The sequence below is a fragment of the Sorex araneus genome, chromosome 1 (genome assembly GCF_027595985.1).
Source record: "Sorex araneus isolate mSorAra2 chromosome 1, mSorAra2.pri, whole genome shotgun sequence".
Classification (NCBI taxonomy): domain Eukaryota; kingdom Metazoa; phylum Chordata; class Mammalia; order Eulipotyphla; family Soricidae; genus Sorex; species Sorex araneus.
Genome location: NC_073302.1, coordinates 81,560,095 through 81,632,183, shown reverse-complemented (window position 1 = coordinate 81,632,183; position 72,089 = coordinate 81,560,095). Strand labels below are relative to the sequence as shown.

General features: G+C 41.4%; 1 protein-coding gene and 1 pseudogene across 1 annotated transcript; one reads left to right on the top strand and one right to left on the bottom strand.

Annotated features, from left to right (window-relative positions):
* The first annotated feature begins 18,122 nt into the window (after window positions 1–18,122).
* LOC129402006 (transmembrane protein 184C-like) lies at window positions 18,123–19,394 on the top strand. Its single transcript, XM_055125965.1, has one exon. The coding sequence runs from the start codon at window positions 18,123–18,125 to the stop codon at window positions 19,392–19,394; it is 1,272 nt and encodes a 423-aa protein (XP_054981940.1).
* Window positions 19,395–50,187: 30,793 nt separating this feature from the next.
* On the bottom strand, window positions 50,188–50,926 carry LOC129402004 (40S ribosomal protein S4-like; annotated as a pseudogene).
* Between the last annotated feature and the right edge of the window lie 21,163 nt (window positions 50,927–72,089).

Below are 72,089 nucleotides of genomic sequence, written 5' to 3'. Positions count from 1 at the left end.
TGACTGAAATTATCCACACTCAATAACAGCTAAATTTTTATAAAAGCAATAGTATGTATCATTCATTGAAAACTTCAATCGCAAGATAATTCTATACTTTCTCTTGATAAAATACTTGTATAGGTCATTGTGTGTATATGAATAGCTTGAGAAGCTATACACATATAGCAGGTAGAATAAAGCTATGTAAACACATTTCTTCATAAATAGTCTCATTGATTTTTTTCTTTTCTATAGACTGAGAAAAATATACAATACCTGAAAAGTACCTCTAAAAATGTCATTCAACTTATTAAGGTATGAATTAATATCTTTAAAATGTAGTGTATAATATAAATTCTAACTAGAAATGTAATATCCTTTAGAATAAAAGAAAACGTTATAAATTACAGCTTTATACCACAATGTATAGTAATTTATAGGGAGCAGAAAAACATACTTATTGACCCATTACTAAAATCAGGTGAATTTTTACTCTTTGGAATTCATTTGCATGCCAAAGTACTCATAAGCACAAGAATTAGCTTTAATAGTATTTTTTATACAGTTGGAGAAAAAAGCAACTTCACTGTATTTTGTGGAGACTAAAGACAAACACTTCATTAAAAATTACGTATGTTTCCCTAAATCACAGCATCAGGATATTTACCAGTAATTTAATACATTTTGTCTCTAGTCTTCATGTATACAACTGAATTCAGAATTTTGTAACCTAGATTAATATTTAGAAAGACTTCATATTACCAGGCTAAATTTGAAACTAATAGTAAAAGAGAGTTAATACTCATAAAGAAAATATAACTTTTATCATGTAATTCAGTTCTTTAATTATTCAATTTAATTTGATTTGGGGACCCATCCCTGGCATTGCTTAAGGCGTGCATCTAGTTCATGACTCAGGGCACGTTCCCAGGCACGTGGGGATGGTGGAGCAGGGGAAGGATCAAACCTGGGCCAACTGCATGCAAAACTTGTGGTCTAGACCTTTGAGTTGACTCCACCTGGTGTATCAGTTCTTCCAGTTGAAGACTGTACCATATAAGTACTTGGTCTGTGTTAAAAGCCATGAATTTAATAATATTTTAGATTACAAAAAGAACAAGTCATAATCTTGCATATTTTAGTAGAATTATCAAGTTTACAGGTCATTATTGAGGATAAGAAACAACATTTCTGAAATTAAGATTGAAGGTAATAAAGTCTCAGACAAACTGAGCACAGTTCAGTGACAGACAAGGCATTCAGTCTCCCTTTCGTTCCCTTAGGACTGCGCTCGGAGTAGTCATGAGGCCGTTAGTAATGGAATCACCGCAAAGCTGAGAAATATTATTGTCTTGGATTCTAATAAAGAGCCATATACATAAAGGTATGAACTTTTTTTCATGAGTGGCACATTTGAGGAATAGCTGCTCTGTTGCCTGGTGGTCCCGGCCTCAGCCCGTACTTCTCATTTCCTGGAAACTCATTCCAGGTCACCCTGCCAGTCAGGCTCAGTGGCCCTGAGTACCTAGTCTGCAGGCACAGAGAGCCGCAGGCTTTGGGAGCGTGGTGCGTCTCTGGTTCTCTCCTCCCGTGGCATGTCAGACTACACACACACTCACACACACTCTAGTGCACACACACACACACACACACACACTCATGCACACACACACACACTCGCACACATGAATTTGAATGAATTTGGTAATGGACAGTTGTTGGGAATAAGTACTATAGCTTAGAATGTCCTTAGATTTGAGTTACACATAATTATCTCATGGTGCTGGCAGTTGGGGTGGGGTTTGGGTCACACCTGCTGGTGCTTTTGGCTTACTCCTGGCTCTGTGCTCAGGAACTACCCCTGCAGAGGATAAGGATCTGGAGGGGATGTGGAGTTGTGGATCAAACCGGATTCAGGTCTACAACCTTACCCTTATCTTAGCTCTCAGACCATAGATAACTGGGTTTAAGGTTCACTGCTCTGTTGGTCACCGTTAGAAAATGAACTTGTCTTGGGTTTAATTTTAAAATGAGGATGTGGGGCTGGAGCAATAGCACAGCGGGTAGGGCGTTTGCCTTGCACGAGGCCGACCCGGGTTCGAATCCCAGCATCACATATGGTCCCCCAAGAACCATCAGGAGTAATTCCTGAGTGCATGAGCCAGGAGTAACCTCTGTGCATCGCTGGGTGTGACCCATAAAACAAAACAAACAAACAAAAAACAATAAAAATGAGAATGAAATATATTTTAAGTGAGAAAGTAAAAGGAATTCTGCTGGAACATAGTTTTGAGGGAGTTGTTTTGGGAAAAGGCCTAGTCAATTAAAAATGAATAGGGTAGATTAGGTGGCATGCTTTCATTAGTGTTATTTATAGATTTGCTGTATAATTGGAGCAGTTCCACTGATATTAAGTACCCAGTACCCTCCTCCAGGGTCCTTCTGATACCTTAGTCCATCCCTACATTACTCTCCACTTTGCTTGGTCACTGCTTGGTAATTAAATATAATATTTATATGTACTATAATAGTTATATGTAATTGTATATATAAAAGTACATATAATTATATATTATAATGATTATATATAATAATTACCTTGTTTGGTAATTATATATATTTTTGACCGATATTTTGTGATACTGTGAACTTTGCACTGCACTTTTTTATTTTGACTGGCAAGATCTGAATTCAGATTGCATAGATGAGATAGTTTCAGGAATTTATTCATGTGGCATACTTGTATAACTGTTACTAAGTTTTTAATTAAATGATTGGAGCAATAGCACAGTAGGTAGGGTGTTTGCCTTGCACGTAGCTGACCTGGATTCGGTTCCTCCGTCCCTCTCGGAGAGCCCAGCAAGCTACCGAGAGTATCCCGCCTGCACAGCAGAGCTTGGCAAGCTACCAATGTTGTATTCGATATGCCAAAATCAGTAACAACAAGTCTCTCAATGGAGATGTTACTGGTGCTCGCTCGAGCTAATCGATGAGCAACGTAATGACAGTGACAGTGATGATAATTATTACTTGAATGTCAGATATTTGTACAAGATAAGAGACATTGATGTGACTGGATTTATATCTAAAAATGGTTCTTTTTTCTGACAGGTTATTCATATGAGAATTTGATTCATTTCAAGTTATCTGCTGAATATTTTCTTCTTAACGATGCATTTCAGAGAGAGGACATATACAAAACTGAAGATCAGAAACTAAATTGCATCTTAGTATCAGAAACTAAATTGATCTTGGCTAAACATGCTGAGAAGCAATGAAGAAATAGCTCATGAATCTTCTGGTACCTTCTCTTTCTTTTATAAAATAATAACTTATTTTTATAAATAAATTGCATTTATTTATTGATGTATGGGACTCAGATACTCTTTCAGTAATTGGTAAACTAATTCACAAAGACCTCTGAGCATTGTTGATGACTACCAACTGCGTCCCAGAATTGGATAAGCTGAAAGATCCTTCTCGGTAGACATGGAGCACAGCTCACAACTGCTCTGGTGATGGCAGTGGCGGGTCTGACCTCTGTGTCCAGCAGCACAGCCAGCTTGCACCGGAGCAGCGGGATCTCTGGAGCAGCCGGAGCTAGAGGCACTATCCTTTCTCTCATCTTCTGGAACATGCTCACACACTGCGTTGGGTCACGGTGGCAGCAGGGCAGCAGGGGCCTGTGCTTCTCTGTCCTTCCAGGACGGTTTCCTGGTTGGGGTATTGGCTTTTCAGAATGTTGGCCAGGAAGTTCATGAAGTTGTGTAAAAAACTAAGGCTCGCCAAGGGGCGAGTGTACTCCAGGGCTCTCCCGGCCCCTCTGTCTCACCACCCGCGTTCGGTGCTCTGGAACCGCAGTGTGTGGACTGGATCGGGACGGCCGGTGGTCAAGGAAAGGCGAAGGAAGAACTAGGACAAAGCTAGTTGCTGATTAGTTACCGTTTATTCAATCTTCCATCTTTCTCATCTCCCTCACTCCCAGCTCCGGCCTCTCTCTGGATCTACTGCCTCCTCTCTCCATCTCTCTCCTCCCTTTTTCCTCTCTTGCCCTTGCCCCTAGGTTACACCCAGCCAGGTAGCAAAATCAACATAATAAGGCCCTTCCTAAGGGCTGTCAGGTTTAAAGGGAACACAACCTAGGGGCCTTTCAAAGCCCTTCCTGACTGCCAGTAGGCAAAATACCTCTTAAGGGTTTTTTCTCCTCTCCCCATTCCAAACACTCATTAACATCTTAATACTAGTTATTTTTGCATGGACATAGCAAGAGATACATTGAGGTTTGCAAGGCAGCTCTCTTGGCAACATCTTGCCACAGGCTCAGACCACAGCACTCAGGCCAGATTAATCATTCCTCACCCTAGCAGGGTCTGAATCTAGTTATCACTGTTTGGATCATGACAACATTTGTCCATGATCAAGCTCTTAACTTATAGTTAAGCATTAGGCACTTTGGCCAGGCCCATCTCGATGCCAGGGTAGCACACAACTCACCGCTTGCCCAGGGTCCGTTTCGTCCCACGTAGGGACGCTGCTTTGGAGATGCTAGGAAGTAAGGGCAGCTGAGGCTTAGGTCAAGAGAACAGATGCCCTGGAGGAAAATATCATGTAGAGTCAAATGACTCCCAGGTTACAAAAGCATGACATTTGTGAAGTCTTCCTGTGTCCATACAGAAAGGACTTGCTCTGAATAAACTATGCAAAGGACTCAAGGAGAAGAGAAAAACATTATTTACAAGTCAACAGAACACTAAGAAAGAAGCTACAAATACAGAGGAATGGGAGCACTGTGACGGGAGTAACCCAATAAACCTAAACTACCTGAAGCTATCTTATCCTACAAAGTTGTAGGTGACAAAGGCTTCATAACAGCCTAGGAAGTTGTTAACTCTATGGTAGTGTTAGGATATTTCAGAGCCACTGAATTATCTAACTTGTAAATGGGCACTTTCCAGAGGACCCTGGTGACGGGCTTCTGGAGCTTAGTCATGCAATGCACCCGAGGAACCCGGGGATAGTGAACAGGACAGCCCTCTTTGGTGTGTATTTCCAGTTTCAGTAGCTGCCACATAAAACTGGCCTTGATGTCAGCTGGGAGGTTATACCTGAAGGGTGTGTCAATGTGCAGAGTCTAGGAACTGTGGAGCTGGGCCCCTTGAAAATGTAGAGGTCAGGACCAGATCGACAATACAGCGGGGAGGGCATTTGCCTTGCACGCGGCCAACCCGGGTTCAATTGCCAGCATCCCATATGGTCCCCCAAGCACTGCCAGGAGTAATTCCCGAGTGCAGACCCAGGAGTGACCCCTGAGTATAGCTGGGTGTGACCGACAAAGCCTAAAAAAGAAAGAAAGAAAATGTGCAGGTCATTGGTTGCAAACACTCTTATCTCTTCTTGCAAGCAAGAGCTGAGGTCCCCTCTACCTACTTTCCCATGGAAATCCAGACCCAAGTTGCAGTAAAAAAATCTTGGGTCATTGGGTTCTATCAACAACAACAAAAGAAATAATAATAGTAAAAGGCAGGGCTTGGTGCATCCTGCCTCTTGTTTTATTTTTATGTCAATTATTCTTAGTAAAAATTCTGAGAAGCAGTTAAGAAGCAACTCAGGGAGCTTCGGGTAGTGTCATTTATAAAAAAAGAATTTGATTCATTATTTGTAAATAAATTATATTTATTATTTGAAGGATGAGACTTAGCTCCTCCTTCAGTACTTGGTAAAATAATTCACAAAAAACATGACACATGGTTGATGGAGACCAAGTGTGTCCACGAATTGGACATGCTGAATGTCCCTTCATGGTAAACATGGAGCAAGGTTCACAAACACAGAGATGATGGCAGTGACACACCTGAGCAGGCGTCACAGGAGGTTGACAGGTCTGGTCACAGGGATGGTGAAAAGTACAGGCTTTCCCTAGATGAGCCAGCCGTGCTGTGCATGTGGATTCCCAGCTTCTCCAGCCACCACACACACAGGGATACAGCCAACAATAAGGCTACCACGATGGTCAGTGCTAGAGGCAAAAATCAACACCCTGCACTACCTGCACAAAGGAAAGGTTTCTTGGCATCACTCCTGTTGCCTCAGCACACCCACACCCTCCCTCAGGGCCGAGACACTTGCCAACCCCTCCTTCCAGCTCCACTTTCTTTTCTCAGTCACACCTCGGGCAGCTCCCAAGCAGCCTCTTTCCCTGCCCTCAGCCCCTGCAGCAGGTGCTCCCACCCCCTCGGCCGGCATCCCTGTGCAGTGTGTCTGCGCCTCCCTCCCCCACTCAGCTCCTGTGGTGGGAAGACACAGGGCAAAGGATACAGCTCATGAACCTCTGGGCACTTAGGCAAGTGCAGTACTGGAACACGAATGCTGAAGGGGACACGTTCTTCCATGTATTCAGTGGTGACACTTTACATGTCCTTGGGTATCTCAGCTACTGTACTTGGTGTAAACCACAGTGTCAGAGTGTGTCCAAGCCTTTGTTGTTACCACGGGGACAGTGACACAGAACCACGGAAAGTGTGACTGGTGATGAAGACGAGTGTGTGTGTTCATGATCATCCTCACCCGTTGGGATGTTTTTATTCTTTGATTGTCCTCTAGTTTTTCTAGTGGATTTTGCCTGTGCATATGGACAAGCAGCTTGTCAAAAACCAGGGCATGGCAATGACTGGACAACAGGACCAGGGTCCGTGCTGGAAACAGGATCCACTGATTTTAGTTCTTATAGGTGCCTGCACAGGTACTGAGCATCTTTCCACACACAAACAAAAAACTGCAGCTCTGTGGAGCATCAGAGCACGAAGGGAATCTGAGGTTCGGGCAGCTGTGCTGGGGTCTGCTGGGATGCGCACACATCCCACCTGAAAGAAGAAATTGAGCATACCCTTTACACCAGGATGTACCTAATATATTGATTCCTCCATGTGCTTTGAAACAGTGCATAAGCCCTATATGAGTGAGGCTCTAGACTTGACTCTACAATATAAGCCATGTTGAGTCCACACATTTAAAAGATGAGAGAGGAAACATGCTTCCCCTCTCATCTTTTAAATGTAGACTGCATTTTCGATCAGATTTCTATAACAGTTTCCCTCCGTTCCCTAGCCTGCTCCTCAGCACATAACACATTTACTTCATGTTGTTTGCTCCAACAAAACTAGAGGAATGGCAAGTTGAATTATCAAAATATAAGGCAAGAGGGACTGGAGCGTTTGCCTTGCACGCGGCCGAACCAGGTTCGATTCCCAGCATCCCATATGGTCCCCTGAGCACCGCCAGGCGTAATTCCTGAGTACAGAGCCAGGAGTAGCCCCTGTGCATCGCCAGGTGTGACCCAAAAAGCAAAAAAACAAAACAAAACAAAATATAAGGCAAGAAAAATCAGTTTATAGTGACTGATTGCTAAATAAATTTAACTTATGTAAGGAAATTAAAGTCATTTAACATGGTGCCTGTTGGAATATTTCCCCTTTTCCAGCTGCCTTCTGGAGTTTTGTTACAGAAACCTTTTGTCACAGAAACCTAGCTGATCTTTGACCCTGATCTAAGGTGCTAGCCAGAATTGATTTGACTTTGTAGATTCCAGGCTCTGGCCCAGCCTAGTCTTTGGAATGTAAATTTCAGGTGCTGCCTAGTTTGTAATTGACATGTAGATTTCTTGCTGCAGCCCAGCCTGGTCTTTGGGATGTAAATCCGAGTGATTTCAGCCCAAAGAAGGCTTTGGTTTTGGTTTTGTATCTTCCTTTGGGGGGCCTAGATTAAGGGCCTGCAGATACAAGATTATTATGTTGCCTCAATGTTCTTCCTGTAAGATCTTTTGGTGCTTTTGGTGACGTCAATGTGTTGCGCCCTTTGGAAGGGCCATGATCAATAAAAGGGGTTCGGAGAGAAGGTGAGGGGGTGAAAAGTGTATAGAGGCGGCGGAAAGTGTATAGAGGGCGGAAAGGTGTAGAGAGGTCGGGAGAGTGTATAGAGAGAAGATTGGAATAAACTGCAAGTGAGACCAACCATCATGGCTCCGTTCCTTCCTTCGCCTGCCACCTCTTTGCCATCAACCTCCCCGGGGTGGGGGAAGTGGCCGGAGGCTACCGAACTCGGGTGGCGGGAGAGACGTCTGCTGCCCTAGGCCCTGTGCCTGGCTCGGTGCGGTGAGGCGTCCCTTCCCTCGCCCACGCCTTTTCTTTTTATTTTTATACAACTGGCGTCCCTGTGCGTGCACGAACCTCCAACCGGTGTGCAACTAAAGGTAAGAATAGCGTTTCGGTAGAACCCCACTCTAGAAAAGTTTGGTGGAAGAATAGAATTTTGTGGTGCAGTGAATTAAAATACTAGACTTACTGCCCCAGTAAGATGGGACAAAAACAGTGCTGCGAGAAGTCCGCTCAAAATTTTTCGCGCCAAACTGAACGTGGCAAGTTTTTTATTGAATTAATTAAGCATTTTGCAAAGAGAACTGGGCATCGTGTTTCTCGGGACCAACTCCGATCCTGCCTAAAAATTGTCTATAAGTTTCATCCCTGGTTTTCAGATAAGGGTACTTTAGAGCCTAAGGTTTGGGCGAAAATTAAGGATAATGTCTTTAAGGAATTTAAAGTAGGGGCTAAAATCCCCAAACAATTCTGTGTAACTTGGGAAATCATTAATTCCATTCTCAAAGCTTTGGAAGATACCTCCGAGGAGGAGGAAGTTAGATATGCTATGGGAGGCTTTCCTCAGGAGTTAAACAGAGAGGATTTTAAATTTGAGGATTAAGTAAAGAAAGTTTCTACTACGTAGAGAGCCTTACCCTCAGCTCCTCCCATACCCAAGCCTAGAAAGAAGCCTGATGCTCAATGCTTGGCTGCTCCCGTACCCAAACCCCGAAAGCAGCTCAAGGCGTTTCCAGTGCAGACACGTTCTCAGAGCAAAAATCGCTCTGCCACTGATGAATTAACGTTCTCTACTGATGTTAGGCCAGAGAGACCACCACCTCCCTTGTATGACCCCACTTCTAGTGAATCAGAGGAAAGTGATGGGTATGATGAGCCAGCTACCACTTCCTCAGATTCTGAGTCTGAGAACGGCTTGGTAGAGGAGGCTTCTCACAGGAGCCGCCGCCCTTCAACCAAGCGGCCTCCAGGTCGCTCGGGACATGCTCCCGACAGAAGCTTACAGCTGAGACCTCTCGACCATAAATGGTCAATTCCACCCAGACCCCATGAGCTCCGTCTCTTTTTTCCCATCCAGCTAGAGGAAAATCAGCCTCCATCTTATGAAGGGTTAGGAATGGATTCACTCAGTAATTTTAAAAAGGCCTGTGCCTTGTACGGACCTACATCTCCGTACTGTAAGGAGTATCTTACAGGCTGGAGCAAAAAGGCTCATTGGGTACCTCAAGATTTTCACGTGGTTGCTAAAACGTGCTTAAGCCCTTCTCAGTATATGCAGTGGAGGATGTGGTTCAGTGATGAGGCCAAGGCAAAACTACAGAGCCTAGGCCACGCTGGACGAAAATTTTCAGGGATTAAATTGACTTATGAGATGTTAATAGGTGAAGGGAAATGGCACGACCCTAAAAAGCAAGTCACCTTGCCTTGTGCTGTGTTTGCCCACGTTCGTGATGTAGCCTTGTGGGCCTGGGAGAGGATTGATGCAGATGCTGAATTCAAGGGAAGCTATACAAAGATTATTCAGGGAGTCTCAGAACCTTATGCAGACTTCATAGGGAGACTGATGGAAGCCATAGAAAAGCAGGTGAAGGGAAAGGAAACTCAGGAGCTTTTGTCCAAACAATTGGCCTTTGAAAATGCTAATGAGGATTGCCAGGCCATTTTGCGCCCCATTAAGGAGAAGGAGGATATTATGGGATACTTGAAGGCATGTAGGAATGTTGGTTCTATCAAACATCAGGCGCGCATTAATGCCATTGAAGCCTATGCCATACAGAGGCAAGATAAGGGCAAATGTTTTAATTGTGGGAGATCAGGCCACTTCCGCAAGGACTGCAGGGCACCTCCAAACCGTGCCACTGTGAGAGCACCACCTGGACCTTGTCCACGATGCCGTAAAGGAAACCATTGGGCCAGAGATTGTCCCTCCAATCTTGGTGTGGCTGCTGACCCCAATTCGGGAAACTTGCAGTGGGGCCAGCCCCAGGCCCCGCAAAATCAGGGGATGTTCCCAGCTGCAGCCCTTCTCCCCAGTATGGAGCTTCAGAGCTCCAGTCCGTAGATTCACTACAACCAGCCACTGCAGGGAGCAATGTGTTGGATATTCCCTGTCCTGATACAGTTATCATTTGCCCCACTCAGAGTCCCGACATATTAAATTCTGGTGTAAAGGGACAAGATTTGAGCCCCCAGGTAGAAAGGAAGCTTGCTCAAGTGAACCTTGCAAGCAGCACATCAGGTTTTCATGGTTGTCTGGAGGATTTCCTGACAGTGAAGGTAAAGGCGTCACCAATCTCTGACTCCACTCATGGAGTGCATCTAGAATCTCAAGGACAAGCGGCTGAGTTCAGGGAACAGGAAGCTATCCCGTGTATGGGACATGCGGAGCTGAGTTCTATACCTAATGGGCAACAGGTTTTGAGCCAGGATAAAAGCAAGGAACTTTGGAATCAAAGAGTCATGTCTGTTGGTGAATTTGCACTGGCTAACCGAGCAGAACTCTGTGTAAAAGGGCTCAGCTACCCTGAGAGGCCTCAGTCAGGCCAGAGGTGGAGAAAGCCTTGTCTAGTTTCTAGTCTCAATTCCCAAGATCATCTGCCAGGAACTCAGTCTGGACAACCAAATCTCAGGTTTTTTATCAGAACCTGTGGTGATGTGCCAGTTCCAAGGAAGGTTATTCAAAGATTCAGGCTGGTACAGTTTTATTTTTGGGGAAGTGAACTCCCACTTCTAGTTCATGAGATGCCACCTCTGGGAAAACGGCTTCAGGGCCATTGGGTACGTGGTTATTCTCCCACTCGGCAATTGCTTATTGACCTAGGAGGCACAGAGATGTCTCATTCTTGGGTGCTCACCCACTCAGCCACTATAGATGCTGAGTCTGGTGAGAGACAGAAGGCATTGTCACTAGGATACTTCTGCTTGTGTGTGTGCATGGTTATGAAGCAGGTTATTCTGGATATCAGAAAAGAGCTTCCAATGAAGGCTGTAACTTGCCACACTGGTTTCTTCATATTCACATTGGAACTTTATATGGGTTTCTCCCATATTCCAGCGCTGGCTAATATAATCTCAAACTCAGTTTATGTTGTTGGTTTCTTCCTTGGTATTATGACTGTCTTTAAATGCATCAAACACTATAGTTCAAAAATTGCTTCAGCAGCTACAAGCTGTTTTACAAAAGTGCTCTGAATTTTTTTTTTCTTTTCCTTTATTACTCATATCAGATCTCGTGCTGGTCTTACTGGATCTATGACTTGAGCACAGTTTAAAAAAAAAAAAAAGGGAGGTATGCCCCGTTTGACTCCTTGTCCTTGACATTGTTTTCTTTAAAATTTTTGAATTTACCTCAAGGAGAGCCATTTACAACAGCTGAAAGGAATTTCCAGGAAGGTGCACAGGCTCAAGAGACTACTAATTCTCCTATTTGGATTAAAATTGACAAATTGGATAGCAGGGAGACTCCTCATTCGAGGAAAAGGCTATGTTTTTCTTTCAACAGATATCTCCACCAAGAAACTTTGAGTCCCGTTTTGCATTTCGTCAGGAGCCGAATTCATCTGCCCGCTTTAACTTCCAGAACTTTGCAGTTTTACAACCCTCCAAATTCCAGCCACAAGCCACCGCCAAACTGATTTCAGCCGAAAGCCACAAGAAAACCAGAGGAGGAGTTTGCATCAGAGAGCCTGCAGCAAAGGCCTCTAACTCCTCTAACATATCATGAGGTCACATTAAGAGCATTCCTTGTATCTTTCTTTCACAGGCTGTAGAATGGAAAACGCCAGGACCCCATATTTTGGATTGACAATTCCTTCCTTTTACCCTTTCCTTGGAATTCACAGGTGCCTCAGTTTCTGAAGGAGGAAGGAATGACTTTTAATAGGAAAACCTTTTAATTTCTTTCTAGAATAACTGTTTGTGTCGGAGTTCCCCCTGTCTCTTTCTCTACCTCTAGGCATGGAGACGTACCAAACCCCAATGGTCGAAGCCTCTAATAACTTTAAAAAAGTATTTTCTCCAAACATAAGCTAGGTTACACAGATATGACTGCCAGTGAACCTGACCAGAGAATGGCTGCATTCCCCTGCTGAAGGACTCCTGACAGAAGTTGTGATGCTCCTGTTCCAGTGCTCCCTGCCTGATCCAGTACTTCATGAAGTTCATCAGACTCATAGCTGCTCCTCTAGGACTCATTGCTGTGACCACTACTGCTGCTGTTGCGGAAACAACTCTTCAATTTTGATCCAGACACTTCATTTCTTCAGAATGGGACTGAATGACTCTCATCATTGGTGACTTTCCTCACCCTTGGACAGTGCAGGACAATTGGACGCTTTATTACAAGCACTGCTCTGGCCAAGGGTCGGACTGAAATTTTACTACAATTTATAAGACTGTATTGTGTTTGGAATTGTTCCTCTTCCTATTTCAAATTTTTGTAATTTTGTAAACAGAAAAGGGGGAGTTGTTGGATATCATTGGTTTGTCCTTTCTCCCCTTGCCACTAGGAGCTTAGGTATATCGGTCACACCCATCAAAGTTATGTTCATACAGTCAAAAGAGTAGAAATAAGCCTGGTATGGCAATTTAAAGATAATCAGTGTATGGATGCAATAGATTTTTTTCTTACTGCATCATTTTAATTTGGATTTTTAACCTGATGCATTTTAACAGAAATTTAACTCTTTCTGTTTTAGCTTGTGTGCCCTTTTGATTTCCTGTAGATTAGAATTATGCTTTATTTTGTATAACACTCATGCTGTAAAATTTGAATTTTTATGGGATAATGTTAAAAATCATTTGTTAGCGTATAATATATATGTGAACAGTTAGAATAATGGATTTGTAAATTCATAGTACCTGTAATAACTATCCTTCTGGTATTGGGTTTTCAGTTATATGGCAAAGTATTTTTGATGAGTTAAATCTATGATTTTATATGTTATGAGTGAGATATTGTCTTTCTCCTCTCTTCCTGTCTTTTGAATAGTTTAGTTTATAGCCATTTCTTTTTGTATGGACAAAGGAAGACATTTAATATTATGCCTTTGCAATTGGGATTTAATTGGCTTTGAATATTATTAATTCCTGGGCATCTGCTTTCTTGACTGTAGCCTTGGCTGCCCTCAGTTCCTAGCCCTCTTAAAAGGCAGGGTCCCAACGTGGGACAAAGAAGGACCCAGGGCAAGCGGTAAGTTCTGTGCTACCCTGGAATTGAACCCAGGTTGGTCACATGCAAGGCAAACGTCCTACCTGCTGTGCTATATCTCCAGTCATTGTTTTATTTATTTTTAATTATATTTTAATTGAATCACCATAAGATACACAGTTACAAAGTTGTTTATGTTTGTACAATGTTCCATACATTGTTCCAACATTGTCACTTCACCTGTGTGCATTTCCCATCACCAATGTCCCCAGTTTCCCTTCCTACCACCACACCTGCCTGCCTCTATGGCTGGAACTTTTCTGTTTTTTATATTATTTTTCATTGAATCATCATGAGATACACAGTTAAGTTATTCATTATTGGATATCAGACACACAATACTTCAATACCCATCCCTTCCCCAGTGTACATTTCCTACCACCAATGTCCCCAGTTTCTCTCCTACCGCCGACCATCCTGGCCGGCACTTCTCTCTCTCTCTCTCTCTCTCTCTCTCTCTCTCTCTCTCTCTCCCTCCCTCTCTCTCCACTCTCTCCGTCTCTCTCTCTCCACCCCCCCCTCTCTCCTTTTGGTCATTATTGTTTGCAATACACGTACTGACAGTTTATCATATACATGCATATATATATATATATGTAGGCACTTTTCCTCTCTATATCATTTCCAGTAGTGAGAATTTATCTTGTATATCTCTTTATCCCTTTACCTCCTTTCAGCACTCGGATCTTGTCCAAAGTGATAATTTCCAACTATCTTTGTCATAGTGGTTTCTTCTGTCCTAATTGCACTCCCGCACAACTTATGACGACCTTCCTACTTTGGATTACTCTTCCTGACTGGTCTCATTTTTACTGTTTTGGGGTATTCTTATGTTTTGTTTTTATAATATACCACAAATGAGTGTGATAATTTCATGTCTGTCCCTTCCTTCTGACTCATTTCACTCAGCATGATACCCTCCATGTATATCTATTTATAAACAAGTTTTGTGACTTCATTTTCCCTGGTGACTGCACAGAATTCCATTGTGTAGATGTATCATGGTATCTTTAACTAGTCTTCTGTTCTTGGGCACTCTGTTTGTTTCCAAAATCTGCTATTATGAATAGTGCTGCAATGAGGATAGAAGTGCAGATGGCATTTCTGCTGTATGTTGTGACCCTAGTATACTCTCAGAAGTGGTATTTCTGGGTCAAATGAAAGCTGAATTTCTAGTTTTTAAAGGAATGCCCAGACTGATTTTCAAAACGGCTGATTTTCAACTGATCAAATGATCAAACAGGCTCTCCCACGCGGGCAGGAAACTCTCAGTAGTTTGCCAGGTTCTCCAAGAGGAAAGCGGCCACGTGATTCCGGGAGCTTGGTTTCATAGTCGCTGGATGTTGGCCGTTGATGGGAATCCTTCATGCATGAGGCTCGACCGAACGTGTGGAGAGGGCTGATTATCCTTATTAAGCTATTATATATATTCAATGTAGTCCCCATCCAAATTCAGATGACATCCTGCCAGCAACTAGAGAAATCAGTTATAAAGCTTGTATAGAACCAGAAAAGACCACAAATAGTCAGAACAATAATGAAAAAGAATAAATTGAGAGTTATTTCATTACCTAATTTGGAACTGTTTCATAAAGCTATAGTGATAAAAACGGCATGGTACTGGAATAAAGATAGATTCTCCAACCAATAGGTCTGACAAGAGTACCCTATGACAAAACCTCACACATATGGGTAGTTAATTTTTGATAAAGGAGCTGAGAACATGAAGTAGAGTAAAAATAATCTCTTCACAAATGGTCTGGGAAAATTGATAATTGCATGTAAGAAATTAAAGATGGATCCATATCTTATACCTCACACAAAAGTTTATTCAAAGTGATCAAAGACCTTGACATCTGACCAGAAACGACAGTACATTAAAGAAAAATAAGCAGAACACTTCCTGAGGAAATTTGGTATGTTCGTCTTGCCTTAGAGTCGCCCTTTCAGTTTGGTTTTGAGTCTATAGAGTTCCTGAGCTGTTGTTTGCCCGTGAAGTGATGTCTCTTTCCTTCATATCTAACTGAGAGTCTAGCTACATACAGTATTCTTTTTCTTTGTATCTGATACAGCATCCCTTTCCCTGAGGTTTTTTTTTCCAGTATGTGCGTATGGGATATGCCTAAAACAGTAACAATAAGTCTCTCAATGAGAGACGTTGCTGGTTCCCGCTCGAACAAATTGATGAGCAACGGGATGACAATGATACAGTGATATCCCACTACTGTTTTCAGGCCTGGAGGGTTTTGTCCGATACACCTGCTTTTTAGGTCTAAGAGATGCTCCTTTGTATGTGAATTCCTTCTTTGATCTTGCAGTATTGTGCCTCTATGTTATTTGTCGTTCTGAATCTGATATGTCCTGGACTGTTTTTCTTAGTGTCTCTTTTAGCTTTGGGCTTCTTAGGTCTGGATGCTTGAATTCTTCAGCTCTGGGAACTTCTCAGCAATGATGTCTTTAACTGTTACTACTTCTTTGGCGTTGCCTCCCTTTCCTTCTGGCACTGTGAAGTATCATATTGTTTCTCTTGAATTCATCCCATAAGTTTCTTACCTGCCTTTGAGCTATTTTGAGGTCTTTTTCCATCGTCTGTTGTTGCTCTTTGCTTTCTGCAGCTCATCTTTAAGCTCATTGATTCTGTCTCCAGCTGTTGTCATTCTACCGTTGAGGGCACGCACTGAGATTTTAAATTCAACTACCGAATGTTTCATAAGTGCCATATCTGTTGGTAGCTTTCTCGTTTCTGTTCTAATTTCTTCCTGAATTTTGTTGGCTGTCCATTCCACTGCTTCATTCATATCCTCCTACATTCTATTGGATGTCCATTACTCTGTTTCCTTGAGCTCATTAAAATTCCTCACCGTTTCTTCTCTGATTTTTTTTTTTATCAGAGGGAATATGGATGTGTGTATTCCCTGGAGAGGCTTCAGGGCTCTTTCCTTCATCCACTCCTCGGGGTGGGGATCTGTACTGTTTCCTCATGATGCTGTAGCAGTTGCAAGTGAATCCCTCTAGTTCACTCTCAGTGTCCCCTTATCACCGCCAGGGAGGACTCTGCGTAAGCTCGTTTGACAGTGGTCTCCTCTTTCCTCTTCAAGGATGTTACCTTCTTCTTTGGTGCTCCTTTGTGCCCTTTGTCTTGAGATTATGTGGGGCCTCTAGCTCTGTTTTAGGGGAATGTGTTCTTTTCGGTTGTTTGTACAAATTCTTGTGTTCACCATAATTTTGGTGAGTTTGGGGGGCATTTTGATTGGAATAGGTTAGTGGACTATTGGCCTGATATGGTTGGGGTAGACAGGCTGCCCGGGTTGGGTACAGGAGGCTGAGCTGGGGAACCAATGCACTAAGAAAGGGAAAACGAACTGGCAGCCCTGTGAGTTGCTGCCTCCGTGGTGGCCATGCCCCCTGCCACCAGTATACCTGTTGGGGGAGAGTCACTGTTTTGACACAGATGCTGGGTTACAGATCGAGTTTCACTTCCTGCACAGTTGTAAAACCGCAGGTGTCACCTCTCACCGACGCTCCCATTTGGGCACCGGTGGCCGTGGAAAGGCCTCCCTGTTTGCTGCTGCAGCTCAGTCAGGCGCCCCAAATTGTGGTTGAACTCTAGTGGTATTAAATATAGATTATTTGAATATGGGTGATTGGTAAGGGAACATTGCTTCATTTTGATTCTTGACGTAATTTAGTAATTGGATTTTGAGGATTGAGTTTTCTCTTAACAGGCTCCTTACATGGTTTTTAAAAAGTTTTCACCTTGAAAGTGAAGTTCTAGGTGAACGCAAGACTTGATGCTGCACATAGGGCAGAGCCTGTGGGCTTCAACATAGCTGTCAGCCGCACTGGTCTTTTGTGTCCACATGTTTACATTCTTATATTGGTAATTTTGGGGTTCTTCCATATTGTTTGGAAAATTTCTGCCTGTCTAATAATAGCTGCATAATAATACCTAGGTTTTGTTTCACCTGATTTACCCCAAATTTTCTGCCCTTTATCATGACTGAAGTGCTTAGTACTATGTAGGACATCCTTTCCCCACGTGTTTCTATTTATTTGTAGGATATATCTCATCTGCTTACATATTAGACAAATGTGTAATCATGTTAGTGCATCAGGTGTTAAATGATGTCTACTTGACTTCCAGTTTTCAAAATAGATGTGCTTAATGAGGCAGGAACCCCGTACGTAGGTAGATGATTCCACAGAAACGCGAGGCCGGGAAAGCAGATGTACCCAGGCACGGGGCAACCAGGGCGCTCTCCCCTGATGAACCGGGCTCCGAGTTTGTGGGTCCAGGCAGAGTAAAGCCCGGGATTTCCTTAGAGCCCCGCAGAAGCAGCTCCAGAATCTCCAAAGAGCCCGGGGAGGTGCCAGGGAGTGAGGGGCCCTCTTGGGTCTCACCCCTGTCTACCAGCAAGATTAGACCCAAGAGCCCCGCCAGCAGCCAGGGTGGACGCCTGGCCCTGAGAGAAGGGGTCGCGGCCATTGAATGCAGGGCACTGCTCTCCTCCCAAGGCCAGACAGAGCGCAGGGGCTCAGGGGGCAAGGCTTCGCCAGGGGTGCCAGGACTTGGCAAGGGGCCAGGTGCAGGCAAGCAGCGAGGATGACGCGGACGAGCAGCGCCCCCGGCGGCCGCCAGTGGAAACGCGGGGGCGGCGCCCAGCACTAGCCCTGACGTCACACAACGGCTTTGTTCTGTGGCCTGCGCGTCCACCGCCACCTGGCGGAGCTCAGCGCAGGGGCCTCAGAGACTTTCTGCGCTCTTACCCTTGCCACTCGGAGAAATGCTCGACGCGTGCGTGCTCACACTTAAGAACTGGAGGCGTTGGATCCGGCCCCTGGTGCTGACCCTCTACCTGCTGGGCGTGGTCGTGACCGTCCCCCTGGGTGTGTGGTACCTGCGGAAGCAGGAAGTCAGTGTCCACACCAAGGTGTGGTTCATCGCCGGCATCTTCGTGCTGTTCACCATCCCCGTGACCCTCTGGGAGATTCTGCAGCACCTGGTGCACTACACGAGGCCGGAGCTCCAGAGGCCCATCATGCGGATCCTCTGGATGGTGCCCGTGTACAGCATCGACAGCTGGGTGGCTCTGAAGTATCCGTCCATCGCCATCTACGTGGACACCTTCCGGGAGTGTTATGAGGCGTATGTCCTCTACAATTTTATGAGCTTCCTGTTCAACTACCTGAAGAGCCAGTACCCCAACCTGGACGCCATGATGGAGGCCAAGGAGAAGCAGCGGCCCCCGATACCCTTCTGCTGGTGCCCTCCCTGCCCCATGGGCGAGGTCTTGCTGTACCGGTGCAAGCTGGGCGTGCTGCAGTACATCACCCTCAGGCTGATCACCACCTACATCGCTGTGATGTGTGAGATCTTCCAAGTCTACAACGAAGGGATCTTCAACTGGAACAGGGCTTGGATGTACCTGGTCATCATCAACAACCTGTCCCAGTTCTTTGCCATGTATAGCCTCCTGGTATTCTATAAAGCCCTGAAGGAGGAGCTGAGGCCCATCCAGGCCATGGGCAAGTTACTTTGCGTGAAGCTTGTGGTTTTTGTTACATTCTGGCAAGCAGTGGTGATTGCTTTGTTGGTGAAATTTGGTGTGATTTCCCAGGACTCCACCTGGGAGTGGCAGACAGCAGAGTCAGTGGCCACCGGGCTGCAGGACTTTATCATCTGCATAGAAATGTTCATTGCTGCCATCCTCCACCACTACACCTTCTCCTATACCCCTTATATGGGAGATGAACAACTGGGAACATGCTTCTCGTTGTTCCTCGAGATATGGGATATCTCTGACATCGGAAGTGACATTACCAGGCAGGCTAAGAACATTAAGAAAACTCTAGGGGGGAAACGAAAGAAGAAAAGTGTTCCAAAGATCGAAGATGTTCCTGAGCAATTCAACCTGTTGTCTTCATCATCAGACACACAGTCGGCCGCTTCTTCCACCTCATGGCCGCACATTGGCAGTCATCAAGAAGAGCTTGGAGACACAGCCATACCACAGAATGCGCCTTGTACAGTTATACAGATGCCTGAAGACCTGTAAAAGGACACAGACGAACACATGGAAGAAGCCGAGCCTTCAGCATCCACGGTCCAGGGCTGCACTGTGCTGCATTCCTCTGTCCGAAGCAGAGGGCCCTGGGTCGGACAGCCAATCTATGGAGAAGACTTCAGACAGAAAGGACGGTCAGTTCCAGGTACAAGGTCCAGTTCTGCCCAGACTCGTTAGGCTCACCTTGACCTGCCTCCATGAGGCGCCCACAATCCTGGGCAAGCAGACAGGGAGTGTCCCAGTGTCTGCCCACAGGAGCTGAGCGGGGGAGGTCTCTCTTTCTTTCTTTCTTTCTTTCTTTCTTTCTTTCTTTCTTTCTTTCTTTCTTTCTTTCTTTCTTTCTTTCTTTCTTTCTTTCTTTCTTTCTTTTTCTTTCTTTCTCTTTCTTTCTTTTTTCTTTCTTTCTTTCGTCCTCTCTTTCTTTTCTGTCTGTCTTTTTCTTTCTTTCTTTCTATCTTTCTTTTCTTTCTGTCTTTTCTTTCTGTTTTCTTTTCTTCTTTCTCTTTGTCTTGTTCTTTCTTTCTTTCTGTCTTTTCTTTCTCTTTTCTTTTCTTCTTTCTCTTTGTCTTGTTCTTTCTTTCTTTCTTTCTGTCTTTCTCTTTTCTTTCTCTTTTCTTCTTTCTCTTTGTCTTGTTCTTTCCTTCTTTCTGTCTGTCTTTTCTTTCTCTTTTCTTTTCTTCTTTCTCTTTGTCTTGTTCTTTCTTTCTGTCTTTCTTTCTTTATTTCTGTCTGTCTTTTCTTTCTCTTTTCTTTCTTTCTGTCTTTCTGTCTGTCTTTCTTTCTTTCTTTCTGTTTTTCTTTCTTCCTTTCTTTTTTTTTTTACATTTGTGTTATTTCTTTATTTCTGGAATGATGTTTCAATGCAACAGTAGATTAGCCGTCTTGAGAAAACAGGACAATAACCATGGGAAGAAGACTGTCCCAAAGGAATGATTTGTTGTTATGTCAGAAAAATAAATCCCTATTTGATAGACTAATAAATATTGGAAGTAGGTGAGGAATATGAGATAAAGGAAAAGCAAGACTAGGAACATAAATGAAATAGAACTAAGAATGTGCTTAGCACAGAGAAAATATACAAATGGTCTGCTCTTTCTAAGGATAGCTCATAGAATGGCATCTAGATATCTATGAGACAAGAGGAGAGGCATAGTGGTCAATTACATATTTTTGTGCTAGGGAGAAAATGTCCTCAGAAGAAAATTTTTCTTAATTACAAGAAAAAATAGATATTTCTTACTTTTACAGGGACAGCATTACATGGTAAAAAAATGTCTTTGTTAACATTCTTATTTTCTCGTTCTTTTTTCTTTCTTTCATTCTTCCTTCTTTCTCCCTTGTTTCTTTCTTTTCCTTGCTTCCTTTCTTTCATCCTTCTTTCCCTCCCTTTCTTTCTTTCTTTCTTTCTTTCTTTCTCTTTCTTTTATTTTTCTTTCTCTTTCTTTCTGTCCTTCATAATTTCTTCCTTTCTTTCTTTCATATTTCTTCTTTCCTTCCTTTCTTAATTTTTCTTTCTGTCCTTTATTCCTTCTATCCTTTCTTTCTTTCTTTCTTTCTTTTCTCTCTCTCTTTCTTTCTGTCCTTCTTAATTTCTTCCTTTCTTTCTTTCATATTTCTTCTTTCCTTCCTTTCTTAATTTTTCTTTCTGTCCTCTATTCCTTCTATCCTTTCTTTCTTTCTTTCTTTTTCTTTCTTTCTCTCTCTTTCTTTCTGTCCTTCTTAATTTCTTCCTTCCTTTCTTTCTTTCATATTTCTTCTTTCCTTCCTTTCTTGATTTTTCTTTCTGTCCTTTATTCCTTCTATCCTTTCTTTCTCTCTCTTTCTGTCCTTTTAAATTTCTTCCTTCCTTTTTTTCTTTCTTTCATATTTCTTCTTTCCTTCCTTTCTTAATTTTTTTCTGTCCTTTCTTTATTTCTTCCTTCTATCCTCCCTTCCTTTATTTCTTCTTTCTTTCATTCTTTCTTTCTTTTCTTTTCTTTTTCTTTCTTTCTCTTTCTTTCTTTCTTTCTTTCTTTCTGTCTTTCTTTCTTTCTTTCTGTCTTTCTTTGTTTCTTTTCTTTTTTCTCTTGTTCTTTCTTTCTTTCTTACTGTCTGTCTTTCTCTTTTCTTCTGTCTTTATTTCTTTCTTTTCTCTTCTCTTTCTTTGTTTCTTTCTGTCTTTCTGTCTGTCTGTCTTTTCTTTGTCTTTTCTTTCTGTCTTTATTTCTTTCTTTTCTCTTTCTTTGTTTCTTTCTGTCTGTCTCTCTGTCTGTCTGTCTTTTCTTTCTCTTTTCTTTGTCTTTATTTCTTTCATTTCTCTTCTCTTTTACTTTGTTTCTTTCTGTCTTTCTGTTTTTCTTTCTTCCTTCCTTTCTTTCTTTTTTTTGACATTTGTGTTATTTTCTTTATTTCTGGAATGATGTTTCGATGCAACAGTAGATTAGCCGTCTTGCGAGAACAGGACAATAGCCATGGGAAGAAAAGACTGTTCCAAAGGAACGTTTTATCATTATGTCAGAAAAATAAATCCCTGTTTGATAGACTAATAAATATTGGAAGTAGGTGAGGAGTATGAGATAAAGGAAAAGCAAGACTAGGCACATAAATAAAATAGAAGTGAGAATGTACTTAGCACAGAGAAAATATTCAAATGGTCTGCTCTTTCTAAGGATAGCTCATAGAATGGCATCTAGATATCTATGAGACAAGAGGAGAGGCAAAGTGGTCAATTACATATTTTTGTGTTAGGGAGAAAATGTCCTCAGAAGAAAAAATTTTTTTTCTTAATTACAAGAAAAGATAGATATTTCTTACTTTTACAGGGACAGCATTACATGGTAAAAATGTCTTTGTTAACATTCTTTTTTTCTCTTTCTCTTCTTTCTTTCTTTCTTTCTTTCATCCTTCCTTTCTTTTTTCTCTCTTTCTCTCTTATTTCTTTCTTTTCCTTCCTTTCTTTCATCCTTCCCTTCCTTCCTTTCTTCCTTTCTCTCATATTTCTTTCTCTCATCTTTCTTTCTTTTCTTTAATTCTTTTCTTTCTTTTCTTCCTTTCCTTTAATTCTTTTCTTTCTTTCTCTTTCTTTCTTTCTTTCTTTCTTTCTTTCTTTCTTTCTTTCTTTCTTTCTTTCTTTCTTTCTTTCTTTTTGTCTGTCTTTCTTTTTTGTCTGTCTTTCTGTCATTTTCTTTTTTCCTGTCGTTTCTTTCCTTCTCTTTCTTTTTCTTTTGTTTTCTGTTTCATTCATTCATTCATTCAGTCTTTCTGTCTTTCTTTTCCTTCCTTTCTTTCTTTTTCTATTTTTCTCTTTCTTTGTTCTTTCTTTGTTCTCTTTCTTTCATCCTTCCTTCTTTCTCTCTTTTCCCTGATTTATTTCTTTTCCTTCCTTCCTTCCTTAGTTCCTTCCTTCTTTTCTTTCTTCCTTCCTTCCCTCCCATCCCTTCCCTTCCCTTCCCCCTTCCTTCCTTCCTTCCTTCCTTCCTTCCTTTCTTTCATCCTTTCCTTCCTTCCTTCCTTCCTTCCTTCCTTCCTATCTTTCTTTCTTTCTTTCTTTCTTTCTTTCTTTCTTTCTTTCTTTCTTTCTTTCTTTCTTTCTTTCTTTCTCTTTCTTTCTTTCTTTCTTTCTTTCTTTCCTTCTTTCTTTCTCCCTTCCCTTCCCTTCCTTTCCCTACCCTTCCCTTCCCTTCCCTTCCCTTCCCTTCCCTTCCCTTCCCTTCCCTTCCCTTCCCTTCCCTTCCCTTCCCTTCCCTCCCCTTCCCTTCACTCCCCTTCCCTTACCTCCCTTCCTTTCTCTCTTTCTTTCTTTCTTTCTTTCTTTCTTTCTTTCTTTCTTTCTTTCTTTCTTTCTTTCTTTCTTTCTTTCATTAAGTTAGCTTACTGTAGAGAAAAAATGGTTCCATGTCCTTCCCTAAATGCCCAAGCCTCACCTTTACCTGTGAGCAATGAACAGGTCATGTCCATGACACTGCCTGGACCTGTGAACGACTCCCCTGTCCTGTCCCTGTGCTACTCTCTACCCATCTAAGCTTTCCTCTGTCTCCAGCCACAGCTACCCAGGCAGGTGAGATCCCTGTGCTCTGATCCCTGTGGAGACCATCCAAGGGCCTCCCAGCTCTACCCCAGCAGTTCTCGTTGTCTAGTCCTTGTTTGCCTACTCTCCGGCCATGTCCACGTGTGCGTCGGTGAGAGTCTTGTGCTCAGTGCCTTGTAACTACAGGGCATCTGATCCCTGCCTGGGCCTGAGCCCCCTGTCTCTGACCTTGGGAAAGAGGAGAGTCCAGAGAGTGTGTGCTCAAGAGAAGGAGAGAGAGAGAGCGCGCAAGCTAGAGAGCTGGGGGTGGGGGCTTCCTTTTATCTACTGCCAAGTCCCACCTCAAGCCGTCCTATACTATGTTCTGATTGTCTTACCTGGTCCATAGGCAGAGATTGAAAGTGACCTAGCACTCTACACCTCAGCTTCTGCTACAGCATTTCCCTGTCAGGAGTGATTACCCTAAATTCTTTTAGGAATGGGGCCAAAAGCCCATCTTCTGATGAACGTGCGGCTGCTGGTCTCTTTGGACCCCTAGGATGTTCCCGAACTGGAGCTGTGGTGAAGGAGCCAGTTTCTATGATGTTGGTCGAATCATCATTGGGGTCATTGATCCCAAACCATAAAACTCTGGAGAGGCAGACACGGTTAGAAAGACCGGGTAGGAAAGACTCTATGAAACGTACAGCAAGTTTACTATAATCCAAGCTGGTTTGTATAGTCTTATTTTAGCAATGGTCAGCAGGTTTAAAAAGCTGTGTAAACAATATTAACTGGGCTGCGTAAGCAATTTTATTTTGTAAGTTTTACTTATTTTCTGTTCCTCACCTCAGCATTGACAAACAGGAATGGAGATGTGACCTTGGGCCTGACCAAGGCAGATAGGGGCTAGCCTTCCCTTCAGCCTCCTCTCAAGTCCAGTCGCCAGAGCATGGTGGCCCTTCGGCTCTTCTCTCGAGTTTGGTCGCCAGAGCATGGTGGCCCTTCGACCTCCAGGCTGGCTGCCAGAGCATGGTGGTCCTTTGGCCCTCTGTCAAGGTCGGCGTCAGACCACGGCTCACACTCACGCCAAGTTTCTCCACACTCAGTCCCTGTTTCCAGGGAAAATGCAGGGAGTACCTGGGCCCGTCCCCAACATCTCTCCCTTTCCTTTTTCAAAGTTGAATGGGTTGCTCAGGCCTGAGCTGCAGCAAATGTGTGTAAAAACCATAATATTTTGACATTTGAAACAACATCTTTTAAGCAAACGAAGTAGAACAATAAGAAAAATGCAAAGAATAATCATCACAACATTGCCCAATCCTATCAATGAGTGAAGTACACAGTTGGGATTTATAACTTTTGAAAAGCCAGCAAAAAATCAGACACTATGCCCTCTTCGTTTTTTGGTAGGTCAAGACCCTCGTGGTGTCATTGTAATAAATAGAAGCTAGTATTTGCTTAATGCCAAAGACCAAGCACATGATTCTTAATTTTCCCCTGGGATATTGAGTATCACTATACTTGTATGAGTAACACAAATCCATAAATATTATTATGACCTTTGAATACCTTGTTTTAACTTTCAACACAAGCACTTTGTCTCCAATGAGTTGTACGCTATCCCATGGAGTGGGAAGTCTTTCTTCCATCTTTCCATCTATGTTTTCCTGTATTTCCAATGCCTTGCCAATAGTTCTATTCTAGCAATAAACATACCGATAAAACTTCTTTCCTTACTTAATACTTTGGTAATGTCCTTCCATAATTGTACCCCGCTCTCATCTACCCAATCCTCAGAGAGTGGGGATGAACAGAAAAGTTGGTTGATGGACAAGCAGAACTTGATTCTCAGGCCCTATGCCCGTACCTAATTGGTCAAGGTACAATTTTGACAAGCAATCTTCCATCCATGATACTGATATTTATCTTACCAATCATTATTCCCTAAAGGAACACATGCTTTTAGAGATCCCCCAAAATGACAGTCCCATTAACAGACACCTGGACATTTACTTCTCTCTCCCCATCTGGTTCAAAGTTGTCCCGGTTGTCAGGAAGGGAAGAATTAGCTTAGTCATGGCCAATGTCCAAATATTCTGTTTCAGTCCTTCACCAAGCACCCCTCAAGGGGAGTTAGTTGTCCAAAAGTAGCCACTGCCAAACTGTCCATCTCCCCGGAGATGCCAAGGAACCCATGTGATGTCTTTGATCTTATAGACGGTTGCATGTGGCTCAGCAACAAGGCAAGGTAGGCATCCTGTGACAGCACTTTGTGTCCTGGTTTCTTGGTCAATGTCCTCAAAGGTCTTTGCCATTTTCTTTTCCACTGGCCAGACCAGTCTCTCCAGACTCCATCTCGCTTCATGCGGGGACCTAGAAAACATACAAACGTGTCCTCTGTCCCAGGTGAGTAAAGGGTCAGGGACATTCCATTGATTAATTATAGGATCCTTCCAGAGGACCTCAGGCATTTGACATTGACCCGGGGAGTGTATCCAGAGCTTATCTATTGGTGATAGGCCATTTTGACCCAAATTAAAAATATTCAGTGTTAAAAAGACGCGATTTATCAGATTGTGTAGCATAGGCCTGTAATTCATCACCATCTCCCCCTTTTCTCTTTTTAATTTTTGTAACATAATCTTGAGGGAGCAATTGGTACCCTAAACAGTTGCTTGTCCTTGAGGATTGTCAGGAATATGGCACCAAAGGTTTCACAAAAGTTTGCAAATGCTTTATGAACATAGGCAGGACCATTGTCGGTTTAAATTGATGTGGTACTCAGTAGAAGGCATATTGAGCTATGCAATGGCATGCAACATCTTTAAATGCTTACCCTGTTTGCAAAGTAGCAAAAATAAGTCCAGAATAGGTAAGTCCCCTAGGATTCACTCCAATATGACGGACAGAGAGGTGAGGTGCACAAATAGAGCATGGTTTAACAACTTGTCTAGCAGCCTCACGGGTAAGACCAAACTGTTGTTGAAGAGCTCTAGAATTCGGATGATGCATAGCTCGAGAGGAAGCAGGAGTTAGGCTTGGGTGAAGCCAGATAGCGTGGTCTGTTTCTTCATTACCTAGTGTTAAAGGGCCAGGCAATTTGGAATGTGACCTCAATTGCCCAATGTAAATAGGGTGGTGTCTAGCATGGATGTACAACTGTAGCCTTATAAACAATCTCCCAATAGGAGAAGGAGAATCATGATTTAAGATAGCCGTCTCCATGCACTCACTTGTGGAGTATAGAATAACATCATATGAGGCTGACACCCAAGGACAGTAGATACAAGGGCCAGGAGGATTTCCCCAGAGCTGGAAAACTGCTTCACGATTAAAGGGGAGAAGGCAGATGGAATAGACAAGGGATCACTAAGAAAATGAAACCTGGAGGAACCATTTGGGATGGGAGATGCGTGCTAAAAGTAGATAATGGAACAAGCATGATGACCTCTGTGTCTGTGTTGCTAGCCATAATGCCCAAAAGTAGAGAGAGAGTATGGGGAATATTGTCTGCCATGGAGGCAGGGAGAGGGTGGGAAAGGGGAGGGTATACACGGGATATTGGTGGTGGGGAATGTGCACTGGTGGAGGGATGGGTGTTTGATCATTGTGAGATTGTAACCCAAACATGAAAGCTTGTAACAATCTCATGGTGATTCAATAACATTTCTAAAAAGAAAAAATAAAAGATACCAGTCTCCAAAGGACCTAAGGCCTTGGTGACATACTATAAGTGTATATGTCAAGCTTTTGATTATATCTCTTAATAACTGCTAAAAGAGCATGTAGCTCAGCAACTTGTGCAGCCCCTTCTTTAGTTGGGAAGACATGAGTGGCACCGTCAATGGTGTATGCAGCATAGCCATTAGAGGAGTCATCAGTAAAAACACTTAAAACCTGAGGCAAAGGATCGTTGACAAATATTTTTGGAAAAATACAGGAGGTTCATAATGAAAAGTGACGTGACTTGCCAGCAGGATAGTGATTATCAATAACTCCGGCAAAAGACAAAAGTCTCCGATGCTTGAAACAGCCGGTCAACTTTCTGTTTTGTAGAGGGAACAATAATTTTATCAGGATCTTGACTAAAAAGTAACTGACTACTACTCCTGCCCTTGTGGACTAATACTACACAGGCCTCACAGAATGAGAGATGAGCCTTAATTTGGGGGGGGGAGAGAGATGGAGCCCCCAAGAGCTCCGTCTGGCCAAAGAACAGAAATAGGTAAATATTGAAATTGAGCATTAAGAATGCACAGCAAAAATGGCCGAGAATAATCAAGAAAGTTTAATTGCGCCATAAAAATGGCAACTTCTACTTTTTAAAGTGCTTGCGTGGCAGCAGCAGCTAACTAGTACGATGAAGTGGGATCAGCATTCCCTTTCAAAATGTTGAGGAGAGGTTTAAGATCTCCAGTAGTCAATTTTAAAGATGGCCTAATCTCATTTATAATTAATCCAAGGAGCTTCTGAAAATCGTTAAGTGTCTCCAAGGAATCAGTTCTGATTTAGAGTTTTTATGGGATGAAAATATCCTACAATAATCAATCTCCTAAATATTCCAAAGGCGCTGAATCTTTTCAGTAGCAATGTACAGTCCACGCTCAGTTAGCTCTTGCTTTAACAACTGATAATCATTATCAAGTGCATGTTCTTAAGGAACAGCTATAGGTATATCATCCAGATAGTGTATAATAGTTATTTCCTGCAAAGCATCCCCTACAGGCCTTAGAGTGGCAGCGATATACTGTTGGCAAAGAGTAGGACTATTTTTCATGCGCTGAGGCGGGACAACCCACTGATACCTGTGCTAGGGTTGGCTCAGATTAGTACTAGAGACACTGAAAGCAAATCGCTTACTATCACCTTCAGACACAGGGATAGTATAAAAGCCATCTTTTAATGGCAGTGGGGCTAGGTAAGCCAAGTTGCAGGGTAACGATGATCAGTTTTTCCAGAGGATGACAAAAATGCTAGAGTTCATGATTCAAAAGTGTAGGAAAACATGGATATAAGAGGGTTAAAATGCTCACAAAATGCATATATTTCATTTCCTTACATATTCCTTCAATCTTTGCCCACTTCATCACTCCCAGTGGACTACATTCTATAGTTTATTTATTAAATGACTTTAACCTTAATTTGTATTTTTCTTCAGTACACAACTCAGAGATGCAGGTTAAGCCTGTATTTTTAAACAACCTTGAAATTAACTTAATATAGAGAAAGGGAACAAAGTTTTGGAATTGTCTATGTTTATCTTAGTACGAAGATCAAATATTCCTTCTAGTTTTCTGTTTTACATCCTATTTTCTTCCATAATTCTTGACACAAAACTCTCCTGCCAGAATACCTAAAACCTTAAATTCTTTTTTTACCACAAATACGTATTTGTTTTTTGGATATATTCTATTTAGAAAGCATTTAAAGACTTTTAAGTTTTAGATATTAACTTTTTAACTTAAAAACTAAAATCAGCAGGGTTGTGAGTTTTCACCATTCTCAGCTTTTAATTGGCCTCTGCTGAGAAAAGATGGAGGGTCAAGGGGGAGGGGCAGCTGCCTCTGTTCAGCTGCAAACTAAAGCCAAAAGGGCGGTTTTCAGCTGCTTGGATTTGAAGTGACTCACCCTTTTTCCTTCAGCAAGAAGACTTGAAGCTGTTGTGAAATTTCAGCAGGAGAACCTGTTGTCTTTAAAACTTTTACAAAGGCACAATGCTGTAGCTTCAGGTTATCATGGCTCTAGAAATTTTAATTACCAAAAAGTCCCAGAGATCAAATAAACACTGATAGGATAAGTTTTGCGGTCAATTTTATATCTTGAGAAACTCATGTTTGGAACCAAACCATTACTCTATGAACCTGTTTTAGGTACATACTATGTTATTTACATAAAATGTTATTTCAATTAACATTTTAACAATCCAATGCAGATGCAAACAAATATACCTATATTGGCATATCAGCATATGAAATCACTTGAGCTGCCAACGTTTATGGAAACATAAGAAAACTTTACTTTAGTGACTTCTATGCCTCTGTTGTTTTGTAAGGTGACCAAATCCTAATCTTTCATTAAAATTGGCTGAGGCTTATAACCTTCTCTGTGCATAATGCAGAGAAGCCTTGCATTCTCTGAACTCTAATTTCACTTTCGTTTCAGCTTCTAATTGGGCAGCTCCTTTCTAGATAAAGCAGATTCTGAAGCTCAAAAGAATTTCAACGGCTAATATCCACGAATGTCTTTCCAATTAAAAATTTTAGATAGAGAATTTCAATTTCTCTGTAGCCTCAACATTTTGCTGAGAAATCCTTGTTTAAATCTGGTCAACAAGCTCCAAAAACACCCTGTAGCACTGTAGCACTGTCCTCCCATTGTTCATCGATTTGCTCAAGCGGGCACCAGTAACGTCCCCATTGTGAGACTTGTTACTGTTTTTGGCATATCGAATAGGCCAAGGGGAGCTTGCAGGTGGGATGCTCTTGGTAGCTTGCAGGGCTCTCTGAGTGGGATGGAGTACTCGAACCCGGGTCGTGCATGCAAGGCAAACGCCCTACCTGCCGTGCTATGGCTCCAGCCCCCCAAACAACCAGACCTTTTAAATTGCTGAGTTGTACTCTGACGTCTTGTGAAAATGCTGCTTGCCCTGACTCGAATTTTTGAGTACTCAACACAGACAGGCAGACAGAAAGACAACAAACATCACATATATGTGTGCACACACATATTTTTGATCGATCCATCCATCTGACCCCTCTGGAAAGTCAGGGAGAAAACTGATGGACTGAGAAAGGAAGGGGCATTCCCCAGGGCAGAAATTAACCTTGTGGGTCAATCCATTGGGATTGCCTTGATCTCTCACCCTAGCCAGCCTGTTTCCTGCTTGTTCATTGGGTCAGGAAAGCGCTCTTGATAATATAATGCCAGCAAAATAAATGATGACAAAGTTGTTGCAAACTTAAGGTGGTCAGATGTTACCATTATTAACTTTAGCTTACGTTCTTCATTATCTCAAATTATAAGATTTCACGCCAGACATTTAACAACTTTACAATCCTAACATGCTCTCTCTCTCGCTCTCTCTCTCTCTCTCTCTCTCTCTCTCTCTCTCTCTCTCTCTCTCTCACACACACACACACACACACACACACACACACACACACACACTGAGGCCATTGGTACATACCAAAGTTTTAAGTAGCAGCATAAGAAAGCACAAAAACTAATTTTATTCTTGCCCTGTTTGACAAAGCTTCTTGTTTTGAACTAGGCAGGGGCTTTCCCAGCCTGTTCCTGTCATGTCAGGATGCTTACCAAATAGTGTCCCATTCCTGGGGTGTCCCAGGGGCAGTGGGGGCGTCTCCCACACTTCCCAACCGGGACCCTCCAGCGTGCCTGTGCAATTTGCAGCAGTGGTATCATCACTCTCACCACCATCTTTTCTTGCTGGCACTGAGGATAAGCTGACATTATCCATTATTAGCCTCCAAAATGCAAAAGTATCTATGGGAGTTTGTTCAGGGCCACAGTCATAATGCTATTGCAGCTCTCGGCCCACCTGACTCCAGGTTTGTTCTTTGGCAAGAAAAGAGGGTTCCACTTTACAATTCCAGCAGAGTCCGGGTTTTGCTCATAGAGCATAAAACAGGTGAACATAAAATAACAATGTGCTTACCCATATTTCTACAAAACTAATCCAGTTCCCAGACAGCATTGTGGTTGGTTTGTACTTCCTTGTGCTGGCCATACCTCCTGACCTCCCTAATTGTGTTGTGGCCACACTTGGTACAAAAGTGGATGAGTCCTTCCTTATGGAGAAGCGTCAAATCAAACTTTCCCCGGTTGTTCACTGGACATCCCAATGGTGTGTCATCTGGAACCATTTGGCAGTTCCCAAATAAAAACATAAAAGCAGAAGAAACATTTCGCTGGCCCCTGTGCCACCACCCAGTGAGTTACACAAGTCTGAGGATGTAGCCTTCCTGAGTGCCTCGAGTCAGTCTAAGAGATACCCTCTTGTACCCCCTTAAGTCTCTTTGCTCATTTTTCAGGGTTTACTGGTTTCATATCGGCGAGGCCTGGGACTCACATTTTACATTAGAAGTTTTTTCCTGATATCAAAAGTAACCTGTGTACATACACAGGAGCAAAATATCCTAATGACATTAGGATATTAGCAAAATATCCTACTGACAATATATCCGAATGACAATACCTTCCTTCCCTCACCAGATACAGCATCCTTAATGCCTGACGGGTAAGCACCCACGAGTGAGGCGTGTCTGTACCTCCTGGCAGCATAGGCTGCCTGGATATACAGAGAAAGTTTCAAATATTAGGCTTGATTCCAGAGGTTAGTCTAGAACCACTGAAAGTGAGATAGAAAGTCGATTGAAATCAAGGACACAGGACACAGAGTACACAAGAAAGAATCAAACCCGAATTGATGTTGCATTTGAGGGCTTCAAGACCAGCTCAAATGGCAGATGTTACTACTGCCATCAGGAAGGGCATTGGAAATGTAAATGTCCAAATAGACAGAGCAAACCTCTGCAGAAACCCATTTCCATGATAATAATAGTCACTGATTAGAGGACTACCCACTAAAACCCAGGTCACAGAAATAATTGCTTTGGATTCCAACACAAACCACAGGGACAAGAACTATGAAGCACAAAATTTGGAAGATGCAAATTATCTCTTCGAGGCTAATAGTTAAATGTGTTCTTCACTTGTAAATAGTTCGATATCTTTCTATGGGTGTTAAGGGATATTTTTATATTTTCTGTTTCTTGGGAATACTTTCTCCAAAGTTCCCTGGTCTTAGTGAAATGGTTTTTAGTAGTCACGGGTCTGACCATGTCTGCATCTCGAGTCTTGGAACCTCACTAATTATATGACCAGCCATCATAGAAACCGGCTACTCCACCACTGCTCAGTTAGGAAGCAAGAGTGGAACCCTAGGAGTCCCAAGCGAAATGAGCGTCCACTTGCCAGCAGAAAGAAATTTTAGAAGAGACGCCTTTGCCAACCCGTAAAATAATTTAGGGTAACCACTCCTGAGGGGGGGGAAGAACACAGCAGGAGCTGAGGTGTAGAGCCCCAGGTCACTTTCCATCTCTTCCCATGGAACTGGTAGCCAATCAGAACACAGCATGGGAATGTTGAGGGTAGGATTTGGCAGCCGATTAAAGGACGCCCCAAGTTGGCCCCAAGTTGGGGCTCTCTCTCTGTCTCTCTCTCTCCTCTCTCTCTCTCTCCCTCTCTCTCTCTCTTTCTCTCTTTCTCTCTCTCAGCCTGTTTCTCTGTCCCTTTCTATATCTCTTTGCCTGTCTCTGTCTCTTTCCCACGTTGAGAACATGCATTCTGTATACCTTCCCCCCCAGGGGATCAGATAGCGTGGTGCCCCATGAGACAGAGCCCAGTACTATTTGTGCCCAGACTCAGGAAGTTAGAGGCAGGGCTCTGATGCTCAGGATAGTTCAGGTACAGGCAGGGCTCATACACCCAGGTAGTTACAAGGTACTGAGCACAGGACTCTCACCAACAGGCATATGGCCCTGGCCAGAGTAGCAAAACCAGGAATATAAGAGACAAAGAGTAGCAAACCCAGAACTAAAAAAGACAAACTGCTGGGGCACAGCTGGGAGGTCCAGTGATGGTGAGGAACATAGGGATCTTGTCCGTGTGAGTGGCGGTGGCCTCACGTGGAAGAAAGGGTTAGAGAGCAGCTCCTGCTGCACCACTATCAATCTGGCTCCTCCAACAAAAGTAGCATCTCTCTGGCCCATCTCAGTTTTGTGAAATTGAGTGCTCAGGGATCTGCCTGGGTCTGCCCTCAGCAGTTACTTCTCAGGGAATCGTATGGGATGCCGGGAATTGAACCAGGGTTGGCTGTGGGGAAAGTAAAGGCCCTACCTCCTGTACTATCGCTTCATCTTTTCCTCCTCCCGCTTCTTGATAAGGTCTTTGGATAGTTGTCATTAATCACTTTGAGTAGTTTAAATATCCTGGAGATCAACCCTTTATGACACGTTGAATGCAAGTTTCTTCATATTCAGTTAGCTGTCTTTTCGTTTCAGCTTTTTATTTTGCCAGGCAGAAACAATTTAATATAGTCCCATTGTTTATTTTTGATTCTGTTTCCTTCTACAGTCATATCATTGAAGAGCATTCAGACTACTCTACCCATATCTTCCTTGGTGTACTTTATAGTTTCCAGTCAGATCTCAAGGTCTTTTATCCACTTTGATTGGCCTTTTGGATATGGATCCAGCTTTAATGCTTTACCTGTGGTTATCCAATTATTCCCAGCACCATTTGTTGAAGAGGCAATCTTTACTCCTTTTCATGTTCTCACCTCCTTTTATCAAAGTTATCTCTAGAAATATATTTTTCCTCTTGGGTATGCAATTCTGAACATTGATCACCAAACCTAACTTTAATCCAGTACCTTACAGTACCTTCATCCAAGTCACTTGGATAAAGTCTACCTTTATTCCGTTACCTTGCAGTTTTAATTCCTATCATTTTATAATATTGTTTCAAATTATTGGTAATGAGATACTACAAATCTCTTCTTTTTCAGTATGGATTTGGCTTTTCGTGGCTTCTTGTGATTCCATACAAACTATCTTGCTGACTTTTCTAGGTCCTTGCAGAATGGCATCTGAATTTGGATGGGGATTATGTTGAATATATAAGAGCTAGGGAAGATTAATAATTTTAGCAATATTGAGCCTTTCAATCCATAATAATGCATGGAATGACCTATGAAGAGGTCACATCCCATAGGGCGACGGGGTGAGAGCTGGTTACATATACTTCCAAATAAACATTAGCAGTCATTTTGTATCAACAATGAATGTACATAATCTTTTTATCTAAAACTTTACGTTGAGCTCAAATGGTCTCAGAGCTAAGAGGTTAGAGCAGGATGGCTAGTGTGGGAACACCTGGTCCTGCCCCCAAACTACAGGCTTCAGGCACGTTTGTTTTCGCTTTTCCAATCCCTTAGCTTCCTTGTCAATTGCTTCCTTTCAGCCTGTTCCAAAATAGAGCCATTATCCAATTACAGTTCATGTGGGGCCTGACACTTCTCCCATGGAGAAGCCCGGTTAGTGTAGTGCTTGTCTCAGGGCCATCCAGGGAGGTATTAGGAATTAAGATCAATGTAAGGAAACGGAAGCTTAAAATAAGTGAATTTGGTGAGAGCCCAGGTGCTTTAATCAGAGTCCACCCGCACGCCAGTATTTTAGAGTTAGAGTTAATTAACTTCCATGGTGATTCATACAAAAAGCACAGCTTTATGTTTTGCTTGTCCAGCAAAACAAGAGATTGACATGAGCAAAAACACACAAAAGTCATTAAGGAAAGATACAAGCAAATATCTCACTGACATCCTGATGTGCAGTACTCAGGTAATTAACCGAAAGACACAAAAATTTTTTGAATTCACTTCAAACATGTGATATGATCACGCACCAAATTATTTAAATTTATGCTCATCTTCAATATTTTGTTACACAGATAACAAAATCTTTTTCTTTTCTATTCTTTTATCTTTTTCTCTTCTTTTAGTTTGGTTAAAGGTTGTGGGTGGGGGAGGGCATGCACACCCAGTGGTGCTGAGGCCTTGTGCCTGGCTCTGTGCTCAGGAATCCTGGCAGGACTCAGGGGACCATGTAGGGATCAAACTGGTCTGTCACACGCAAGGCGAACACTCCACCTGCTGTATCATCTCTCTGACCTCCTTAATTTCTTTGAAACATTAAAATTGTATAAAAACATTCTATTTGATGTAATATTTAGCTTAACCACACTTCCCCCCCATCTGCAGTACACAGTTTAGATAATGTCAGACACCGTTTATATTTATTTTTTAATTATTTTTTTATTTTGTCCATTTTTTAAAGAAATTTATTTTATTGAATCACCACGTGGAAAGTTACAAAGTTCTCAGGCTTATGTCTCAGTTATGCAATGCTCAAACATGCGTCCTTTCACCAGTGCCCATATTCCACCACCAAACAAAGAGAAAAAACCAAAACCAAACCAAAACAAAAATACCCAGTATACCTACAACCCCCCATCCCCGCCCCCCCCCGCATAACTGATAAATTTCACTTCCTTTTCTCTTTACCTTAATTACATTCCATATTTCAACACAAAACTCACTATTGTTGTTGGAGTTTCAACACAGAACTCACTATTCTTGTTGGAGTTTATCCCCCAAGAATACGGCCCTATTGACAAGGACACATTTGATAATTAGTTTTCCACTGATGAGAATGAAGAGATATAAAGTCGCAAGGCCGCAGTAACGGCCGCGCGGTTTAGGATTTCTGTATTTTAGTAATTAAGTCCAGGGAGATTTAAGTTGGAAATTGCATCATTTCCCTTCCTGGGGCAGCATGGAGCAAAAGCTTAGTTCACAGTCTGGAGACATGGCTGTAAGCACTCGCTGGGACCCCAAGTGATATAGCTGGCTCTGGATCCTGGTCATTCCGCAGCAAAGCGGCTGTGCAAAGGCATGCCCACCCGGGTTGAATCTCGGCGGAGCTCGAGCCGACACCAGACACCGTTTATATTTATATCTTTAAAACAGTCCTTGAAAATTAACACCCATTTTATGAAAGGGGACAACATTTAAAATCAGTTATGTCTACCTTAGTTTGATGTCAAATATTTCTTCTAGCTTTCTATTTTTCCTCCTTTTTATTAAAGGCCATTTTCACATGAGACAATATCTTCTGCTACAATATTTAAAACCTCAAGTTCCCTTTACCATAAGACACACTTTGTTTTCCTAAAACTCTCTATTCATAAAGCACTCAAACTACTTTTAAGAATATCATACTATAAAGCCATGACCAGCCTGAGTTGGTAATATCTCAGTAGTCCCAGCTCTCACTTCTGCTAAGGGGAGGGGGGCTGACTGTCTCAGGTTGTGCTCCTTTTTATTTTGCCATTTTATTTGTTCAGTGGAACCCTCCTACGAAGAGCCCATGTTGTGGTCTCATGTCACCTATCACCTATCTCTATACATGTGGTCTCTTGGAGCAATAGAGTGGAACCCTCCTATGAAGTGCCCGTGCTGTGGTCTCATGTAGTAATAGCAAAGCACGGACACATGGATTCTCATCCTACCACAGTTCTGAGTGTAAAATAGTGGTGACATTCACAAACCTGATTTAAGAGCCACCGTTTCACAGTGTCTAACACATGCATAGACCAGACAAATATTGATATATAGAATATGACAAAACTTTCGAGTGTAACAAAAACCAAACAGAAGCACACCATTCTGTAAATAGCCAAAAACCTTAGAATACTTACAGTTGACAATTACATACTACAGTTTTGCTCCAGCAAACTTTGCTCCTGTTGTAAATTAAGCTGAGCTTATTTTGTATCCTTAAAACCAGAATTTCTAGGAAAGCATATATCAAAGAGTTTAAAACACTCACATAGGTGATCATATCAAGCACTAATTTATTTATGCCTAGGACGTAAGTCATGACTGTCTTTCAGACATGGTATCAAAACTACCATAAAAGATAATTTGTCTTAATGAAATGCATTTTTATGCTTTATGCAAAATAATTAGCAGTACAGTCTTAAAATGCTTATTAAAATTATGGCTTTTGCCTTGCACTCGGCCAACCCGGGTTCGATTCCTCCGTCTCTCTCGGAGAGCTGGGCAAGTTACTGAGAGTATCCCGCCTGCATGGCAGAGCCTGGCAAGCTACCCATGGCATATCTGATATGCCAAAAACAGTAAGAACAAGTCTCACAACGGAGACATTACTGGTGCCTGCTGGAGCAAACCGATGAGCAATGCGATGACAGTGAAACAGTGATTCAGTGGTAAATTACTTTATTATATAACTAACTCCAAGTTATATACTTAATTTTATAGTTATATACTCAAAATTCTAAGGATCTTTTTTAATGACAATGTCTTCCAAATGGTTCTTAATTTATAAAAAAGCAAATATTATAGGATGTCTTATTATTCCATTCTTTTCATGGAATGACCGTTCCTCACAACTCATTGCTTCCTATCCAAAATTTTCCTTAGAGCTTAGCTCTGGGAAGCCTTGTTTCACAAAACATCTCACAAAACAATACCTACTTATTTATTTCAACATCATAGCTTTAGAACTTTCATGACAAATTTAATTCAATTACTTTAACATATTTGAGAGCCAGAGAGACAGGCCAGGGGGAGGGCACCTGCCTTGCATGTGGCTGAGCAGGTTCGATCCCCGGCACCCAACATATTTCCCCGAACACTGTCCGAGGGAACCCTGGGCACAAAGTCAGGAATAAGACCAGAGCATTGGTGTGTGTGACTCCAAAACAAGCAAACAAAAACTTACTTGGAGACAATTGTAGACTAATAAGCAATTGTGAGTAATAGAGAGATCTTGTCTCCAATTTCCCCCATTAGTAACTTGAGGCAGAGCAGAGCGATAGCACAGAGGGTAGGGCGTTTGCCTTGGGCGTGACCGACCCGGGTTCGATTCCTCCACCCCTCTCGGAGAGTCCGGCAAGCTACCGAGAGTATCCCGCCCCCACAGCAGAGACTGGCAAGCTACCCGTGGCGTATTCGATACGCCACAAACAGTAACAACAAGTCTCACAATGGAGACGTTACTAGTGCCTGCTCAAGCAAATCAATGAACAATGGGGCAACAGTGACAGTCCTACAGTGCTTTAATGAAACTGCCAGGAAAGACAACTTCCAGGCTGCTCCTATATTAAGGTGGCCTCTTCCAGTTAGGGTCAGGGCTGACTCTTCACAAGTAAACTGTAAGTCCTCCAGGGTTCGAGCTGCCTTGTTCTCCTTTCAACTTCACTAAGTTGCTGGGTGGAGTCCTTAGTCTACAATCATTAAAAATATCTCCAAAACCAGATATTTCTAAATATTGGTACATATGACTTCACAACTGAACTCCAGCTTGTACTAAGGGCCTTTAATTCTATTTCAACCTGGCTCTAACTTTCCAGGATTTCACATACATACAGTACATTGACTACAAAGATAGTGTCTCTCTCTCTCTCTCTCACACTCTCTCTCTCTCTCTCTCTCTCACACACACACACACACACACACACTCACTCACACACACACACACACTCACTCACACAGACACAAACACACAGGATTTGAGAGACACTTAAAATGTTTTTGTATTGAATCATCATGAGTTACACAGTTATAAAGTTTTTCATGATTGGGTTACAGTTATAGTGTCCCAACACCCATCCCTTCAGCAGTTTGCATGTTCTCAATGTGTCCCCAGTTTCCCTCCCCCCTCCCCCCATCTGGCTGCCTCTATACCTCTCTCTCTCTCTCTCTCTCTCTCTCTCTTTCTGCACTTTTTCTTTCTTTTTTTTCTTTCTTTCCTTCTTTCTTTTTCTTTCTCCCCTCCCCCGCTCAGCTCCTGTGGGCAGACACTGGGACACTCCCTCTCTGCTTGCCCAGGATGTGGATGCCTCATGGAGGCAGGTCAAGGTGAGCCTAATGACTCTGGGCAGAACTGGACCTGTACCTGGAACTGACCGTCCTTCTGTCTGAAGTCTTCTCCATAGATTGGCTACCGACCCATCGCCCTCGGCTCCGGGCAAAGGAATGCAGCACAGTGCAGCCCTGGACCATGGATGCTTAAAGGTTCGGCTTCTTCCATGTGTTCGTCTGTCAGTTGACAGGTCTTAAGTTATACATCTGTATAACTGTACAAGGCGCATTCTGTGGTATCAGTGTGCATCCAAGCTCTTGATAACTAGGAGTGGGAGGTGGAGAAGCGGAAAAGAGCGACGACCGGTGTGTCTGGTGATGAAGACAACAGGTTTGATTTCTCTTAATTATCTGAAGAAGTAAAAAAAACTGAAGAAAATTTCATTCTTCAGTTTTCCCTTAGAATTTTAAGAATGTTCTTAGAAATGTGACATGTGATGTCATGCCACATTTCTAAGAACAAAGAGGTGCACACTCCTTCTTGCCAGACGGTAAGATAAACACAAGCTTCACATAAAAGAACGTCCCCATTGCTGGATGGGTTCAGATCCTGCTTCGGTATTTAATAAACCATCAGGAGACTGTACAGGGCAAAGACCTGTGACACACTGGTGACGATGACCAAATGCCCGCAAGCTCTCGACAAGCTCAAGTTCGCCTACTTGTAGATGTTGCACGTCTCACAGGTCTCAGCGATAATGGTGGGGACCAGTCTGATCCTGACACACTGCAGCATCCCCCCTGCACCAGGGCAGCAGAATTTCTCCCCTGGGCCTTGTAGGCAGCAGCAGAAGGGAAGTGAGGACCTGTGCTTCTCGGTCCTTTCAACATGGCTTCCAGGTTGAAAACTGGCTGTTCAGGAAGGTGACTAGGAAAGTCATCAACTTCAGAGACGCCCAGCTGTGTGAGCCCTACACCGGCAACATCCTGATGATGGGCCTCTGGACCTTCGGCTTCGTGTAGGGCACCAAGTGCTGAGAGCTCCCCCGAGGCACATGCGGGTGGTGAACACACAAAGGTGCCCAAGATGGACCAAGTCTGCAGCTGCCACACTCAGGGCCACGGCATGGCTACGGCCATTAGAGGGTCAGCACTGCAGCTTTAGGCTGCATTCAACCGCCTCCAGGTTTTCTTCTTTTGGTTTAGTTTGTTTCTTTCGCGGCCACACCCGGCAGTGCTCTGGGCTTACCCTGGCTCTGCATTTCAGAGATCTCTCCTGGAGGCCTCAGGGACATCTGGGGTCCCAAGGATTGAACTCCGGTTGGCCTCGTGCAAGACTCTGGCCTTTGCCAGAAGTTCTTGCACGCGCACGCACTCGTGCTGAGCATCTTTTTGCTATTATGCACCTCCATGGAGCGAGGGTAGAGCGCAGAGAGGCTCTGCGGACTCAGGCCGCTGTGCTGGGAGTCGGCTGGTGCTGACTGGACCCACACCTCACCTTAGAGGCTGTGTGACTTCAGGGGCACAGCACGGCGTTGCCTCTGCTGTCCCACCTGCGGCCACTGTGGGAGTTGCAGGCCAGCATCCTGGCTGCCTGCCACCATCTGACCCCTTGCAGAGCCCTGGGATCCCTGGCGGGTCCTCGCCAAGGCTCCTGTGCCCTTGTTGGCCTCAGGAGGAGAGAGCACATCTGGATTCAGAAGACTGCGGCCCAGCAGTTCCTTCAAACGCTTGGCACTGGTGGTGGGATTCGTTTTGAAATGATACATGGGTAAAGCTCAACTATCAATAAGTTTGCAAAATCACAGCTCTTTAATTAAATTAAATATTACTATAAGTTTTTTTTTTTAAAAAAAAGAACTGATCTCCCACTGGTCATTTGGTGGAGTTCTTAATTGATTTTATAATTTAAAATTTTTGATTAGTCACTGTGAATTATAGTTACTCATGGTTGGGGTGGAGGCATATTAGTATCTTAACACCAGTTCCTTCACTAGTGCACACTTCCCTCCGTGAATACCCTCACCACCTCTTCACCTTCCACCAACCACTCAGTCTGCCTCTATGAGAGGTGTTTTTTTCACTTGAGTCACCGTAAGATCCATGGTTAAAAAGTTTTTCATCATTGGGTGTCGGTCATACAAGATTCCTTCACCAGTGTACATTTCCCACCAGCCATGTCTCCCGTTTCCCTCCTGCCATCCCCACTCCCACCCACCCAACTTGCCTCTACAGCACTCACACACTCTTCTTCCTCCCTCCCTCTGTCTTACCTTTTGGGTTTATGGTTTGCTATAAATGATTGTCATGTCTGTCCCTTTATTCTCAGCTCTCAGTACTTGTGGGGAGTGACCTTTTCCAGCTATCATTGTCATAATGGTCGTCTCTCTCTCCTAACTGCTCCCCCGAGCCCACACACACACTGCTAGCAAGCTCCCAACCACGGACCAGACCTCCTGCCTGAGAGGAGATATTTTAAAAATAACTTTAAAATTTATTGATTGATTGATTGATTTTACTCAATCACTGTGACATACAGCTACTAAGTTGTTTGTGATTGGGTTTCAGTCACACAATGTTCCAACAACTGCTGCACAGGATGGGAGGCCCAAGAGAGCTCCTCACTCCTTCCAGTCCCCTAAACTACTACACAAACTCTGGAGATTTTTCTACAGGGCTCTAGAAAATAGCATCCTCTACTATGCCTGTTCCTGGAAGAAGGTCGGGGCTGTTCCTGGAAACGTGAACCCAGTTCGTTGGGGAGCACAGCCCTGGTTGCCTCATTTCCTGCTGCAGACCAGTTTCCCAGACCTCACATTTCCGTGGACTCACTCGCTGCACTCAAGGTTCCTGCCTCTCCAGCACCGGTGCTCAGGTCTCCTGGACACATGGGTGCATGCAAACACTCATACAGGCTTCCTCGGTAAGTGCTTTGTCTACGGCTATTGTGGTCGCATTTGCTTCTCCATTTTGGCTACTATTTGCATGGGAAGTCTTTTTCCATTTTTTTGACCTTTGTGTGTCTGTAGAGCTGGAGAATTCCCTGTAGACAATATAAAGTAGGTTACTGGCTTTTGTATTTGGCTTTTTGTATTTGGCTACTTTATGTTTTTTTTTTATTGGGGAAAGTTAACTTTTATTAAAAGTAATTGCCATTTGAGAAGGAGTCACTGTTGCCAGTAAGAAAAATAATCCTCTGTCCAGAGCAGTGACTCAGATCCTTGAGAGCATGTTTTGCACATGGGTCTCCTGTGTAGGGTCCCTGGCACCTCTTGGCCCCCTAAGTTCCACCAGGAAGTCCCCAAGCAAACAGCTGGGACTCTTTCTCAGGTACCACTGAGAATGGCCCAAATAGCAGAAAGGGAAAAATGTCATGTATGTCTTACTTTTCTTGGTTTTCTATTTTTCTTACTGCCTCTGTTTTCTGTATGTGTATGTTAGCATAGTGTGTATCACTTATTTTATTCTGTGTATACATTATAGGGTTCTTTGTTTGTTTGTTTCACAGATAAAGCATTTTCTATCTAGTGTTATGGTGACATGGTGTAATCTGAAGTCAGCTTCAATCAACATTTGTTTCTTCAGTGCATCGCTTCCCAAATCTGTTATGGATGTAACAATATATTGAGAGCACTGTTATTCAATAGAGTTCTGCAAGTTGCTGCCACAGAAATTAAGCAAGAAAAAATTAAAGTGTTCAAATTGGCAAAGTCAAATTTACTATTTACAGATGACATATCAAGAACCCTGAGACTGCAAAACCAATCACAAATTAAACACTCCTAGAAGCAATAAATCCTCACAGTAAAGTAGCAGCTTACACAAGCAAACAGGAAAATCTTTTGTGATTTTATATGTAAGCAATGTTATAAGAGGGATATAAATTTAAAAATCCCGCTTCTAATTATGAAAAAGATTAGGTAACACTGAATCAATTTTTAAAAAGGAGGGGGAAGATTTACTTATTAAAACCTGCAAAACACTGCAAGAAATATTGTATGTATGAACCCATAAAGGCTTCTCTGAATAACTCCTCAAAACAATATATTTATATAGTAAAGTAGCAAGCTACAAAACCAATACACAGAACCATAATTTATTCTTACATGTAAACAAACAAGCAAACATAAATACAGAATAGTAATAAACCAAATTGCAATTATGTGAAAAACAAAAACCCCTCAGTTTAACAAAGGAGTTAAAAGACCTATTTAGTTCAAATTTCAAAACTTCTGAAAGAAATTTAAAGTGAAATACTCAGCCACTGCCATGCTCCAGGCCGCTTTCCAGTACACAGCTTAGGACACTTACTACCTTTTTCCCATAATTTTTGCACCATATTTGATGGAGTTCAAATATGGCGTGAACCATGGGAACACCTGTAAGGGTGATTGGAAGCCCCTCTAAAAGTCTCCATCCCTCACTGAGAGCCCGGCAATCTACTGAGAGTACCCCGCCAGCACAACAAAGCCTGTCAAGCTATCTCTGGTGATTTCGATATGCCCAAAACAGTAACAACAATGGGCCTCATTTGCCTGACACCGAAAGAGCCCCCCAATATGGCAGCTGTAAGAAGGATGAGCAAGGAGAGCCTGATAAAATCTCAGGGACGAACTAGACTGCCAAAACGAAGAAAGACATATATGACTGTCTGTTTCAAAGCAAGTACACTGGCATAGGGAGCATCCACCAAGGACCTGATGGTGCAAGCACAGAAGATCAAGTATGACATCCTTGGTCTGACTGAAACAATAGGGCATCAATCACATCAGGCCAATTTCCACACTGGAGAAGAACTGTCCCTTGGAACATGTGACAACAGAGGCTTCGGTGGCGTCAGTGTCTTTGTCAACAAGAACTTAGCCAGGAGCATTGATTGATTCAAATGCCTAACAACCTGAATCGGATGATTATGCTTGAATAGATGTGGCTCACTGCTGGCAATTTCTATGTTTGTCACCTATGCATCAATATACAACTACGATGAAGAAGAAATTGAGAAGTTCTATATGGAGCTGGAGAAGTCCTATAAAGAAGACCACACCTTCTACAAGATCATTGTTCATGACTTTAATGCCAAGATAGGACCGAGAAGGTCGCCCAAAGAACTCACATTGGGTCCCATGGCCTAGAATGGAACGAACAGGGTGATAGACTGAGTTAATCATGTCGACTAAGACCATCCACAGTAACTCACAGTTCCAGAAGGCTGAATCGAAACGTTGGACATGGGAGTCTCCTGGTGGACAGTTCCACAACGAAATTGACCACATCATATTCAATTGAAGGTTTTACCTGACCGATGTCACTGTTGTCCCGATATTCCAAATGGGATTGGACCACCTTCATCCAAAATTCTGCTTCACAGAGCGGGGAGAAAGGACTGCAGTGTTTAAGTTTACGAAGAGAACTCCCAGAATGACCACCGACTGGGAGCTCTTTGGCACTATTGAGGCAACGTGGGAAGATGCTACCGTTGACAACATCGATGAGGAATACGATCTACTGGTTCAGCACCTCCATGATTGCGTGAAATATGGCAAGATTGGGAAAGACACAAACCGACTCCTGCCTTCGGAAGCTCTCGAGCTCATTTGCCAATGTGGTTTGGCACGAGCCTCAGGCAACCAGAAGCTAATGTCCAAGGTCACAAAGCTGTGTAGAAAAGCAATAAAGGAAGACCTCAAAGAGAGAAGAGCAGCAGTATTGGCCAATGTGGCAGAAGCCAGAAAAAGTATTCACAATGCTCACCTGTCCTTCGCCATCTACAAGACCAAGATGACTGCTCTCCACCATCCTTATGGATCGATCACATCTTCCAGAAGGGCAATGGAGAGGATTACTCATGACTTCTACTCTGATCTCTTCGACAGCCATGTCCACCTGCCCACATACCAAATTCCGCAGGATGGATATGTCGTTCCCAACGTCCTCCCTTCCAAAATCTGACACGCCATTTTGTCGGTAAAGACAAGTACGGCATCTGGTCCAGACAAGGTCAGACCCAAACACCTGAAGAATCTCCCATCAGTACTCGTCAATACACTTGCTCAGCTCTTCACACGCTACCTGTCCGAATGCAAGTTTCTGTCCCCAAGGAAAACCAGCAAGACCATTCTGTTGCACAAGAAGGGAGACATCCACAACATTGGCATCTATTGCCCAATCTGCCCGTTACCCATCGTCTACAATTTGTTTACTCGAGTCATCCTGAATAGAATAAGCAGAACACCAGATGAACCATGTGAGCAAGCTGGGTTCCAAAAAGGATTCAGCACGATCAACCATATCCACACAGTGACCAAACTCATTGAAGTTTCACGAGAGTTCAAGATGCCACTCTGTCTAATGTTCATCGATTTAAAGAAGGCCTTCGATTCTGTTGAGACTGAAGCAGTCATCGAAGCCCTAGCCACACAAGGCGTTCAAAGTCAGTACATCAGGATCCTCCTCCAGCTGTATGATGGATTCACCACCAGGATCTCACCATTCTACAAGGAAGTGAGGGGTCGGCAGGGTGATACCATGTCACCGAAACTCTTCAGGGACACCCTCGAGAACGTCCTGCGATGACTAGAACGGGAAGGAATGGGAGTGAAGATAGACAGTCGGCAACTACACCACCTCTGCTTCGCTGATGACATCTTTCTCATATTGCCAAATATTAGCAAAGCGGCACAGATGCTGGCCGACTTCAACCACGATTGAGGAAAATCAAAATGAGCCTGAACCAGGTGGCAAGAAGGCAATAATAAAACAGTAGAAATTAAGAAGCTGGAATCTCAAAAGACAATCCAAATGATCAATGAAATAAAGAACTTGTTCTTTGAAAAAAATAAAGAAAATAAATGACTAGCAAGACTTAAAAAGAAAGAGAGAATCCCAATAAACTGAATCAGAAATGAAGGGGGGGGGACATCACAATAGAAACCACAGAAAATCAAAGGATCATCAGAGATTACCTTGAGAATCTTTATGCAACAAAACAAGACAAACTTGAAGAAACAGATAAATTCCTATATTACTGTAAACTCCCAAGGCTGAACCAAATTTGAAATACCTGAACAGACCTATTACTATTGAAGGAATTGAAATGGTAATCAAAGTTTTCCCAGAAAATATAGCCCAAGCCAAATTGTATTCACCGGTGAATTCTTTTAAACCTTTAAAGAGGACCTACTATCAATCCTTTCAAAGTTTTTCCAGGAAATTGAAGAAACACTCCCAAACAGTTTCTATGAGAAAAATATCACCCTGATAACAAAAGCAGAGATAGTAAAAAAAAGCAAAACAGTGAAAATTATATTCTGATATCCCTGGGGAGCATAAGGGATAGATCCTTAGAGAAGATCCTTAGCAGTTCATCAAAAAGATCATACACCACGACCAAGTAGGACTCATACCAGGGATGCAAAACTGGTATAACATTTGCAATTCAATCAACATAATACACCGTATTAATAAAAAGAAAAGATGACAATCATATAATCACATCAATAGATGCAGAGAAAGCATTTAACAAGATCCGGTACCCATTCATGGTAAACACCCTCAACAAAATGGGAGTTGAAAGAAATTTCCTCAGTTCAGTCAGTCATCTCACATAAGCCCACAGCAAGTATTATTACAGATGGTGAAAAACTAAAAAGCTTTCCCTCTGAGATTAATTACAAGACAAGATTGCCCTCTCACGACTGCTATTTAATATAGTACTGGAAGTACGTCCTGTAGCAATTAGGCAAAAACAAACAGAAAAAAGATATCAAGGGCATCCAGATATGAAAGAGAGAAGTCAAGATTGAACTATTTGCAGAAAATAGGAAAAAATTCTACAAAAAAAAAAAAAAGCTCCTAGAAGAAGCCATTTTCGGGGCTGGAGCAATAGCACAGCGGATAGGGTGTTTGCCTTGCATGCGGCTGACCCAGGTTCGATTCCCAGCATCCCATATGGTCCCCTGAGCACCACCAGGGATAATTCCTAAGTGCAGAGCCAGGAGTAACCCCTGTGCATTGCTGGTGTGACCCTCCCCCCCAAAAAAGAAGGCATCTGCGGAAATTCTCACATCTTTGGAAGGTAAGCAGTTAAAAGGAACTTTGAATATTTTTTAACTAAATTGTTAGTGATTAATGCCTCTGAATTACTCGTTCTAATTTTGACATTCTTTTTATGTTTTGTATCCCTAAATCAGATATGTAAATAGTTACACTACCACTACCAATTTATTTATCGGATGGGGGTGTAGGGAGAGAAGTCCACAGTCCCTTGTGGTGCTTAGGGTCTACTCCTGACTCTGGGTATGGTGCTACTCCTGGCATTTCAGAGAGGATGTATGTGGTCCTGGGGAATAAACCTAGGTCAGACACATTGGAAGCAAACCTCTTAACTCCTGTGCTATCTCTGTTCCCCCGTTTTCTAACAGATGCAGTTGATTTCTGAGTTTTTCCTGCTGGCATTGCTTTACTCACAATGACTTTTTTCATGTTCATAATTTAAAAGATTTTCTAACTTTACTTGTGACTTCGTCTCACCATAGTTATTTAGAAGTTTGCTCATTTTGGTGATCAATGCATTGTGGTTATAGAGTGATTTTCTCTATCCATGATGTTGTTCTTATTCTGAAGTTCATTCTGGTAGCAATCTAGCCAGTTCAGATTTCACTGATTAGTGTTTGCATGGTATGCCTTTTTCAGTGATTTTTTTTGTTCCTTATTTTTCTTTCTTTTTCTCCCTTTCTCCCTTCTCCCTTCTTCCCTTCCTTCCTTCCTTCCTTCCTTCCTTCCTTCCTTCCTTCCTTCCTTCCTCCCTCCCTCCCTCCCTCCCTCCCTCCCTTCTCTCTTTCTTTCGCTCTCTCTCTCTTTCTTTCTTTCTTTCTTTCTTTTTTTCTTTCTTGGCATTTATAGTCGGTTTCTTGTTGGCATCATTTATTTTGCTATTGATTTTTTAAAATCAACTGTTAGATAATTTCTGACTGATATTTGTAGATAATTTTAAACCTAGTTATTCATATGGCAAAATTAAAATTTGCTAATTGTTTTCTATTTTCTAATTTTTTCTTTGATCTCTTCCATCTCTTAATGACAGAGGAATAGTGTTATTCTCTATCCTTCTTTGGGTGAATAGATGATTCTGTGTTACCCCAAATTTCTCTTTGCTTGAAAAACCATTAAGATTTCTTTGGTTCATACAGATTTTTTTTGTCTTTTTGTTAAGGGTTGGAGTGACTCTCTGTCTCCATGTTTTTCACCATAGGCGCAAGCAGAGCTTCTATAGACTTTTTTGAACCTATCTCATATCTCAAACTACAATGTCTTTGTTTCCTGACTTTACTGAATTCTGTAGTTTGGAATTAACCTTCTTACTTGATGATTCTTTAGCCCTCTGACTTGCATCCCACATCTTTAAAGTTCAGGAAAAAAATGTAATTAAAGTTTGCGCATGGCATGTTCTATTTATCTGAAATATTTTTAAAGTTTTACCTTTGCTATTGTTTCTGCCTTTTGAGAGAAAAGTTTATTTTTGGCTTGGGGCCCACCCTGAGAACTACTCAGAGATTAATCCTGATTCTGACACTGTGCTCAGGAATCATGCCTGGTAATGCTGGGGGCCCGTAGGGGGTGTGGGAGATGGAACCTGGTTTGCCACGTGAAAGCTGAGTGCCTGAACCATTATGCTTTCTTTCTGGCTATTCTACCATATTTAACTAGTATTGCACATATTAACTTATGTTGCATATATTTGTCTAACATGCAGATGATGCGGGACAAACACGTACACTAATAGGATACTCCTTTGAAGAATTATAAATTACTAAATGAAGTAACTTGGTTTTATGATCTACAGAGGATAGTTATCTACTACTAACACTAGTTTAAAAACCTTATAGATTTTAGTAAAGGTGTTAAAATTGGTGTCTAATTTTTTAAGGATTTAATGTGGGGAAGATTATTTGAATGTGGATATTTAGCTGGGAGTGATTGCTTTATTTTATTCAAGATTTCATGACTGTATACATAAATTTTGACAAGTGAATTTTCATTTTTCAGGCTCTGTTTTATTACCAAAAATGAGTTTTCAGCTTCAAAATGTATTATTTTGTGGATTCAACAATTGGTGCTGCATATACAGAAAAGAATGTGTTCGACCTTTGATTTAATTTAACTGCTGACTGCATCAAAGTAATTTTTGTCACAAAACTTTTATATTTCATATTGGTAAGCAAATTTTTGTTCTTCAATGCTGGTTGGAAAATTGCTACGTGTCTAACATGGTTGAAAAATACTAATACCACAATTTTATTTTTTCTAATTTATAAAAATAATTTTATGCTATTTATCATGACTGAAATGGTTAGTACTATATAGAACATCGTATTCACATATAAGTATGCTAGTTTTTTGGAATATATATTTTATATATTAATATATACTATATCAAATGTATGCACATTATTTATTTATTATTTTATGTATTGTGTGTCAACTGACATGACACCTGACTTCCATTTGCATACGTAAAATCTAAATACATTATTGAAGTTTGTTTTGGCCTCACACCCTCATGTACGTAATTATATTTTTTTACTGTATTAACTTTTAGAAACGTTATGGGTTTAGTTGTCATTTTACATACTATCATCTTAAGGTATTTGTTTTATTTTTATTGTTTTTCTGCTTTTGAAAATTTTGATGTGAGGCTATATTTTCCCTGTGCCATACCTCTTCTGGGATGTCAGTATTCTCTTTTAATGCTGCTAATGTGTTTTGTTGCAAGAGCCAGCGTTGGTTCTAATTAGAAGTTGTGGTTTCTGTAGTTATTTTAATTCAGATTGTCATTTAGTGTTTTCTAATGACTAGAGCTATATTTTGTGCACAAAAAGGAGTAAAGACAAAAAACCAATTCCTTCCGTCTCTTTCTTCTTTCTCTTTTTTTCTTTCTAATTCTGTTCTCTAGAAGTTATTGTCACTAAACCCTGTGGCATTAGTAAAAATTACAGAAAAAATAATCTTTTCCTAAACAACAAATCGTAAATGATTATTATCTAAATGTAAAAATTAAGTCTACTTATAAATATATACTTTATTGTCTTTAAGTATAAGACCCTTCATCACCCAATTTTGTCCCTTAGAAGGCTTTTTTCGGGGACTGGAGCCATAGCACAGCAGGTAGGGCATTTGCGTTGCACGTGGTCAACCTGTGTTCAATTCCCAGCATCCTATATGGTCCCCTGAGCACCGCCAGGAGTAATTCCTCAGTACAGAGCCAAGAGTAACCCCTGTGCATAGCCGGGTTTGACTCAAAAAGAAAAAAAAGAAAAAAAAAGCCTTTTCACTCACTGCTCTGCTTGGCTCAGTCTTTAGTCTCTCTCTTCAGCAGTGGTGAGGCAGATGTCTCTGCCTTGGGAAGAGAAATTTATGGTTTGTTTCCCTTACCAAGCACAAAATATGTTGGAGAGGCGGGTGGGGTGGCAAAGCTATTGCTGCTGGCATCTTCCACATGGATATCTCTCTCTGTTGGTGACCACCGTCCTTCCTAGATTGCCCTCCAGTCACCATGCAAAGGCTACCAGTGTCAAGTTTGATGAAACCTGTGCCCTTGCCAGTTTCCAAATCAATCTGAATGGTGTCATTTACCTTCATGAGGGGATCTGGGTACTGAATGGTGCGAGTACTGTGTGTCACTAAGTGAGGGATTCCTTTGATGCCCACAAAGATCTCACACACTTTGCACAGCTTGTACTTAGGCTCCTTAGTAGTAATGCGATGAACAGCAAAGAAAGTGACCTCTGGTCTCATAGGTCAGCTGGAAATTCTCTTCTATCTTATCAATACTGTTGACATCCATTAAAGCTGCCAGACAGGTTATATCAGTTTGAAACTTGCCATCAATCTTAACCAACCACTGAATGCAGATGATCTTCCCCTTGTCTCCTGTTAAGAACATACTTAAGTCTGTTTCTTAGGAAAGGGATGTGTTGGAAGATACTCTCTCAGATATTGGAGGCCAATGTGTGGACGAAGAGCAAATACCTCTGTCAGTTTATCAACCATCCAGTGCTTTGGAGCTGCCATACACTTCTTGGGACACAAACCATGGATGTGCTAGAAAGGGAAAGAGTAACTAAATCTCTTTCTTGTTTAGTTACTATCACTAGAGCATCTTTTCTAGAATCCAGAAGTTAGGTCACCAAAGAGCTCTTTTTTTATCTATTTATTTGTTTATTTATTTATTTGCCTTTTGGGTCACACCCAGAGATGCTCGGGGGTTATTCCTGGCGTTTTACTCAGAAATTACTCCTGGCAGTGCTCAGGGGACCATATCGGTTCCTGGGAATTGAACCCGGGTAGGCCGCCTGCAAGGCAAATGCCCTACCCGCTGTGCTGTTGCCTCCAAAGAGCTCTTTTAAAGGTTTTTGTTTTTGTTTTTGTTTTTAGTCCTAAAGCTTCTGTCTCTTGTTTGGTAACTGGAAATAAAGTGATTAGCCAGGGAAGTGAAATAATAATGAAAATAGATTTCAGTAAAACATTGCCAGGCCCTCAGTGTTCCCTTGTTCCAAGGACTTGCTTTATAATTTTCTACTCTGTTTCTGTATCCTCGTGTTCCTCGATATCAAGTCCAGAAAATTCAGGACTCATAGATTATGGTTATGCTAGGAACATTTTCCTTATAAAGTTAAAAATAACTACCAATATGCACATAACAAGTCTTATAAACAAATAACCTGAGAATATAATTGTATCACTTTGTAGACTTTCATAGACAATTGTCAAGCAGTTAACCGAGCTTTGTCTGAGGGAGCATCGGGGCTGCAGGACTGGCTGGCGTCCAGGGGCTGGCACAGAGGAGCTCTCGGCTGTCATTGGACAGCATCCCCCAAGCCCTGTCGTGCTCATCCCACAGTCTCCAGTGTCAGAAAATGTTTCTGCGGCTTGTTTTGGACTGACTATAACGACAAATGTTTTGTCTATGATAACAGAGAGGCAGAGTAACATGCCTATTGGTACAGACACAATAAAGCTGAGTCAAGTGCGACTCTACAGGTAAGATCTCACAGCACACCTGTTAGAACGAAAACCTCTCCATGGGGAAAGCTTTGGTATTGGGACTATTCCGTCACAGTGATTTTATTTTAAATAGAATCATTTCTAAGATTGAAGTCACATCAGTTCACACAATGTTTACATAATATAAACTTTCAGAGTTTCATTTTTTAGCTGGACAAAAGGAATAAAACACACCAGAGCCTAGTAACCACCAATTTCTCCTTCTGCCTCTTCCTCATCTCCCAACATTTCTAGTAACAACCAACTTTGGGTGAGACTCTCAAGGTTTCTTTTTGTTCATTGACTTTGTTTAGAGTGATGCAGGAGTGATGCCATAGGCAATTGTCTTTCTCTTTCTGACTTCATTCCTTTAGCGTAATCTCCACAGGCCCTGTCCTGTCCATGTTAGTACAGATCTACACTGGGTGGTCTTTAGGGGTTGCTCTGGGTTCTGTGCTCGGGGGTCACTCCTAGTGGTGAATAGGGTCACTCCTAGTGGTTCTCAGGATTGAAGAAGGGTTATTTGCATGCAAGGCAGGGCATTAGCTCTTGTACTATCTCTTCAGCTGCTGTGAAATCCTATTTAAAAAATTATTTTCTCTTCAAATTTGAACAGTAAGATGGAATATCTTTTATTTTGGCATTTAGATTTAAAGTTTCAAGTACACTTTAATCAATTTAAGACATATAAATTTATTGATTTCTATGTATGGAATGTATGTGAATATTTTTACTATGCAAGTGTATATGAAAATATTTAAAACAATTTTACTTCTATTTATAGGACTCAAGTTATGAGTGATGCATGTCAGAAAGTATTGGATTTCTTTATGCCTTTAAATCATGTGGAGGTAGCAGGGAGAAATTTATCCTAGGTGTGGTTTCAGGGTATTCCCTGATTTAATATAAATGCTCCGCTAAAGGCTGACCAGAGCCGATCTGGGCCCTAGCCCTAGTAGCTCAGGCCTTTGTGGGTGCCAGCTTGCTACATGTCTCGGAGGGCACTCACTGGCACAGGGAAATGGCTCAGTTCCAAGCACAGCTTCCTAGTTCTAGTGAGTTTGTGGGACTGGGTCATGATTTTCTTAAGCTATACCTATTCAAATAGTATATTCAGTTCAATATGTCATATAAACTTATTCACATGAAATAAGAAAATCACTTAAAATGTTCAGTATTGCTATTCTAATAATCAAATTTCCAAAATTTTATTAAATCAAAATGCTTATTCACTTAGTCTATTTCAGTGCCTACTCTCACAGAATTTCTTTTTAAAGCAGTACCCTTGAGGCCTAGAAATAATACAGTGGGAAGGGTAGAAGGCACTTGCTTGCATTTAACCCACATCGGTTGGAACCCCATCAGTAACCCTGAGCATTGCCAGGAGTGACACCTGAGCATAGAGCCAGATATTAGCCCTCAGCATTCCCGGGTGGGGCCCCAAAATCAACCGGCCAACCAACCAACCAAACAAACCCCTTTACCAAATTTTAAAAAAATAGAGAAGATACAATCATGGGAGTAATCATTTTATAGTTGATGTTAATTATTCATATATATTTTTAAACAGATGTTAGAAACAATAAAATAGATCAATTCAGTATACTAGTCAAAAGTGAATCAAATTTGTATAGAAGAAAAATCAAGTGACTAAAATACCAAACTAATGATCAACTCTGGATTGTCACTTTTTTTCTGATTTATAAGAAGTTTTTTTGATGATGACTAGAGGGGGGTTAATTTTCTCAGCAATATTCAGAAAGATTTCAGTATAGCAGATATTGCTTATGCAATTCACAAATGGGAAAGAAACTTACAAAATTTAAAAGGGTTGAAACATTTGTATGAAGAATTATTGCAATCTTTGAACTCATTAATTAGGAATGTAAACAGTCACAAAGATATATTTAATTTATTTTAAAATTAGTTGTTTGAAGTCTATTTAAAATTAATACTTATTTCACATTATTTTAGATTATACTAAGACTACTATTTAATGATTGCCTATTTGAGTAATTTGTTGAAGTTATTTATTGTGTTGATTTAAATTTTCTGCAGGTTTAGTTTACATTATAAAAAGCAAAGAAGGTACTCGATCATTGTATGACTGAAAAGCAAGCACGAAAGTTTGTAAATCTGTAACTGTACCCCATGGTGATTCACTAATAAATGACAAAAAAAGCACAGAAGTTTCTTGATCTCAAGATTAAGAGGAGCGGAGGAAGACCACTTTTAGTGGAGGTCATGGTGCAGTGCGGTGGAAAAGAACATTTTTAAAGTAATGCCTATGCCTGGCCCATCCCAAATCCAGGTCAGAAAAGAAGTGTGCATCGTTTTGGAGAGAACAACTTCTAATGCCAGTTAATCTCACCTTCCATATCCCGTAAGACCCACACCATCATCTAAGACTTTTATGATGAACTTTCACCAGGGCAGTCCGGCTACCCCTTACATATTAAGCCAATAGCCCTTTTGCCCCTACTCTAATCAATGCCAATCCAAAATAATGGTGAGCGCGAGAAACAATATAGCCCCAATCAAAATGTAACTGTTTAGGCCAAAATCAACATTCACTGAATCAGCACAAGAGGCCCCACACAAGATACTCAGGAGCAGCAAAGAGAAAAGCACTTCAGTTGGAGGGGAAAGACGAGACCACCACTCACCGAGCTCCTCTCCCCGTCAGGAAGGAGGGTTACTGAGTGTATTGGGAGAAAACACCTCCAGACCACCACAGGCACCAGCGGGAAACAGTGCAGAAGCCCCCACGGGGAGTGGATGAAGATAGGAGTCCCGGAGCCTCAACAAAGAATAGCTGCACACAGTCTCTCTAGTAAAGATTTCAGAGACCTAATGGTGAAGATGCTTAACAGCTCAAAGGAACAGTGAAGAGGACATCCAAAAAATACAGGTGGATATGAGAGAAATAGTGGAGCCAAGAAAATACGGAAGAAAATGAGAAAAAAAGAAAACTACATTTGTCATTAATAAAAAAAAAATTGGTAGATGAAATGAAAAACACTATGGGTGCTCTCAACAGTAGAGAGACAGTAGCCAAAGACAGAATCAGTGACCTTGAAGATAAACTGCAGAAACATCCAGTCAACAACAGAAGATTGAAAAAGGATCTCAAGATAGCACAAGGGTGGGCAAGAGAACTCTGAGATGAATTCAAGAGGAACAACACAAGAAACATCATAGTTTCAGAAGAACAGGGAGGCAACCCTAAGGAAATTGTTGCATCATTCCTGAAAAGTTCCCAGAGCTGGGGAATACAGGCATCCAGATCCAAGAAGCCCACAGGGTACCAGATAAAAGAAACCTAAAAAAAGACTCCAAGACATATCATAATCAGAATGAAGTATACCATAGAGATACAGTACTGCAAACAGCAAGATCAGCAGACTTGTTAGATGAAACCCTCTGGGTCTGAAGATAGTGGGGGGATATAGTGAAATAATTCGATGAAATGAATGCCTTACCAAGAATACTTTACCTGCATAGACTGTCATTCATACTTAAAGGAATAATACAAAACTTCATGGATAAACAACAGGTGAGGTACTTCATAGACTCAAAACCAACTTTAAAAGATGGACTGAAGGACCTACTGCAAGGCAAGACAAACCACACAAACTTGTACAAAAAAGAAGGCACATAGCCCCATGACATTAATCTCTCTCAATGTCAAGGGTCTAAAATGCATCAATTAAGAGAGACAGAGTGGCAAAATGGATTAAAAAATGAATCCAACATTTTACTGCCTACAAGAAAAATATTTTAATAGAGCAAGGACAGACTCAAATAAAATGCTGGAAAGCAAATCTTCAAACAATTCCTTCAAAGAGGCTGGGATGGCCATAGTAGGATTTGACAACATAAATTTTAGGCTGTAAAAAAGGTTAAAAGGGACATCAAAGCCATTATTATAATTATCAGGAAGAGATTAACTCCTAAACATTTATGCACCCAATGACGGACAGCAAAATACTTAAGATTAATCTGAAGGCCTCATGTTTTGTTAGCCCACAAGATGGAACTTTTAGCCCTACCTCAAATGTGCTTCCGTTGGATCTTGGTCATTTAAAGGTAAATACAACTGATAGCTATGTTATAATTCAACATCTATTTGTGTGTTTTTAATTTTATACCATGACATTTTATCTTTATTTGTAGACTTATGGTTGATATTAGGATTTGGAAAATATTTCCCAGTGAAACTTGTAGTTCCATTTTATTAGCTAGTTCTCAAAATGACAAAATAAATGTACTTTCAGGAATACCTTAAGATATTCACACCAGTGCTGCAGTTTTTAAGTTTTATATAGACCTGCAAAGCAGTTTTGGGGGCAAATAAAATACAGTTTATCCTTATGAGATATTTTGTACATGTAACCTTTAAAACTCCCATTTTATATCCCAATCATCTGGTACTAAGTTTTCTTTTCTAATTCTGTCATTTTTTATTCTTTAGTTTTGAATGGTAAAAAGTATTTTTTTAAAAAAATTTCTATGTATGAGCAGTTCAGCATGGTACCCCTTAAACACTTGTAGTTATTTAGATGGAGTAAAATTAAATTCAGATCCTTAGCCACTTTAGCCATATTAACCCTTATGCTTAAGTGCTTAAATAAACACATGTGGCTAGTTGTTAGTATATAGAGAGAACAGAATGATTAATCAGGGAGAAAGATTTTTGGGGAACACTTCTATAGAGGAGTAGGTTAAACAAGTTTGAAACAAGTTTGAACCAGAATTGAGTGGTAATATTAGAATATATTTTTACTTGTTACATTAACAAGTATGTGCTTTTTCTTGAAAGTTTCATTCTTACATATTGACTTATTTATTGCTCTTTAATTAGTTATTGTGTTGATACCCACTGAATATCTATCTATATTAACTTTATACAGCTAAATATTCCTATTTGGTTTTGCTTATGGAAGTTTCTTGGTGACTGACTTCAGACTTAAGAGTATACTGTCAGGAGTAAGGATGTCCTTTGTGCTTTTGTGACCTTAGGCAATTTGCTTAACTGCCTAAATTCATGGCCCTTCAAACAGTAATACGGTTTGATACCTATTTTACATGCTCTCTTAAAAATAATCAAGGGAAAATATGTTCATATATAGATATAAAATGTTATAGAGAAATGAGAATAAATATTTTATCTCTGTTTTGCCATAGAATTATCTCTAGAACATATAAAATGTAGAAAGCAATGTGCATAGTCATACCAAGAAAGAGGAAGCACACACGTGTCTCTATGGCCTCACAAACGTGGCATAGTCGGGATTAAAATCCAGCTACTGTCAAACTCAGTTCCTGTTTCTTCTATGTCAGATCTCGATCACCATGTTACAGGGAGAGTCTATGAGCTTGTGCAGCTCAATTTGGTTTTGGTTAACTTTAAACAGGTGTGAAAAGTTTTCTAGGGGCTGACCTGTCCAACTAGGGTGACAAAACTTAACATTCAAATTTTCATTCTATACTTGGCCTTCTTGTCATAGTTTATTGATAAAGACATTTCTGATCTATTTTAGTTTGTGAGTTTATATTCTCTTATTAAATTTTTGTTAGTCTGAAATAAAAATCATGTTCTCATGTGGAACTTTATGTATATTCTAGACAATTGTGATTAACCCTAAAGCAACAAGTTAAAGTCGATCAGAATTATTGATGATACAAGTGCGAATCACCCTTGAAGATATTCACTGAATAAAAATTATGATTCTTTTGGTATCATACTCAAAAATTTACAGTTGCTCTGCAGCAAAGTAAGTATAAGATGTATTATTTAATGAATTTTGCTGAGGTGACTAGGTTGTAGATAGCTTTTACTTTTTTGTCATTTTAAATTTATGTCCATGCAAATTCTTCATATGGAGTTTGGGGAATTTCTTTTATGCTCACATCATTGTTGTTAACTTGTGAGTACTCTTTTTGAAGGGTCATATTATTGAAGTAATGTGATAAAACAACTACATTTATTGTATACTTGTACACTTCATTAAAATATGTACTTTGAATGTGGTTGGAGATCCTGCGCGGGAAGGGAGATGCTTGTTGAAAGTAGACTAGAGACTGAAGAGAATGACCACTCAATACCCCTATTTGGAACCACAACACCCAAAAGGAAAGAGAGATATCAAACTGGAATGCCCTGCTACAGAGTCGGGGTGGGGTGGGGGGGATGGGACTGGGGTGGGTGGGAGGGATACTGGGTTCATTGGTGGTGGAGAATGGACACTGGTGCAGGGATGGGCTCTTAAACATTGCATGAGGGATAAACAAGCACGAAAATGTGTGAATCTGTAACTGTACCCTCATTGTGACTCACTGACTAAAAAATAAATTAATTAAAAAAATTCAAACATCTTAAAAATTATATGTACTTTGATACATAGATTAGAATTTTTATCACTATTAAGAAACATAAGTTCCTAGTTTTAACTACAAAAATTCAAGCATTCAAAATATGTATGGGTTTATGCTTAGTGACTAATCCACAAATGATCATATATTTGATTAAATATGATGGTATATATACATATATATAAACATGTGTGATGGTAGTGAACAATGGCAATGTAATGAATAAATATTATCACGATGGAAAAATGCTAAGATTTCTCGAATGCTGTATTCATCCACACATCCATGTCTCCCAGCCCCATTCACTTAATTCCACATAAGTTGGATCTACAAATGACAATTGATGCGCCTACATTGTAAAGTCACTGCCTACTCAGAGACAATTTTTTTAAATTTGGCCTATATTTTCTATAAAATTGTTTTTATTAGGTTTTTAGAAATTTTAAAGCATTGTTGGATAATAGACATTTGTGACATATGTCTTTTGCAACTATCCCAATCTGCTGCATATCTTCTCATCTTAAAGGAGGAGTTACCTTGTTTTGGGTAAGATAGAGCATGAGACAGACCTGATACAAGAAACACTTGCTTCTCCCCACTCCTATAAATATTAGTATAACCTTTATTGGGGATTTAGTTCAAATAAGAGAATAATTTTTAAAATTCCTTTTAGACAAAAATAATCCGAGAAATCAGCTTAGTTGATTTCACAATTGGATAACACCATGGAAGACCTGTTAACTTGGGAATATGTGAAGGCAAGTGTGTCCTTTTATTTCTGCTAGTTTATGGTAGTTGTACAGCTGAAATATTAGTCACATTTTATGAGATAAGTTACATACTGCTCAATTTTAATCATAATGTGTTCTCTAAATCCTAAAACTATTGTTTTGGCCATAGTAATAAAGTAGTTGTAATTTATAGACACTTTATGTAGCAAAATCAGAAATGACCAAGCTTTAGCAGAAGTGACCTGAACTTTGACATTTTCCCTGTCACTGTCACTGTCATCCCATTGCTCATTGATTTGCTCGAGTGGGCACCAGTAAGTAACATCTCTATTGTGAGACTACGTTTTACTGTCTCATTTTCCCTAATCAGGATAAAAAACAACAAAACTACGTTTTAACCTTGTTGGAATTTATGTATGTGATGTATGTGATGTAAGATGAGGTTTTTTTCTTGGTCCCTCACTGTACATTGAAGTCACTTAGTTTTCCTGATGTCAGTTGTTCTCTGTCCTGTTGACTTTTGTATCAATTTTATCATTTTTTAATTCATATTATGCTTTCATTCCATGTTTCCATTAACTAATTTTATGCTAATGTCACATCATCAAAAAGATAAAAGAACATTTTATCAAAGACTATTTTTACTATTACTGATATTGTAATTTTAAATATTTTTAATTTTTTAAATTTATCTATTATTTGTGGTGTTGAATCATTATCTGGATCCCAGCCATATAAGACATGGGCTCAAGCACTGAGCCAACTGCCCATTCTGATATTTTAGTTTTATATTGTCTATGCATAAAATAAATTTCTGGTTATATCTTTTTTCTAGACCTAAAGATAATACAGAATATATTTGGATATTTGATGCATGTAATAAATGTGTGAACACTTTGTTTTCATTTGCAGCAAGTATTCATAGTATCTTTTAGAGATGTTGACTGAAATTATCCACACTCAATAACAGCTAAATTTTTATAAAAGCAATAGTATGTATCATTCATTGAAAACTTCAATCGCAAGATAATTCTATACTTTCTCTTGATAAAATACTTGTATAGGTCATTGTGTGTATATGAATAGCTTGAGAAGCTATACACATATAGCAGGTAGAATAAAGCTATGTAAACACATTTCTTCATAAATAGTCTCATTGATTTTTTTCTTTTCTATAGACTGAGAAAAATATACAATACCTGAAAAGTACCTCTAAAAATGTCATTCAACTTATTAAGGTATGAATTAATATCTTTAAAATGTAGTGTATAATATAAATTCTAACTAGAAATGTAATATCCTTTAGAATAAAAGAAGACGTTATAAATTACAGCTTTATACCACAATGTATAGTAATTTATAGGGAGCAGAAAAACATACTTATTGACCCATTACTAAAATCAGGTGAATATTTACTCTTTGGAATTCATTTGCATGCCAAAGTACTCATGAGCACAAGAATTAGCTTTAATAGTATTTTTTATACAGTTGGAGAAAAAAGCAACTTCACTGTATTTTGTGGAGACTAAAGACAAACACATCATTAAAAATTACGTATGTTTCCCTAAATCACAGCATCAGGATATTTACCAGTAATTTAATACATTTTGTCTCTAGTCTTCATGTATACAACTGAATTCAGAATTTTGTAACCTAGATTAATATTTAGAAAGACTTCATATTACCAGGCTAAATTTGAAACTAATAGTAAAAGAGAGTTAATACTCATAAAGAAAATATAACTTTTATCATGTAATTCAGTTCTTTAATTATTCAATTTAATTTGATTTGGGGACCCATCCCTGGCATTGCTTAAGGCGTGCATCTAGCTCATGACTCAGGGCACGTTCCCAGGCACGTGGGGATGGTGGAGCAGGGGAAGGATCAAACCTGGGCCAACTGCATGCAAAACTTGTGGTCTAGACCTTTGAGTTGACTCCACCTGGTGTATCAGTTCTTCCAGTTGAAGACTGTAACATATAAGTACTTGGTCTGTGTTAAAAGCCATGAATTTAATAATATTTTAGATTACAAAAAGAACAAGTCATAATCTTGCATATTTTAGCAGAATTATCAAGTTTACAGGTCATTATTGAGGATAAGAAACAACATTTCTGAAATTAAGATTGAAGGTAATAAAGTCTCAGACAAATTGAGCACAGTTCAGTGAGAGACAAGGCATTCAATCTCCCTTTCGTTCCCTTAGGACTGCGCTCGGAGTAGTCATGAGGCCGTTAGTAATGGAATCACCGCAAAGCTGAGAAATATTATTGTCTTGGATTCTAATAAAGAGCCATATACATAAAGGTATGAACTTTTTTTCATGAGTGGCACATTTGAGGAATAGCTGCTCTGTTGCCTGGTGGTCCCGGCCTCAGCCCGTACTTCTCATTTCCTGGAAACTCATTCCAGGTCACCCTGCCAGTCAGGCTCAGTGGCCCTGAGTACCTAGTCTGCAGGCACAGAGAGCCGCAGGCTTTGGGAGCGTGGTGCATCTCTGGTTCTCTCCTCCCGTGGCATGTCAGACTACACACACACACACACACACACACACACACACACACTCGCACACACACACACACACACACACACACACACACTCATGCACACACACACACACTCGCGCACATGAATTTGAATGAATTTGGTAATGGACAGTTGTTGGGAATAAGTACTATAGCTTAGAATGTCCTTAGATTTGAGTTATTAATTATTATTAGTTATAATTATCACCATAATTATCTCATGGTGCTGGCAGTTGGGGTGGGGTTTGGGTCACACCTGCTGGTGCTTTTGGCTTACTCCTGGCTCTGTGCTCAGGAACTACCCCTGCAGAGGATAAGGATCTGGAGGGGTGTGGAGTTGTGGATCAAACCGGATTCAGGTCTACAACCTTACCCTTATCTTAGCTCTCAGACCATAGATAACTGGGTTTAAGGTTCACTGCTCTGTTGGTCACCGTTAGAAAATGAACTTGTCTTGTGTTTAATTTTAAAATGAGGATGTGGGGCTGGAGCAATAGCACAGCGGGTAGGGCGTTTGCCTTGCACGGGGCCGACCCGGGTTCGAATCCCAGCATCACATATGGGCCCCCAAGAACCACCAGGAGTAATTCCTGAGTGCATGAGCCAGGAGTAACCTCTGTGCATCGCTGGGTGTGACCCATAAAACAAAACAAACAAACAAAAAACAATAAAAATGAGAATGAAATATATTTTAAGTGAGAAAGTAAAAGGAATTCTGCTGGAACATAGTTTTGAGGGAGTTGTTTTGGGAAAAGGCCTAGTCAATTAAAAATGAATAGAGTAGATTAGGTGGCATGCTTTCATTAGTGTTATTTATAGATTTGCTGTATAATTGGAGCAGTTCCACTGATATTAAGTACCCAGTACCCTCCTCCAGGGTCCTTCTGATACCTTAGTCCATCCCTACATTACTCTCCACTTTGCTTGGTCACTGCTTGGTAATTAAATATAATATTTATATGTACTATAATAGTTATATGTAATTGTATATATAAAAGTACATATAATTATATATTATAATGATTATATATAATAATTACCTTGTTTGGTAATTATATATATTTTTGACCGATATTTTGTGATACTGTGAACTTTGCACTGCACTTTTTTATTTTGACTGGCAAGATCTGAATTCAGATTGCATAGATGAGATAGTTTCAGGAATTTATTCATGTGGCATACTTGTATAACTGTTACTAAGTTTTTAATTAAATGATTGGAGCAATAGCACAGTAGGTAGGGTGTTTGCCTTGCACGTAGCTGACCTGGATTCGGTTCCTCCGTCCCTCTCGGAGAGCCCAGCAAGCTACCGAGAGTATCCCGCCTGCACAGCAGAGCTTGGCAAGCTACCAATGTTGTATTCGATATGCCAAAATCAGTAACAACAAGTCTCTCAATGGAGATGTTACTGGTGCTCGCTCGAGCTAATCGATGAGCAATGTAATGACAGTGACAGTGATGATAATTATTACTTGAATGTCAGATATTTGTACAAGATAAGAGACATTGATGTGACTGGATTTATATCTAAAAATGGTTCTTTTTTCTGACAGGTTATTCATATGAGAATTTGATTCATTTCAAGTTATCTGCTGAATATTTTCTTCTTAATGATACATTTCAGAGAGAGGACATATACAAAACTGAAGATCAGAAACTAAATTGCATCTTAGTATCAGAAACTAAATTGATCTTGGCTAAACATGCTGAGAAGCAATGAAGAAATAGCTCATGAATCTTCTGGTACCTTCTCTTTCTTTTATAAAATAATAACTTATTTTTATAAATAAATTGCATTTATTTATTGATGTATGGGACTCAGATACTCTTTCAGTAATTGGTAAACTAATTCACAAAGAACTCTGAACATTGTTGATGACTACCAACTGCGTCCAAGAATTGGATAAGCTGAAAGTTCCTTCTTGGTAGACATGGAGCACAGCTCACAACTGCTCTGGTGATGGCAGTGGCGGGTCTGACCTCTGTGTCCAGCAGCACAGCCAGCTTGCACCGGAGCAGCGGGATCTCTGGAGCAGCCGGAGCTAGAGGCACTATCCTTTCTCTCATCTTCTGGAACATGCTCACACACTGCGTTGGGTCACGGTGGCAGCAGGGCAGCAGGGGCCTGTGCTTCTCTGTCCTTCCAGGACGGTTTCCTGGTTGGGGTATTGGCTTTTCCGAATGTTGGCCAGGAAGTTCATGAAGTTGTGTAAAAAACTAAGGCTCACCGAGGGGCGAGTGTACTCCAGGGCTCTCCGGGCCCCTCTGTCTCACCACCCGCGTTCGGTGCTCTGGAACCGCAGTGTGTGGACTGGATCGGGACGGCCGGTGGTCAAGGAAAGGCGAAGGAAGAACTAGGACAAAGCTAGTTGCTGATTAGTTACCGTTTATTCAATCTTCCATCTTTCTCATCTCCCTCACTCCCAGCTCCGGCCTCTCTCTGGATCTATTGCCTCCTCTCTCCATCTCTCTCCTCCCTTTTTCCTCTCTTGCCCTTGCCCCTAGGTTACACCCAGCCAGGTAGCAAAATCAACATAATAAGGCCCTTCCTAAGGGCTGTCAGGTTTAAAGGGAACACAACCTAGGGGCCTTTCAAACCCCTTCCTGACTGCCAGTAGGCAAAATACCTCTTAAGGGTTTTTTCTCCTCTCCCCATTCCAAACACTCATTAACATCTTAATACTAGTTATTTTTGCATGGACATAGCAAGAGATACATTGAGGTTTGCAAGGCAGCTCTCTTGGCAACATCTTGCCACAGGCTCAGACCACAGCACTCAGGCCAGATTAATCATTCCTCATCCTAGCAGGGTCTGAATCTAGTTATCACTGTTTGGATCATGACAACATTTGTCCATGATCAAGCTCTTAACTTATAGTTAAGCATTAGGCACTTTGGCCAGGCCCATCTCGATGCCAGGGTAGCACACAACTCACCGCTTGCCCAGGGTCCGTTTCGTCCCACGTAGGGACGCTGCTTTGGAGATGCTAGGAAGTAAGGGCAGCTGAGGCTTAGGTCAAGAGAACAGATGCCCTGGAGGAAAATATCATGTAGAGTCAAATGACTCCCAGGTTACAAAAGCATGACATTTGTGAAGTCTTCCTGTGTCCATACAGAAAGGACTTGCTCTGAATAAACTATGCAAAGGACTCAAGGAGAAGAGAAAAACATTATTTACAAGTCAACAGAACACTAAGAAAGAAGCTACAAATACAGAGGAATAGGAGCACTGTGACGGGAGTAACCCAATAAACCTAAACTACCTGAAGCTATCTTATCCTACAAAGTTGTAGGTGACAAAGGCTTCATAACAGCCTAGGAAGTTGTTAACTCTATGGTAGTGTTAGGATATTTCAGAGCCACTGAATTATCTAACTTGTAAATGGGCACTTTCCAGAGGACCCTGGTGACGGGCTTCTGGAGCTTAGTCATGCAATGCACCCGAGGAACCCGGGGATAGTGAACAGGACAGCCCTCTTTAGTGTGTATTTCCAGTTTCAGTAGCTGCCACACAAAACTGGCCTTGATGTCAGCTGGGAGGTTATACCTGAAGGGTGTGTCAATGTGCAGAGTCTAGGAACTGTGGAGCTGGGCCCCTTGAAAATGTAGAGGTCAGGACCAGATCGACAATACAGCGGGGAGGGCATTTGCCTTGCACGCGGCCAACCCGGGTTCAATTGCCAGCATCCCATATGGTCCCCCAAGCACTGCCAGGAGTAATTCCCGAGCGCAGACCCAGGAGTGACCCCTGAGTATAGCTGGGTGTGACCGACAAAGCCTAAAAAAGAAAGAAAGAAAATGTGCAGGTCATTGGTTGCAAACACTCTTATCTCTTCTTGCAAGCAAGAGCTGAGGTCCCCTCTAACTACTTTCCCATGGAAATCCAGACCCAAGTTGCAGTAAAAAAATCTTGGGTCATTGGGTTCTATCAACAACAACAAAAGAAATAATAATAGTAAAAGGCAGGGCTTGGTGCATCCTGCCTCTTGTTTTATTTTTATGTCAATTATTCTTAGTAAAAATTCTGAGAAGCAGTTAAGAAGCAACTCAGGGAGCTTCGGGTAGTGTCATTTATAAAAAAAGAATTTGATTCATTATTTGTAAATAAATTATATTTATTATTTGAAGGATGAGACTTAGCTCCTCCTTCAGTACTTGGTAAAATAATTCACAAAAAACATGACACATGGTTGATGGAGACCAAGTGTGTCCATGAATTGGACATGCTGAATGTCCCTTCATGGTAAACATGGAGCAAGGTTCACAAACACAGAGATGATGGCAGTGACACACCTGAGCAGGCGTCACAGGAGGTTGACAAGTCTGGTCACAGGGATGGTGAAAAGTACAGGCTTTCCCTAGATGAGCCAGCCGTGCTGTGCATGTGGATTCCCAGCTTCTCCAGCCACCACACACACAGGGATACAGCCAACAATAAGGCTACCACGATGGTCAGTGCTAGAGGCAAAAATCAACACCCTGCACTACCTGCACAAAGGAAAGGTTTCTTGGCATCACTCCTGTTGCCTCAGCACACCCACACCCTCCCTCAGGGCCGAGACACTTGCCAACCCCTCCTTCCAGCTCCACTTTCTTTTCTCAGTCACACCTCGGGCAGCTCCCAAGCAGCCTCTCTCCCTGCCCTCAGCCCCTGCAGTAGGTGCTCCCACCCTCTCGGCCGGCATCCCTGTGCAGTGTGTCTGCGCTTCCCTCCCCCACTCAGCTCCTGTGGAGGGAAGACACAGGGCAAAGGATACAGCTCATGAACCTCTGGGCACTTAGGCAAGTGCAGTACTGGAACACGGATGCTGAAGGGGACACGTTCTTCCATGTATTCAGTGGTGACACTTTACATGTCCTTGGGTATCTCAGTTACTGTACTTGGTGTAAACCACAGTGTCAGAGTGTGTCCAAGCCTTTGTAGTTACCACGGGGACAGTGACACAGAACCACGGAAAGTGTGACTGGTGATGAAGACGAGTGTGTGTGTTCATGATCATCCTCACCCGTTGGGATGTTTTTATTCTTTGATTGTCCGCTAGAGTTTTTCTAGTGGATTTTGCCTGTGCATATGGACAAGCAGCTTGTCAAAAACAAGTGCATGGCAATGACTGGACAACAGGACCAGGGTCCGTGCTGGAAACAGGATCCACTGATTCCAGTTCTGGTAGGTGCCTGCACAGGTACTGAGCATCTTTCCACACACAAACAAAAAACTGCAGCTCTGTGGAGCATCAGAGCACGAAGGGAATCTGAGGTTCGGGCAACTGTGCTGGGGTCTGCTGGGATGCGCACACATCCCACCTGAAAGAAGAAATTGAGCATACCCTTTACACCAGGATGTACCTAATATATTGATTCCTCCATGTGCTATGAAACAGTGCATAAGCCCTATATGAGTGAGGCTCTAGACTTGACTCTACAATATAAGCCATGTTGAGTCCACACATTTAAAAGATGAGAGAGGAAACATGCTTCCCCTCTCATCTTTTAAATGTAGACTGCATTTTCGATCAGATTTCTATAACAGTTTCTCTCCGTTCCCTAGCCTGCTCCTCAGCACATAACACATTTACTTCATGTTGTTTGCTCCAACAGAACTAGAGGAATGGCAAATTGAATTATCAAAACATAAGGCAAGAGGGGCTGAAGCGATAGCACAGGGGGTAAGGCATTTGCCTTGCACGCGGATGAACCAGGTTCGATTCCCAGCATCCCATATGGTCCCCTGAGCACCACCAGGAGTAATTCCTGAGTGCATAGCCAGGAGTAGCCATCTCTCTCAGTCACACCTCGGGCACCTCCCAAGCAGGGAGTAGCCCCTGTGCCTCGCCAGGTGTGACCCAAAAAGCAAAAAAACAAAACAAAATAAAATATAAGGCAAGAAAAATCAGTTTATAGTGACTAAATAAATTTAACTTATGTAAGGAAATTAAAGTCATTTAATATGGTGCCTATTCTCAATCCTGTTCCCCAAATTCATTGCATTAAATTTTATTTTGTACTTGGGTCTCATTGTGGTGATAATTATGTCTTTCCAGGCTTTAGTAAAACTTAAAAGAAATTCCTTGCTAATATATTTTAGGTTTTATAATTTTTATAATCTTATAATTTTTATAAGATACACAACATTGCAATGATCATTTGTAACTAAAACAGCTATGCTTTGATAGCTTTGAAAGTATATATTGTACAGTTGTCTCCTATACCAGAACTGACCAGTTAAAGACTCGTGTTGGACCTTAGCATGCAGCAATGTTGCACTGTCGTCCATTGTTCATTGATTTGCTCAATCAGGCACCAGTAATGTCTCCATCGTGAGACTAGTTGTTACTGTTTTTGGCATATCGAATATGCCACGGGTAGCTTGCCAGGCTCTGCCATGTGGGCGGGATACTCTTGGTAGCTTGCCAGGTTCTCCAAGAGGGACGGGGGAATTGAACGCAGGTTGGTCACATGCAAGACAAAGTCCTACCTGCTGTGCTCTCTCTCCAGTCATTGTTTTATTTATTTTTAATTATAATTTAATTGAATCACCTTAAGATACACAGTTACAAAGTTGTTTATGTTTGTACAATGTTCCATACATTGTTCCAACATTGTCACTTCACCTCTGTGCATTTCCCATCACCAATGTCCCCAGTTTCCTTTCCTATCACCACAACTGCCTGCCTCTATGGCTGGAACATTTCTGTTTTTTATATTATTTTTCATTGAATCATCATGAGATACACAGTTAAGTTATTCATTATTGGGTATCAGACACACAATACTTCAATACCCTTCCTTTCCCCAGTGTACATTTCCTACCACCAATGTCCCCAGTTTCCCTCCTACAGCCGACCATCCCCACCTGGCAGGCACTTCTCTCTCTCTCTCTCTCTCTCTCTCTCTCTCTCTCTCTCTCTCTCTCTCTCTCTCTCTCCCTCTCTCTCTCTCCACTCTCTCCCTCTCTCTCTCTCTCCACCCCCCCTCTCTCCTTTTGGTCATTATTGTTTGCAATACACGTACTGATAGTTTATCATATATATGCATATATATATATGTAGGCACTTTTCCTCTCTATATCATTTCCAGTAGTGAGAGTTTATCTTGTATATCTCTTTATCCCTTTACTCCTTTCAGCACTCGGATCTTGTCCAAAGTGATAATTTCCAACTATCTTTGTCATAGTGGTTTCTTCTGTCCTAATTGCACTCCCGCACAACTTATGGCGACCTTCCTACTTTGGATTAGTCTTCCTGACTGGTCTCATTTTTACTGTTTTGGGGTATTCTTATGTTTTGTGTTTTTATAATATACCACAAATGAGTGTGATAATTTCATGTCTGTCCCTTCCTTCTGACTCATTTCACTCAGCATGATACCCTCCATGTACATCTATTTATAAACAAGTTTTGTGACTTCATTTTCCCTGGTGACTGCACAGAATTCCATTGTGTAGATGTATCATGGTATCTTTAACTAGTCTTCTGTTCTTGGGCACTCTGTCTGTTTCCAAAATCTGCTATTATGAATAGTGCTGCAATGAGGATAGAAGTGCAGATGGCATTTCTTCTGTGTGTTGTGACCCTAGTATACTCTCAGAAGTGGTATTTCTGGGTCAAATGAAAGCTGAATTTCTAGTTTTTAAAGGAATGCCCAGACTGATTTTCAAAAAGGCTGGATCAACTGATCAAATGATCAAACAGGCTCTCCCATGCGGGCAGGAAACTCTCAGTAGTTTGCCAGGTTCTCTGAGAGGGAAGCGGCCACGTGCTTCCGGGAGCTTGGTTTCATAGTCTCTGGATGTTGGCCGTTGATGGGAATCCTTCATGCATGAGGCTCGTCCAAACGTGTGGAGAGGGGCCTTGAGCATGGATGTGGCTGGGTTCCGGAGTTCTTTGGCTACGGGGCTCTGCTCGGGGCAGGGAGGGAAACTCAACCGACCTCCTCCGAGGGCCCCTAGTGAAGACAGCCAGGCATGGGCCAAGAGACTTTTAAATTAACTTTTTGATTATTCTTATTTCTGAGTCATTGATTTCTTCTAAGTTTTGTTTTTTCCTCTTCTGCTTATTTTGGGCTTCCTTTGTTGATCTTTTCCTAATAACATAAGATGTGTAGTTAGATTATTGTTTCTCTTCTTTTTATCCTAATGAAGGCATGCTTTGCTGTGAACTTCTCTCTTAAGACATCTCTCTTTGTGTCCACAAGTTCTGGTAACTTCCATCATCATTTTCAGTGTTTGTAAATAAAATAACTTTGATTTGTTCTTTTCATTTCCCTCTGATCTACTGATTGTTCAACACTAAGTTGTTTAGTTCTCAGATATTTGAGTTTCCATCCCTCCACCCATTTTCTATTCTTGGTTAGTTTCTATCTTCAAAGCTCTATGAGAAAATACTGAATACAATTTCTGTTGTTTTTATTTTACATAGACCTGTTTTCTGCCCCAGAGTATGGTCTGTCATGGAGACTATCCCTTGTGTATTGGGGAGTCACTGTCACTATCACTGCATCCCGTTTTGATTTGCTAGAGCTGATCAATTTTCTTGAGCAGGCACCAATAACATTTCCATTGTGAGACTTGTTGTTACTGTTTTTGGCATATCGAATACACCCCGGGAGGCTTGCCAGGCTCTGCCTTGCAGACGAGATACTCTCAGTAGCTTACTGGGCTATCTGAGAGGGGAGGAGGAATCAAACCTGGGTCAGCCACATGCAAGGCAAACACCCTACCTGCTGTGCTATTGCTCCAGCCCTGTATTGGAGAGTACTCAAATTTTTTGAAGTGGAGATCTCTACACCTATCTGTTAGGATCATCTTTTTTATTTCCTGCTTCAAGGCCACTGTTTTCTCAAAACTAGATAATTTATCTTGCTAATCTATTCAATAGCTTGGGTGGTTGTTAAGAATATAGATTTGTTGGGGCTGGAGTGATAGCACAGCGGGTAGGGCATTTGCCTTGCATGCAGTCGACCCGGGTTCGAATCCCAGCATCCCATATGGTCCCCTGAGCACGGCCAGGGGTAATTCCTGAGTGCAGAGCCAGGAGTAACCCCTGTGCATCGCCAGGTATGACCCAAAAAGCTAAAAAAAAAAAAAGAATATAGATTTGTTGATATCTTTCCTTGGGTCTTATTGACAAGTTGCTTTATAAATTTAATGATACTACTTTGATTATCTTAATTTTATTTGTTCATGAGTATAAGGTCTTGATATATAAACTCCCTTGATTGGCAAGCAATAAACCTCTCTGTCCTTTGTATCCTTTTTAAATTTGAAATTTGTGTCGTTTGTTAATTCCTAGGTGCCAAGTCATTTCCAGAGTTGTTTTCCCATAAGATTATTTTTCTAGTCTCATCTTACAGGTTTCAACCTGTGTTTATCATAACAGCTCAGGTGTGTCTCTCATAATCAACACAAAACTTTGACGCAGTTAGTTTGTCTCTAGACGAGTTTAGGCCATTGACATTAGATGAAACCACTGAATTGAAGGAAATTACTGCTACTATTTTGTAGAAATTATAAATGTGTGTGAGGTTTGTCTTGCCTCAAACAGTATTTAGGACTAACTCTTGGTTCTGTGCTTCGGGATTACTCATGGCAGGATCTGGGGACTATATGTGGTGCCGGGGGTTGGAACTAGATTGGTTATATGCAAGGCAAGTGCCCTGCTGGCTGTATTATCACTCTGGTTAAAAAAATAAGACCAGTGTTTCTTACAATGCTGATTTAATGACTGTGAACTTCTTTTGCTATTGACTTTCAGAAAACTTCATAACATTTCTTGAAGGAAAGTTGAGTGACAGCATTGCAGCATAGACTATTCTTGAACTGTTTATTTGATTTAGATTTGCTATATCCAGGAATTCTCTTCTAATCCAGTTTTATATGGTTGAGCTGCTGTGAATCTTTCATGGAATTCTTTTTATGGAAGTTCTTTTTTAATCTTGCTGTTCTCAAGGCTCCTTTTTTGTTTGTTTTCTGGTGCCCAGGGGCTACTGTAAGCTCTGTCTGTAGGATCAGTACCATGGATCAGACCTGGGCTTTCTGCATACAAAGTATGTGCTCAGCTTGTACAGTGTGCTGTGCGCTCTCTCTCTCTCTCTCTCTCTCTCTCTCTCTCTCTCTCTCTCTCTCTCTCTCTCTCTCTCTCTCTCTTCTCTCCTCCCCTTTGGTTCATGCTCTTTGGACTCCCTCTCTTTGACTTCAGTCACTTTATTTACAGTTCATCTTGAAGTTTTTCTCTTTGTATTTATTCTAATTAGAACTCTGAGCTCCTTCCATCTGAGTGTGTGCCTCAGAACTTCTTAGACTGGAAGTTCTCAACTATAATTTCCTAGACAGATAGTTTTTGAACTTCCTTATTCATTGGGGACTCCTATAATACAGATATTAATCCTCTCTTAATTATCTGATAGTTCCCTAGTATTTGCTTAATTTTTTCTTTTGATCTTAATTTTGTTGTAGTTTAAGTAATGTGGTTGCAGTAGTATTAATTTTCATGGTTGTCATGAGTTAAGTTACTGCACCACCACCAAAGTGCCCGAGACCTTTCTTCATGATTGCTGAACCAT

Coding starts and splice junctions, on each gene's coding strand:
- LOC129402006 (XM_055125965.1), top strand. CDS start 18,123: ATGCTCGACGCGTGCGTGCTCACACTTAAGAACTGGAGGCGTTGGATC.